This window comes from Scardinius erythrophthalmus (genome assembly GCF_964197995.2).
Source record: "Scardinius erythrophthalmus genome assembly, chromosome: 9".
Lineage (NCBI taxonomy): Eukaryota > Metazoa > Chordata > Actinopteri > Cypriniformes > Leuciscidae > Scardinius > Scardinius erythrophthalmus.
The window spans coordinates 43,963,673-44,035,761 of record NC_138229.1 but is presented as its reverse complement, the minus strand read 5'-3'; the positions used below and the strand labels follow the sequence as shown (position 1 = coordinate 44,035,761).

At 39.8% G+C, this 72,089-nt stretch overlaps 1 protein-coding gene across 9 annotated transcripts; it reads right to left on the bottom strand.

Moving 5' to 3' along the window:
• Positions 1-32,861: 32,861 nt before the first annotated feature.
• Positions 32,862-47,902, bottom strand: LOC308695750 (uncharacterized protein). 9 transcript variants are annotated; one of them, XM_081373939.1, is made up of 5 exons: positions 47,784-47,902; positions 47,189-47,252; positions 46,944-47,069; positions 35,177-35,832; positions 34,743-35,113 (listed from the first exon to the last, which is right to left on the bottom strand). In XM_081373939.1, the coding sequence occupies exons 1-5, from the start codon at positions 47,841-47,843 to the stop codon at positions 34,835-34,837; spliced, it is 1,185 nt and encodes a 394-aa protein (XP_081230065.1). In that variant the 5' UTR covers positions 47,844-47,902; the 3' UTR covers positions 34,743-34,834. The 9 variants fall into 9 exon arrangements, with proteins under 9 accessions (XP_081230069.1, XP_081230066.1, XP_081230065.1 ...); XM_081373945.1 differs by having other exon boundaries at positions 47,716-47,786; XM_081373943.1 differs by lacking the exon at positions 47,189-47,252 and adding an exon at positions 32,862-33,107 and having other exon boundaries at positions 34,826-35,832; positions 47,784-47,892.
• Between the last annotated feature and the right edge of the window lie 24,187 nt (positions 47,903-72,089).

Here is a 72,089-nt window from a genome sequence, read left to right as displayed (position 1 = left end):
CCTCTTAAAACATCCTGTCACCGTGATCACCTAAAAGTCCCAGTTCCTCTCTTTAAATACACAGTAAATTATCCTCCAGCACCACCTTGGGTCTACATGGATATATTACATGTTACTGAATATCATTACGGAACTGGGACATTAACTTGTCCAATAAGAGCCGTTCATGGCAATAATAAATTATTTTGATAGGACAGTTGAAAACAGCGTTAGAAGTTACGTAAATAATAATTCAACGTACGACATTCGAAAATACGATTCGTTGGAGGACCGGCTACGTTTACATGCACAACTTTTGTTTCAATCGGACTGAATTCATTCCGATTGATGAATCTAAATTGTAGTGTTTACATGAACGCTAAACGTGATCGGGTTAATGTGCGCGTTTATATGTCACAAGCTTCAAATCTGAATATATTTTTGACATGCGCACACTGCACGAATATACAGAGATTCCCACTGTTTGTGCATACTAACTATTATCTTACATTGGTTCTTTATATGTTTTAAACAGCAAACTTAATATTGATCAATTTCTGGATTTGGAGGCAATGAGCATATGAACCATTGTGCTGTGTTGCTTATTTATCACACATTAAAAATGCCCCTCCCCGCGCCCAAAACCGTCTGTGGATGAGAATCTGAAACAAGGACTGGTGAGTCGTTGTCCTACTTCACTTCACATATGCAGTGAAAGGAGAATTTTAGAATGACGGGACTCTCTTGTATGACACTTTATTCAACAGGAAGAACAGCTCGTTCAGCGCGTCATACATCATTATGTTATGCGCAGTCCTTTCAGTTTTGGTTTTTAATCAGATCAAGTTTTTAACATGTTCTCTCGATTGGGTTAAAAAAACCCTTTCAATCCGATCGAAATTTAATTCGGATTGAGCTCAGTCAGATCGATTAAGGTGTTTACATGAAGGCTTTTTAGTCAGATTTAGCCATCAATGCGTTTACTAACAGATTATTTGTTTGCATGTAAACATAGCCTGTTGCAATGAGCCTTTTGTGAAGTCCACTTATTGGCTGTGCCAGTGAGCACAGAGAAAGTCTCGTGACCTTCTATAGAATGATCAACAACCCACTGGTTGAGAAACACTGCTCGAGTTCTTGTAAGAACTGATTTTCCTGCTAAGACAAAACTCACCCTGCAATAAAGCCATAAAACTCACCCTGGACAGAAGATAGCAAAGACAGCACAGGACATTGTCCTGTCCAAACTCTTCTCTTTCCTTATCTCTGCATCCCCCTCTCCCTCCACCCTTCCTCTCCCCCTGAATCAAGTCACCAAAAGTTTTGTTCTGGTCTGGGTATTTAAAGGAGAACTCCGGTCAATTTTAACATTGAGCTCATTTTTTTGGTAAATTTGGAGTGCTGTCAGTACAGAGAACAACGACAAAAATCGGTGTTGCCTACACCGTGTTATCCTCTTTTTAAAATTTGCACCCTGTTGACTTAAATGGGGCACGTTTTAAACCTGCTTTTAGCCTCTTAACATCCTTGATGTGTCATTACAAGTGCCCAGCCATGTGAGTGATTCCTTTCAGAGTGAACGCGGGTGAATCTGACTGCAGTAGATGTGAAAGATATTAATAAAATTGATGTTAATTCAGCCAGCGCACATACCTGTATTTACTTCCAATTTTCGGTCGAAGTCCACAGTAGTCGATTGTCGAGTTCACGTGCTGTTGCTTAGATACCTATGATCACGTGCGTGAACTCGACAATCGACTACTGTTTAAAACTTGCCCCATTTAAGTCAACAGGGTGCAAATTTTAAAAAGAGGATAACACGGTGTAGGCAACACCGATTTTTGTCGTTGTTCTCTGTATTGACAGCACTCCAAATTTACAAAAAAATGAGCTCAATGTTAAAATTGACCGGAGTTCTCCTTTAAGGCTAGGTGACAGAGCATTCTTTGGGAGCCTTTAACCAGGAACATCCCCCATACAGTGCTGTGTCAGTGTTTTCCCCATGGAAAACACTCACACACCACTGTGTGTCTCTGTCAGAAATGCATTACTTACTTTTAGAGTCATCTTTGAGTAAATTATGTCATGTATTTATTATTTCTGAATTGGCTTATAATCATTTACTTGTGTATTTGGCATGATACATTTTTACCTGAAAAATAAATGTTACATCTTGATTTATTCTGAAGTTTTCTGAAATCATTATTTTAGTAGATTATGAGGAGGCTGGTGCTACCGCAGCTCTGTGTCCAGGATAGATCAAACTAAAGGCACATATGAACGGAGCAGTAGGCACGTCATCTGAAGACCTTTTGATTTCTGTCTATCACTGACTTGGCAAGTTGTAAGGAAGTGGCTAAATAAACTACACTTTCTTTGTATGAGTGAGCAGTAGGCAACCGACTTAAGAGGTATTAGCAAACCCTGCACCCTCTGATCAAGATCAGACTGGCGAGGCTGTGTCCATGAAATCCACGTTAACCCGGGACGTGTGACTCTGTGCGGCATCGGGTCCCTTAATGAATGAATAATTGAAAGTAAGGGATACTCAGAATAATCAAAGATATAAATTAATTAATAATCAATATTTATGACTATTTTCTAATAATAAACACAATCTAAATTTGATAATCATTTGAAATTGGAGTCAGGGATGCAAAGGATGCAAAGCTTGCACGCCAATGAGTGCATTGGCTCGTTTTATCAATACTCGAAGATGACAGGCTCCCTAAGCGTGATCCCAATCAGTCGACATGTTGACTACATCTCCGATCCTTCCTTCAGGGAACGAGGGTTACATACGTAACCGAGATTGTTTATTGTTTATGCAACACTATGGTCAACATTGTTGTATTAATATGTGCTTTATAAATAAATTGAAAATGTCTTTATTCTTTCTGTATAAAATTGTCTGTTAAATCTTTCTTAAATTGCACAAGTGTAGATCAGGAAAATCGAAATTTCTCCCGAACCCCCCTAGCAACATCAATTTTGGGACCTCGGTTTTTATAAAATCCTCCGTACGGCCCTGCCTTCATGCTACCATTGTCTTCTGTCTGGCTTTGTTCCCTGTAACTGCTGTTGGTGACGTTCATGTTTCTCAGTCAAGTCTTTGTTATTTTATTTTTTGTTACATTTTCTACACATTTATTTGAATAAAGCTGCACTTGCGTTCAGTAGTGATGGAGAAAATGTTTCACTGTTTCGAAGCATTTGAAACGACACATGCTGGCCAAAAACTACATAAAAACACCTACAAACCCATTGCAAATGTTTTATTGATAGTAAAATCCAATGCAATTAACTAATCATCTAACATGATTAAATATCAAGTGTCTGTATTTTATGTGCTCTTTTATAAATTTTCAGTGCATGTTTTGTTTATTTTATGGATGGCTCAGCTAAACAGGCTAATAAGAGACTATTAACTAATATCATTCCCTTTAATTATACTAATGTCTAATTAAAACGTCTATAAAATGTATAAAACTGATCAGAGATCAGGTAAAACCCACAGAAACTTGTTCAATCTCAGTTAATTTTCGTGATTCATGGGTTCACAGAGATCATTGCCTCCAGTGGTGAACCACTGACATTTCCAAACGTTTCGAAACAGTTATGACGTAACGAAGTCGCATTTACTGAAATCATGGTAGTTGATTTGGTAGACTTTGGTAGTTTGATACACACTCCGAACCACTGATTCAAAACAAAAGATTGGTAAAGGTTTCATAGCTTCATGAAGCGTGTTTCGAAAGCACCCATCAGTATCATTCAGTCAACTTACCTTCAGTGGATCTTATTACAGGCAGATACTGATCACAGATTTTTTAAATGAGATTGTTGAATTTTTACAAGTTACACTATATGCTGCACCAAAGTTATACATTTTACATTTTGTGACATACAAAGATTAAATTGAAAGTAGTTATGAACAGTTCTGATTCTGATGTCACAAAAAAACATTGTTCTGCCTCTACAGTAACTGAAATAATTATTGACCCATGATCAAACTGTCTGTCTGCAGTGTTAATTTTGACAGCAAATTTTGATTTAGTTTTAGTCATAGTCTTTTGACTAAAATGCCATTTAGTTTTAGTCATATTTTAGTCATCTGAATTGTTTTAGTTTTAGTCTAGTTTTAGTCGACGAAATACAATAAGATTTTAGTCGACTAAATCTACAGTAGACTTAGTCGACTAAAATATAATGGGTTTCAATTTAAATGCATTTATTTAGAATTTCTCTAAAATTTCCAAACCCATACTCCCGGAGAAAACATATATTAACCTGCTAATATGAATGATTTTAAAGTTTGAACGTGCAATACAGATACAGATTTAACTACTGTAACTTAAAAATATCTTAAAATGAAATACAACCACTTTTCCTAAAGTAGAACACAGTCTTTTTTTTCAATGAATGATATTTTCTTTATAACTACTTGCATACATCATTCTCTATTCTTTCAAGCAGACATATTTATTTGTATGAATTAAATATAATCAATCCTTATTAAAGCTATTAACGAGCAGTGAATGCTTTTCTCTTTTTCTTTTGTTGCTTGATCAATATTAAGGACACAGACCGCATTAGGTTTATTACCCACTGTCACTTTAAGACATCGGTTCATGTCCAATGACATGCACATAGATACACTCACAACTGTTTAAGAAATAACCGACATAATTTACGTGAATACTCTCCAAAACTGACATTTAGACATAATATTTGTGTGTATTTGTCCATTCAGACAGGAAAGAGAGCTCAATTCAGTCCTCGCGCGCTGTATAGGTGTCTATGTGAATGGCTGCACGCTTCGGGTCGGGTGTGTGCGCACAGAAAACCGTACCGAATATAGCTCTTTTTTGCGTCGTCACTCTTATTCAGATCTACATGTCTGCTCTACTCATTCTCCCAGACGTTTACATGTTTTAACGTTTTATGAGACAACTCGTGTGCCGCTGGGTAGATCACGTCACAGTACAATTGTGCGCATCTACCACAAATGCAGGACATCAGACTGGATCGCTTCCCAAATCGTCACTATCTAACATTTTCGTCTAGTTTTTATTCGTTGACGAAAATGTTAATAGATTTTCGTCATAGTTTTTGTCATTCAAAACTAGTTTTTATTTAGTTATCGTCTCGTTTTCGTCTGTGAAAAAATGTCGTTGATGAAAATAATGACGAAAATTATTCGTCAACGAAATTAACACTGTCTGTCTGGAAATATTATCATCAGCTAACATTACAATTAAAAGTAATGTAATATTATAAAGAAATGAGCAATACTCACGTCAGTGTGTTGAGTTGACAGTGTTTATCCTGCAGTAGAGCAGCGATCTGATTCACTCGTGTGTCTCCTAGTTCATGCTTACGCAGATTCAGCTCTCTCTGGAGTAACGGGTTTATACCCACAACTCTATTCACATACTGACAGGCTTCATCTGCAGCAGGACTCACAAACCTGCAGAAGAGTCAATTCAGTTCTCAACTAAATGTCTGTTGCTTTACAAAAATTATTGATATGATAACAATCTTAATTATTCTTCTAAAGACAAGTCTCACCTCAGTGTCTTCAGTTGACAGTCTGGATCCTGTAGTAAATCATTGAGCTGCTTCACTCCTGATTGTCCAGGATCATTTCCTGTGAGATCCAGCTCTATCAGGTGTGAAGGGTTTGATCTCAGAGCTGAAGCCAGAGCTTTATAACCTTCTTCTGTCACACTGCAGTTAGAGAGTCTAGAACAGACAGGAAAACATTCAGCTGATTAATCAGTTAAACCTGAACAATATACATCCTTAAATTTGAATTTTATTTTGTAGTTTATTCAACATCATTTTCGAGATTACAATTATCTGAAATTTCAAGATAATTTGTCTGAAAGAAGAATTTCATATACACCTAGGATGACTTGAGGGTGAGTAAATCATCTGCTAATTTTCATTTTTGCGTGAACTATCCCTTTAAGTACCATTTCAGTTGTTACCAATTACACCATACGTTAGATCTTTCCTTTTCTTGTAACGAAATAAATGCTTAATGTCACTTCAATATTACTCAAATAAAAAAACACAACAACAATAAATAATAATAGCACAATGACAAAATGGCTTATATTATACATCAAACTTTTATCAACAAAACAACTGGGACTGATGGCATGGTATACCCCCGTTGTAACACTAATAAATGAGAGATCTTTGGATTTTTCCCTTAATTTAAAACAAATGCTTAGTTTGTAGTTCATTATTATTATTATTTAAAATACATCAATAATAAAATAGTACAATGACAAATTTGCTTATATTAAACATTGGACTTTTATTAACAAAATCAATAAGAAGGATGATATGGTATACCCACGTTGTAACAAATAAATAAAAGATCTTTGAATTTTAAAACAAATGCTTAGTTTGTGGTTCATTATTATTTTGAATGAAAAACACAACAACAATAGAACAAAGACAAACTCATTTATATTAAACAAAGAAATGCAACTTTTATTCACAAAAGTTCTCTTGCGCTTTTGACTCCGGCATTGTCCTGTCAGTCATTGCGCCTCACTCTAGCCATGTGACTTCTGTGGCTCAACTTACCTCAGTATCTCTAATTTACACTTTATATCCTCCAGTCCAGTGCAGAGCAGCTTCACTCCTGAATCCTGCAGATTATTATTGTTCATGTTCAGCTCTTTCAGATTGGTATCTGATCTAAGAACTGCAGCCAGAGCTGAACAGCTTTTGTCTGTTAAGTTACAATCATTTAACCTACAAGGGAAATAAATCACATCACAGAATTAGATGGAACACATACAATACATTTTTTTCTATATACAAATATTAAATTTATGTTCCATTATTTTTTTTACATAAAAAGCATAGTAAAGAGGCTGAGTTAAACTAACATTACTCTTCAAAAACTACTATTTCCTGTACATTAGTGTTTTTTTTAATTTTTATTCAGTGACAAATTTCCTAGATAAAATGAAGCATGTTTGAAAAGACTTATAGGTTTTTTAGCTATAGGATTTTTTCTCTATTTCTGTCACCTGATGGAGTTGGTCAAGGGTTCTTGCCACTGTTGTCTCTGGCTTGCTTAGTTGGGGACACTTAATATCCAATAGCAAGTTATAGCAAGTTAAAGGCCTTTCACTATAATTCTAAAAATGCACATATTTTTTATATGAAATATTTAATGATTTAAGTAAAGCTAAGATTACTTAAACCTAAGAACCTAAGAAATTTTATTTGTTTTTAAGATTTCAAGATTGAGGTCAATCGATGGCTGATGCCGATATCTCAGAGAGCTGTGTGAACAATAGGTTATATATAATTAATTTAAAGATAGTAAAGAAGCATACATGACATTTGCTGAAATTAATTTATAGTTATTTTACTTAATATTTACTAAATTAGAAAAAATAAAAATAAAAAATTATATGAAAAAAAGTATTTGAAATAGATAAAACATTTTTTTAGAAAAACATCTTAAAATGTGTACATCAAATATGACACAACAGGTTTTTAAAAATGTTTATTTGTAAATCTCTCAATGATCTACATATTGTATTACATTATTATTAATTAAACTACAGAACTACTCATAAAAATAAGCATTTAAAATATCTAATTACTGGGAGATACAGAGGAACAACTAATATATGATGTGGTAATATATTTATGTACTTTATTTAAAAGTGGGATCAGCAGTTTTTGAAAAACACTTTTGAAAACTGTTGAAACAAGTCCCAAAACACACCTGTAGCCAATCAGCATTAAGGGGCTACTAATGATGGGGAGGAGAGAGCGCTCAGTGCACACAGCACAGACATTAGCCAAACGACTGCAGAAAGGTAGAGATGGCAGATAAAAAACAAAAGAGGAAAATGTCTGTGGAACTTAAATTTAAAAAGAAGACTTATGATCAGGCAAGAGATGGGACTCATGTTAATATCGGAGAAGCTTACCAGCACTGGAGAGAACTCAAGGAGCAGAAAGGCCTTTTGATTTGATTTGATTTATTTTGGATGAGTGGATTTGATTTATTTACAATTTTGAGAGAAAGGGGCAAATTATTCCACAATGGTATACCTGTATAGAAAAAAAAAACTTCTAGCTGCATTTTTGACTCTGGGCACTTTACAAGAACGGACACTGGCCCTAGTATTGTGATTATGCTGTGTATGAACCATTTTTATATGGGAGTGTAGGCTAAATATTTGGGAGCAGAGCCATTTATGACATTATACATATGATTCAACTTTAACTGCTCCACTCTAACATGTACTGGCAGCAGTCCTACCCTTTTAAAAGCATCTCTACCAATATGAGTCTGGGGTGGTGCATTTAACAGGTAGCGGATAACATTATTTTGCATCACTTGCAGTCTGTTTTTAAGTTTAACTGATAATCCACAGTACCAAGCAGAACATGCATAATCAAAATGACATTGAAACAGTGATACAACCAGTAATTTCCTGATTGAAAAATCTAAATGCCTTGTCCTGCGATACAGGAATTTCAGTTTATCGGCACACTTGGATCATTTTTTGTCAGCAATAGATTTACAGGTTAATGACTGCTCTAATGTTAACCCCAGGTATGTGACACTTTTCTGAGACACTATTTCAGTGCCGTTACATGTGACCTTAAGTACATTTGTTCTAGACAACTTCGTTTTTGGAATAAGGTCCTGTCCAGTGGCTTTGTTAATTGACAATGTGGATAGACACATCCTCACCCTCTCCTCTGAGACAGGGCCAATCTCAAAAGCATCAGGAGTAACATATTTGATTTTATAAAAGGAATTTACAAACGGTGGGCCATATCAACCTGACACACTTATCAACCAGACTGGCAACAACTGTTGTAAAAAAGGAATTAAAAATGCAAGCAACCTGTTGTTTGTCAAAAAAAATAAAAAATCAGATGCCTAACATCGGACACAGAGGTTGCTTTATTTCTTCTCGATAGGTGAGTAAATTTGTTTAGCTTTGTTTCACTAAGTTATATTGTTTAACTAATATATGCTGGCTTTTGCTTGAATATGCTCTTGTGTCATCTTTACTTGTTGTTTTCATTTGCGATGTTATTGTCATTCTCTTCAGCTATAAAAAAAACCACATTCATTTCTACACCATATAAGCCTGGAGCGTCTAAGTCGCGTACGTAAGTGTGGGGCGGAGCTATCAAAATAGGGGTGAGATCTTTTTGGGGTAGGAGCGTGTTTGTTTTGGTGATTTCAAAAATGTATTGCTTTTAATTACACTATGATGATGAATGGCTATAATTAATGTTTAAATTTGGGGAAAAAGTATTTTTTTTCAGACATCAATAGCTGTATTAGTATCAGTGATACTGACTTTCATTCATAAAAAGATGCCATTAAACAAATATTTTAAATATACTGTTTTTATGTTGTCTCTACATTAATTTGGAGATTAACTGTGAAATTATTAAATTATAAAATTTATAAATAAAATATCACCCTATAAAAAACATAAGTGTTTTTATTTGCGATTAATCACAGAAAAAAAAGGTGATTCATTGGGTATTTTTTTTTTAATCAATTGACAGTACTATTTAAATTATAACCTTTCAGAATTCCATCTTACTTTTTGGCAATATAAAATAACATCTGTATTAAATTACAACACCCCCCCCCCTTTTTTTTCTTCTTCCTCGAGTATGAGCTAATATATAATTCTATAAAAGTCATAAAAGTCTGGTGTATCATATGATACAAAAAAAAAAAGCCAAAAAAATTGACATGTTCTTTTATATTTTGCTAGCCTAGAAATCTAGACGCACCCTAGCGGCAGCAAAATGTATTTTGCAGCCAGGGTAGTCTAGCAACTCTCCATAGACCTTTTTGCTGCAAAAACCTAAATTGGGTCAGGCCAATCACGTCATGTATAGAGTCGGTGGGCGGGCTTAACAAAATGACGACAGAGTTGCGACGGTTCCCTGCTACTTGAAAACATGGCGGCTGCTGCTGGTGAACAGTGGTCTTTTGAATCGGCTTTGGCCGCGACACTGGAGGACTTGCAATTAAGTTTTTCTTTGAGAAAAGAGCAAAGAACGGCACTTCATTCATTTTTAAAAAAGGAAGATGTGTTCGGAGTTTTGCTGACTGGATATGGAAAAAGTTTAATATACCAATAAGTTCCGCTTGTTGCTCTGATTGGTTATAGCGCTATCCTATTGCGTGCAGAGGGATTTTGAGAAACAACCGTTTATCCCGCCCCTTGGATTGAACTGTGTCTATGGAGAGTTGCCAGACCTAACATCTTGATGTAGGTCTGGCTTGCCAGGCTAATATTTTGCCTAAGATTTGTTAAACTATCTCTATTAAACAGAGTAGATTTTTCAACATGTTCATGTTCATGATGAGGAATCACTATAGAGTAATGTAGATAAAAATTAATTTTTCAGATGAAAGCAAAACATGACAAAATATATTAAAAGACTTACAGAGCTGTTCTGGAGGTTTTGATGACTGCCGATAATCTAATGAGACACTCGTCTGATTTCTTGAATTTCTGAAGCTCAAACTCCTCCAGCTCTTCCTCTGATGTCAACAACACAAAGACTAAAGCAGACCACTGGGCAGGTGAAAGGTCACCAGATGAGAGACTTCCTTTGCTAAGGTGGGTCTGAATCTCTTTCACCAGAGTTTGGTCGTTCAGTTCATTCAGACAGTAGAACAGATTGATGGATCTCTCTGCAGGAAGATCATCTTCTAATTTCTGCTTGATGTACTGAACTATTTCCTTGTTGCTCTGGTCATTGCCGTCTTGCTGTGTCAACAGACCTCGTAAGAGTCGTCGATTGGACTGGAGTGACAGACCGAGGAGGAAGCGAAGGAAAAGGTCCAGGTGTCCATTGTCATTCTCGAGCGCCTTGTCCACTGCAGTCTTGAGAAAATCAATCATGGTTTCATTTCTGTTTTCCTGTTCTGTAGACTCATGATCAAACACACTTATCTTGTTGATGTCTAGAAACAGATGTGCATAAAGGGCTGCAATAAACTCTTGAATGCTCAGGTGAACAAAGCAGTACATGGTACCAAGAACGATCCCTGTTTCCTCCATAAAGATCTGGGTACACATGCCTGAGTACACTGATGCCTTATAGACGTCAATACCACAGGCTTCCAGGTCTGTGTCATAGAAGATCAGGTTGTTTCTTTCAAGTTGATGAAACGCCAGTTTCCCCAGTGAAAGGATGGCGTCTTTATCCCAGGACACATCTGGTGTGTATTCTCCATCATACTTTCGGCAGCTCTGCTGGATCTGAAAGCGGAGAAAGTGTGTGTACATTTGTGTCAGAGTCTTGGGAGTGTCTTCAGTGTTTGATTCCTGCAGTGTTTTAGAGATCTCATCAGCCTGAGTGTCTTTCACATCATTATTTCTTTTCTCCTCCAGAATGTTCTGGAGAACCGTGGCTGAAATCCAGCAGAAGACTGGGATGTGGCACATGATAAAGAGACTCTTTGATTGTTTAATGTGATCTAGGATTGTGTTGGCCTGATTCTGATCAGTGAATCTTTTTTTGAAGTACTCTTGCTTTTGTGCGTCACTGAATCCTCGTATCTCTGTCAGCCGGTCGATACAGTCAGGAGGAATCTTACTGGCAGCTGCTGGTCTGGTGGTGATCCAGGTGAGAGCAGAAGGAAGCAGATTTCCCTTCATGAGGTTCGTTAGGAGAACATCCAGAGAGGCTGGTGATGATACATCACACCACGTCTCATTATAATCAAACTTCAGAGGAAGGCGACATTCGTCCAGTCCATCAACGATGAACAGCACTTTGAATTGATTCCTTCTTGTAAGGTTCAGTCCTTTTGTCTCTGGGAAAAATTGAGTTATAAGTTCCATCAAACTGAGTTTTTCTTTCACCATTAAGTTCATCTCTCTGAATGGAAGAGTAAATATGAAGCTGATATCTTGATTTTCTTTTCCTTCAGCCCAGTCCAGAACAAACTTTTGCACAGAGACTGATTTCCCGATGCCAGCGACTCCTTTTGTCAGTACAGTTCGGATCTTCTTGTCTTGTTCAGGTGCTTCAAACAAATTTTTGCATTCAACCTGTATCTCTTGTGCATCATGACGCCTGGAAGCAACTTCAATCTGTCTCACCTCATGTTCAGTATTGACCTGTTCACTGCCACCCTGAGTGATATAGAGATCTGTGTAGATGTTCTCCAGAAGTGTGGAGTCACCTTGCTTCGCAATTCCTTCAAACACACACTGATACTTCTTCTTTAGGCCACATTTTAGCTGAGGAATGAAGAACAGCTCATCTAAACACAGTAACAGAAAATAGATAGTTTTAGTCCTAATTTTCTCTCCAACATTTATAAGAGACAATCAGACAGATGATCATGAGTCTCTTACCTTCTAGAGCATCAGCAGCTTCATCTTGCTTCATCTCTCTCAGGTAATGTAGTGTGAGATCAAGAGCTGATTCTTTGATACTGGATCTGGTCTCAATAAAGTCCTTCACAAAGTGTTGCGTGTTCTCTTTTTGTAATATTTTCTTAAACTTCTTCAGCTCATTCTTCAGAAATGTGATTATTTTGCTCTCAAGATCCTACAAACAAAAGTAAGAGAAAATACAGAATAACACAATTTAAACCAAATTGTACATCAACATTAGGTCAACACTATTTATTCAAAAATTACAATATCTGTAAAAAAAAAAAAAAAATATATATATATATATATATATATATATATATATATATATTTAACAAATAGAAAAATAAAAACATGTATGTTCAAAAGGAAAAATAACAACTAAAAATAGTACATTTCTTCTTTCAATAACATATTTGTTTGTTATAAATATGAAACATTTATGAAAATGTGTTTTCCTACCTGGAAGATTCCTAGAAGATTGTCTTTGAAATTCTCGTGGTTCCTGTTAGTCTGAACGTCTGAGTCCAATGTCTCATTTTGAAGCCTGTTATCAAATAAATAAAATAAATACTGAATTTCCAGGCAAAATATTGCAGAAAGAGAAAAAAAAGCATTAGCTGTGAATACTTTGATAATCCCCTCCTTGAACTGCCACCTTACTGTGGTGGAGGGGTTTGAGTATTCGAAGGGTCCCTCACTGGTGGGGAAGGAGCCTGAGATTGAGCGTGAGGTTGAGAGGTACCGACTAGAGATAATCGGAATCACCTCCACGCACGGCTTGGGCGGCAGGCTGGGGTGGGTTTGCTTATAGCCCCCCAGCTCAGCCATCATGTGTTGGAGTTCACCCCGGTGAATGAGATGGTCGCTTTCCTGCGCCTTCGGGTCGGGAGGAACGGCCCCCCTGACCTGAACCCGAGTGGTGTTCTTTTATTTGACTTCTGTGCTAGTTACAGCTTGTCCATAACGAACACCATGTTCAAGCATAAGAGTGTCCATCAGTGCACGTGGCACCAGGATGCCCTAGGCCGTAGGTCGATGATCGACTTTGTGGTCGTTTCATCTGGCCTCCGGCCGTATGTCTTGGACACTCGGGTGAAGAGAGGGACGGAGCTGTCAACTGATCACCACCTGGTGGTGCGTTGGATTCGATGGCCGGGGAGGAGGCTGGACAGACTCGGCAGGCCCAAACGTACTGTTGGGAACGTTTGGCGGAGTCCCCTGTCAGAGAGATCTTCAACTTCCAAAAAATCGGGCTTGGGAAGAGTTCGGTGAGGCCATGGAGAAGGACTATCGGTTGGCCTCGAAGAGATTCTGGCAAACCATCCGGAGCCTCAGGAGAGGGAAACAGTGCCCTACCAACACTGTTTACAGTGGAGATGGGCAGCTGTTGACCTCAACTGGGGATGTCGTTGGACGGTGGAAGGAATACTTTGAGGATCTCCTCAATCCCACCGACACGTCTTCCATTGAGGAAGCAGAGGCTGGGGGCTCGGAGGTGGACTCGTCCATCACCCAAGCTGAAGTCTCCGAGGTAGTTAAGAAGCTCCTCGGTGGCAAGGCACCAGGGGTGGATGAGATCCGCCCTGAGTACCTCAAGTCTCTGGATGTTGTGGGGCTGTCTTGGCTGACACACCTCTGCAACATCGCGTGGCGGTCGGGGACAGTACCTTTGGGCTGGCAGACCGGGGTGGTGGTGGAAGAAGGGGGACCGGAGGGTGTGTTCCAACTACAGGGGGAATCACACTTCTCAGCCTCCCCGGGAATGTCTATGCCAGGGTACTGGAGAGGAGAATACGGCCGATAGTAGAACTCCGGATTCAGGAGGAACAGTGCGGTTTTCGTCACGGTCATGGAACACTGGACCAGCTCTACACCCTCTCCAGGGTGCTGGAGGGTTCGTGGGAGTTTGCCCAACCAGTCCACATGTGTTTTGTGGATTTGGAGAAGGCATTCGACCATGTCCCTCGCGGCGTCCTGTGAAGGGTGCTCTGGGAGTATGGGGTCAGGGGCCCTTTGCTAAGGGCTGTCCGGTCCCTGTACGACCAGAGCAGGAGCTTGGTTCGCATTGCCGGCAATAAGTCAGACTGTTTCCCGGTGCATGTTGGACTCCGGCAGAGCTGCCCTTTGTCGCCGGTTCTGTTCATAATTTTTATGGACAGAATTTCTAGGCGCAGCCAGGGGCCGGAGAGTGTCAGGTTTGGGGACCACACAATTTCGTCTCTGCTTTTTGCGGACGATGTTGTCGTGCTGGCCCCATCAGACCGGGACCTTCAACGTTCACAGGGGCGGTTTGCAGCCGAATGTGAAGTGGCTGGGATGAGAAGATGACAAGATTCCGGATACAGGCAGCCGAAATGAGCTTTCTCCGCAGGGTGGCTGGGCGATCCCTTAGAGATAGGGTGAGAAGCTTGGTCACTCGGGAGGAGCTCAGAGTAAAGCCGCTGCTCCTCCACATCGAGAGGGGTCAGCTGAGGTGGCTCGGGCATCTGTTCCGGATGCCTCCTGGACGCCTTCCCGGGAAAGTGTTCCGGGCGCGTCCCATCGGGAGGAGGCCCCGGGGAAGACCTAGGACACGCTGGAGGGACTATGTCTCCCAGCTGGCCTGGGAACACCTCTGTGTACTCCCGGAAGAGCTAGAGGAAGTGTCTAGGGAGAGGGAAGTCTGGGCATCTCTGCTTAGACTGCTGCCCCTGCGACCCGGGCCCGGATAAGCGGAAGAAGATGATGATGATGATGATGATGATGATGACTTTGATAATTATTTTATCTGAAAATGTTTCATGAATGGTATTCACTGATTTTTAACAGAGTCAACGTGTGACCAAAAATTAGAAACTCATAAAATACCTTTTATTAGATGATGGTGTTTTCTCACTGAAGTCTGGTACATCACCTTTAGACTGGTCACTCTTCAGAGACACAGAGCTGGACACATGTGAGCCTGATGTTACACTGATGACACAAAGAACAGAGAGAGAGAGAGAAAACACTTTAGTAAAGGAGGATCAACTGTGTGTGAAACACATCATTGTCTTTATCTAATCCTCCACAGAAATACACACACTCACACAATTTACTGTTTTATAGTTAATAATTGTATTTTACTGGCTCACATTAGTTTAACAATTTCTTTAATATACATGAGAGAGATTATAGTGTTGACTCTTAGTTTTTTCCTAATGTCTGTCAATAATTTTATGATCTAAAAACCAAAGTCATGAATTTGGGTTAATTCAGTGTCTAGAGGGTATTTGACAAATTATTAACTGTGATATTGTCTATAAAGGAAACAGGGCTTTATATTTATTTTTAAGAAGTTCAAAATTGAAGTTGTGCAAATATAGAACAATGCTTAAAGTTGTGTTATTGACAGGGAAACACAAAGTCCAGTAGAGTTTAAACTGATGAAAACAGACGCAGTCTTACCTGTGTTTCTCTGAGAGATTCATCTGAGAGAGAGAGTCCTTTCCTCTTTCCTCTGACATACTGCAGCTAAACTGACACTGAAAACTGATCAGCACTGCTTTCTGAAAACACTCAATCCTTCAGCATCACCTGGAAATGACACCATTTTACACAGATGAAGAACATCTTATTTAAGACAATAATGAAGAATGCTGAGTTATCATCAACAACAGCAACAGCAAAAACAATCTATAAAATAAAGTGAGTTACAGACAAATATATTGCCATGTAAAATAACCGAATGGTCTTAATCATTTCTGATTGTTTAATGAGTTTAACTGACTCTAAATATTAATTCATTGTGGAACAGAAATGTACACTGTGCTGGAAAAACTGAACCCAATTTGTTATATTCTATATTAGTTTAATATCATTTTACAATCATATTTACCCTTTCTTTATTAGTTGTTTACTCATTTGTCATTTAATCATTACTTCAAGTTCACAATGATGTTTGATTTCATTACTTTCAAATGATCCTAAAATAACTGACTGAGTAAAAGTAAGCAGAATTATAATAGACACACTGTATAACTACTAATCATAATTGCTATATATATATGAACTGAAATATTTAATAATAGCAGATTGTTTTTCATTGACGTTAGGCTTAATGTGCGCCTCTCTACTGTAAATGTCAGGTAAAAAAATACTCAGATTTCACATCACAAAAATAGCACCCTAAAACGTAAGAGGAAAAGGGAGAAAACTTTCAGAAACATATTTGTTTTCAATAATACTTTCTCAATAAACTGCATGTTTTAACTTCAAAAGATTGTAATTTCTGTCAGATTCTTTGTGTGCTCGGAGTAGCAGAAGAACAGCCTTCTGTAACTTCACATTTAAATCTCGCTTAATATACAATATGAAGTTTCTAATAATTACAAATGACTTTAATGGAGAATGTAGTAAACTTACTTGCAGTCTTGTCCACTAAGAAGAGAATTTATAAGTCAAATCCACTGAGTAACAGGTTTAGGTGTCTACAGGTGTTGTTACTTTTGTTTTCCTCTTCTTCGTGTGTTTTACAGGAGGGTTTGGAACAGCTACTGTACTGGAGCGGGATATTCTATCACATACTGTAATCTAAATTAGTGCTGTCAATCGCTTAAAAAATTAACTAATTAATCACATATTTTTCTGCAATAGATTGTGATTAATTGCACCTAACATTAAAGTTTTTTTATATATATTTTAAATTGTAACAATTTCCACATTTAATCTCCAAAATAATGTAGAATGTAGAAACAACATAAACACAGTAGCCTATATTTTAAATATTTGTTTAATGTCATCTTTTTATGAAAGAAGGCCATGAAAGAAGGCCAGTATCACCAACACCAATACCAATACTGCCACTGATGTCTCTATGAAATAGATTTTTTTCGCAATTCCAGCCATTAATTATAGCCATGCAGCATTGCAGTATTTTTGAAAGCTATACATTTTATCATTTATTAGGTTTTAAAAATATATATATATGAGAGGGTCTGTATCTCTTACCATTGGAGAAAGCGTTACGGCTAACTTGGACTATGTGATGCACCTCAAGTCAAGTCAAGTCACCTTTATTTATATAGCGCTTTTTACAATACAGATTGTATCAAAGCAGCTTCACAGTGATAACATGAAAAGAATACAACAAAGATTGGTGCTAAATAGGAAAATGATCTAGTCGATTTTGATATTCTAGGTATTATTATCTAGGTATTACCTCATCATATCATAAAATGGCAGTGACTTCAGTGCTCGCCGTTCAAAGTTTTATAAATAAAATTATAAAATTTACAAATATTTGTTAAATGGTTTTATTTATCAGATATTTGTCACATTCACCGCCTTCTTCATCGTTTGTGTCTTCACTACACTTCCCAGAATCCTCTGTCATCATCACCTGCACCTGCTCCTCATCACCCTCATCATCATCATCACCGTCACCTGTTGTCTTTGTCATTATCTGTGTATTTAAGTTCCGCTCTCACGCCTTTTCATGGTCGGTTATTGTTTGTGCACTTTCACACTGTTTCGTGTTTGTTTGGATTTTGCCTATGGAATAAATATTGAGCATTTTGTATCTTCGCTTGACCTTCATCTTCTTCTTCAACCCGTTGATGTTACAATATTTATGTTTTATTTTTGTAATGTTTTTTTGCAAAGTTAGAATTTTGTTATAATATTGTTTTGAACTGCTTGCTATTTACAATGGTTACTTTTAACTGTTTTCATTGTATATTGTTTTGAAACCAGACCAAAATCCTAATAATAAAACTAAATCATAATCATCATAGATGTTAATAAAAATATTGGGAACCCACAACAACAATTCAAAAATTGAATTGTTTTTTTAATTAATAGATAATAACAAATGAAATTTCAATAATATTTTGACCACTCAAATAGGAAAAGTCCACGGTTTCCTTTTCAGAAATCTGCTCACCTTAACTTACGACCTACAAGCTACGTTCTGCATTAAGAACAAGTTGTGCAATGGAACAAAGTACAGAGTTTGTTATATACTCACAAAGCCAGAGATCAGTACTCAACTGCTGCTCCACAGCGTTTATTATACACGCTCTCACATTCATATGGCACAAGTGCGGTGTCTAAAACAAATAAAGACATACACATAATAAATTACAACTGAAATACAGATTTCATACGATCAGCAGCAGTAAATATTTAAATAAGACAATTAGACTGAGCACCATTTCTAAAGATGCCTTACTGTGCATTTAAGCAAAAACATACCAAAGAAAACTGCCTCAAAAGGTTATTCACGTGCAACAACAATATGCTGATTAAACAAGTAATATAATCTAAACATAATACAATACACAAACTTGGCTGGATTCGCTCCGGATGTGCGCACTTCTGAAGATGACGCAGTTATAATGAAATGGACCAGTAACAGCTTAAAACTCAAATTCTCACTCTAAAGACAAGAAACGAGATGTTAGAATCATATAAGCATAAGATATAAACAAACACACTTACTTCTCTTGAACGCACACACAATAAATTAAACTCTATAGCGAGCAGTTGACAGAGCTGTATAGAAATACAAATGACTGTCGTCATCAAAACAGAAAATATTATAGGAAATACTGTGCCTTTTCAACACAGTCCAAGTTGTAGAGACACAAGTTTGTTTTTATCTATTGTCTGTTTGGACTTTGAGTCTGCAATAAAGATAATATGATGATTATATCAGCATCATAGTGCATGGCATTCAAGTCGTTTCATAATGTCCAAGTTGTGGAGACACTGGCATTATTGTATTTTTGCAATGCATTGATTCTATATATATATATTACACACTACTGGTCAAAAGTTTTAGATTTTTAAAAGAAGTCTCTTCTGCTCACCAAGGCTGCATTTATTTGATAAAAAACAATAATAATAATAATAAAAAATAAAAAAAACATTAATATTGTGAAATATTATGACAATTTAAAATGACTGTTTTCTATTTGAATATATTTTAAAATGTAATTTATTCCTCAGATGAAAGCTGAATGTTCAGCATCATTACTCCAGTCTTTAGAGTCACATGATCCTTCAGAAATCACTCTAATATGATGATTTTATGCTAAAAGACCATTCATTATTATTTTCAATGTTGAAACAGTTGTGTACAATTTTTTTTTCAAAATTCTTTAATAAATAGAAAGTTCAAAAGAACAGCATTTATTTAAAATAGAATATTTTCTAACATTATAAATGTCTTTACTGCAACTTTTGATCAGTTTAATTCATCCTTGATGAATAAAAGTATTGATTTATTTTATTTCTTTCCCCAAAAAATAAAATTAAAATTCTTACTGACCCCAAACTTTTGAAGTCCATATTTCCCAATATGACTGTTTTTGTTTGTATTTTTAATCAAATAAATGCAGCCTTAGTGAGCAGAAGATACTTATTTTAAAAACATAAAAAATCTTACCGATCTAAAACTTTTGACCGGTAGTGTCATGATTCCTGTCTTGTGTTCCCCTTGTCTTGTGTGCACTTTTGTTATTTCCTGTCCTGTGCCATGTTTTGTAGTCCTTGGTAGTTTTTCTTGTTTATTAGTCTCCCCAGGTGTTTCTGATTAACCACACCCCCTTGTTATCTTGTTTAGCTTGTTTGCCTGTGTATTTAAACCTCTGTGCTTCAGTTGTTGTTGTAGCTTGTAGCTGTTTCCTATTCCATGTTCCTGTCCCGAGTTCCGTGTTTCGTTGTTTGCCCTGGATTACCTGTTTGTTTTATTAAAGTAGTGCTTGCATGTGGATTCTCTCTCCGCTTCGGCCTTGCCTCAACGCTACAGAATCCACTACTGTGCAGACTCGGGTCCAGCGTTCACTACTGCGCAGACTCGGGTCCAGCGTTCACTACTGCGCAGACTCGGGTCCAACGTTCACTACTGCGCAGACTTGGGTCCAGTGTTCACTACTGCACAACCTCAGGTCCTGCATTCACTACTGCGCAGACTCAGATCCCGCGTTCACTACTGCGCAGACTTGGGTCCAGCATTCACTACTGCGCAGACTCAGATCTCGCGTTCACTACTGCACAGACTCGGGTCCAGCATACACTACTGTGCAGACTCAGATCTCGCGTTCACTACTGCGCAGACTCAGATCTCGCATTCACTACTGCGCAGACTCAGATCTCGCGTTCACTACTGCACAGACTCGGGTCCAGCATACACTACTGTGCAGGCTCAGTTCACAACTGCGCAGACTCGGGTCCAGCGTTCACTACTGCGCAGACTCGGGTCCAACCTTCACTACTGCGCAGACTTGGGTCCAGTGTTCACTACTGCACAACCTCAGGTCCAGGGTTCACTACTGCGCAGACTCAGATCCCGCATTCACTACAGCGCAGACTCGGGTCCAGAGTTCACTACTGCGCAGACTCAGATCCCGCGTTCACTACTGTGCAGACTCAGATCCCGCGTTCACTACTGCACAGACTCAGATCCCGCGTTCACTACTGCGCAGACTCAGATCCCGCGTTCACTACTGCACAGACTCGGGTCCAGCGTTCACTACTGCGCAGACTTGGGTCCAGCGTTCACTACTGCGCAGACTCAGGTCCAGTGTTCACTACTGCACAGATTCGGGTCCAGTGTTCACTACTGCGCAGACTCGGGTCCAGCGTTCACTACTGCACAACCTCAGGTCCTGCGTTCACTACTGCGCAGACTCAGATCCCGCGTTCACTACTGCGCAGACTCAGATCCCGCGTTCACTACTGCGCAGACTCGGGTCCAGCGTTCACTACTGCACAACCTCAGGTCCTGCGTTCACTACTGCGCAGACTCAGATCCCGCATTCACTACTGCGCAGACTCGGGTCCAGCGTTCACTACTGCACAACCTCAGGTCCTGCGTTCACTACTGCGCAGACTTGGGTCCAGCGTTCACTACTGCGCAGACTCAGGTCCAGTGTTCACTACTGCACAGATTCGGGTCCAGTGTTCACTACTGCGCAGACTCGGGTCCAGCGTTCACTACTGCGCAGACTCAGATCCCGCGTTCACTACTGCGCAGACTCAGATCCCGCGTTCACTACTGCGCAGACTCAGATCCCGCGTTCACTACTGCGCAGACTCGGGTCCAGCGTTCACTACTGCACAACCTCAGGTCCTGCGTTCACTACTGCGCAGACTCAGATCCCGCGTTCACTACTGCGCAGACTCGGGTCCAGCATTCACTACTGCGCAGACTCGGGTCCAGCATTCACTACTGCGCAGACTCGGGTCCAGCATTCACTACTGCGCAGACTCGGGTCCAGCATTCACTACTGCGCAGACTCGGGTCCAGCATTCACTACTGCGCAGACTCGGGTCCAGCATTCACTACTGCGCAGACTCGGGTCCAGCATTCACTACTGCGCAGACTCGGGTCCAGCATTCACTACTGCGCAGACTCAGATCCCGCGTTCACTACTGCGCAGACTCGGGTCCAGCGTTCACTACTGCACAGACTCGGGTCCAGCGTTCACTACTGCGCAGACTCAGATCCCGCGTTCACTACTGCGCAGACTCAGATCCCGCGTTCACTACTGCGCAGACTCGGGTCCAGCGTTCACTACTGCACAACCTCAGGTCCTGCGTTCACTACTGCGCAGACTCAGATCCCGCATTCACTACTGCGCAGACTCGGGTCCAGCGTTCACTACTGCACAACCTCAGGTCCTGCGTTCACTACTGCGCAGACTTGGGTCCAGCGTTCACTACTGCGCAGACTCAGGTCCAGTGTTCACTACTGCACAGATTCGGGTCCAGTGTTCACTACTGCGCAACCTCAGGTCCTGCGTTCACTACTGCGCAGACTCAGATCCCGCGTTCACTACTGCGCAGACTCAGATCCCGCGTTCACTACTGCGCAGACTCGGATCCCGCGTTCACTACTGCGCAGACTCGGGTCCAGCGTTCACTACTGCACAACCTCAGGTCCTGCGTTCACTACTGCGCAGACTCAGATCCCGCGTTCACTACTGCGCAGACTCGGGTCCAGCATTCACTACTGCGCAGACTCGGGTCCAGCATTCACTACTGCGCAGACTCGGGTCCAGCATTCACTACTGCGCAGACTCGGGTCCAGCATTCACTACTGCGCAGACTCAGATCCCGCGTTCACTACTGCGCTTTCCACTACCGGGGAAAGAGCAGCTTCATCCCGGTCTGGGTCGCCCGTCTCAGAGGCGATTTTTCACTGGCCGCTTGGCGGCTGAGACGAGTGGCGTCGTTTTCCTGTGAGGCTCAACGTCACAGTAGAGCTGGCTGTGGCGGAGTCCCCTTCTTTTTTTTTTTTGCAGGGGAACAACGCCCTTGGTGACAAGCAGCCTGAGGGGCAGCCCACAGGTGCTCTTGAAGCACAAATGGGCAAGCTCTTGATTGCCTCAGTCTGCTTCTAAACTGCGGAGAACTGCTGGACCCAGTCCTTGACAGTGTCGCCGAAAAGACTGTTTTATGGTGTGTCTTTTAACCTTTACACCTTTTACCTATTTATTTATTATTCTCAGGTAGGTAAGGAAAGTCGAATCTGGACAAAACTATAAGCATTCAAAGAGTACTTACAATTAGTTCAGCAGACTTCCCTGTGGTCAGTTCCTGCTTAAGGTTCTTAAATTATTACCCGGTAGACAATATCTTGCCAATAATATAATATTAGTTTTATTAAAGTTAACAAAGGTTATATAAAAGTACAATAGTAAAGTTACAACAATAAGTTTCTATTAAGGCACAATCAGCTGGTATCAGGCGTCGAGGGACACTGCGCTATTCAGTCTCCAACAATTCAGTCTCCCTCTCAGTCTTTTATATGCAGGCTTCGAAATGCAGGTTCCAAACTCTCCTCCTCATCAAATGGAGTTCTGCCAACTTCTTCTCCACGGCCCTCAGTTGCTTACGGCATATCTTTCGACAGCGCCTCCGTGCTCTCTTTCTCTTCTTTCTTCTCTTAATCGTCTGTAACATATACCTTAACTAGTACATTTTCCATTTATCATAAAAACTATTTCTAATACATAATTGCTTTCTACTCTAAATCAGTCAATACATATGTTTCATGCAAGTAAATAGTTTTCTTAACAATAGTAAAATCACACAATACATATTCTGTGCAGTGTTAGTAATTGGGTTACATACATCTATTTAAGCAAAAGCATTATTACTATTTAGGTTACATCACTTTAAAGCAAATCAAGCATTAATCATGGCAGTATAATTGCAAAATCATCATCTCCATTAACAAGGCCACCTTGTGAGATGAGAGCACCTCTGCAAGGTTTAGCCAGGGGGCGCTTCTGGACCACCAGGGTGGACATCGTTTGGCCGAGGGCCAAAGCTTTGACTTAATCTCGGTCAACATGTGCAGCTCAACCCCGGCTCAGAACTGCCCTCCTGCATTATGAATGTTTTGGCTTTCCAAAGTTTCAGGGTGGCCATCACATGCAGGGTAGAGGTGGCCTGCGTGACCACTGCCACCCCACCACAGAGGGTAGTGAGAGAGAAAAAAAGTTTTCTGCAGATTTAGGAATGTTTGGCTTGCCATATTGGCACCAACATGTTTCCATACTGCCAAAGTCCGTCACGCACATCCGGGAAAAAGGCACGGAGGCAGGCAAGGCGATTTACGCATTGTCTCTAGAAGTCTCTAGAAGGGACCGGAGAGGGGCAGGTGGGTGAAGCCAGGAAGGCTCAGGCAGGTCAAAAGTCCTGTCAAAGGACCAGGGAGGATCAGGCAGGTCTGGATCCCTGGCTGAAGGCCAGGGGGGGTCAGGATGCTTGACTGGAGGCGACAGCCTGAGTGGGAACTTGAGTGGGCTGGTAACCTGCCTTGTTTGCTGTCCTATTTATTCCCCTTGCTGTCCTGTGCCAGATCGTTCTAGCACATTGTTGCATGCTGTTGTTACCCTGCCTGTCTGATGATTCCTGTCATGTATGTTTCCTGCCTAGTCAACTCTAGCCTGTAGTGTTTTCCCCCATGGGGTAGTTTCTGTTTGTGTTTTACTTTTATATGAATAAAGCCCATATTCTTCTGCATCCTTGAGTCCTCACTTCAACCATTACCATCCATCCATCCATCTTCTTCTGCTTATCTGGGGCCGGGTCGCGGGGGCAGCAGTCTAAGCAGGGATGCCCAGACTTCCCTCTCCCTAGACACTTCCTCCAGCTCTTCCGGGGGGACACTGAGGCGTTCCCAGGCCAGCCGGGAGACATAGTCCCTCCAGCGTGTCGTAGGTCTTCCCCGGGGTCTCCTCCCGGTGGGACATGTCCGGAACACCTTCCCGGGAAGGCGTCCAGGAGGCATCCGGAACAGATGCCCGAGCCACCTCAACTGACCCCTCTCGATGTGGAGGAGCAGCAGCTCTTTTCTGAGCTCCTCCTGAGTGACCGAGCTTCTCACCCTATCTCTAAGGGATCGCCCAGCCACCCTGCGGAGAAAGCTCATTTCGGCTGCCTGTATCCGGGATCTTGTCCTTTCGGTCATGACCCACAGCTCATGACCATAGGTGAGAGTAGGAACGTAGATTGACCGGTAAATTGAGAGCTTCGCCTTGCGGCTCAGCTCCTTCTTCACCACGACAGACCGGTACATCGACCGCATTACTGCAGAAGCTGCACCGATCCGTCTGTCAATCTCCCGTTCCATCCTTCCCTCACTCGTGAACAAGACCCCAAGATACTTGAACTCCTCCACTTGAGGCAGGAACTCTCCACCAACCTGAAGCGGGCAAACCACCCTTTTCCGACTGAGAACCATGGCCTCGGATTTGGAGGTGCTGATTCTCATCCCAGCCGCTTCACACTCGGCTGCAAACCTTCCCAGTGCATGCTGAAGGTCCTGGTCTGATGGGGCCAGCACGACAACATCATCCGCAAAGAGCAGAGATGAAATTGTGTGGTCCCCAAACCTGACCCCCTCTGGCCCCTGGCTGCGCCTAGAAATTCTGTCCATAAAAATTATGAACAGAACCGGCGACAAAGGGCAGCCCTGCCGGATTCCAACATGCACGGGGAACAAGTCTGACTTACTGCCGGCAATGCGGACCAAGCTCCTGCTCCGGTCGTACAGGGACCGGATAGCCCTTAGCAAAGGGCCCCGAACCCCATACTCCCAGAGCACCCTCCACAAGATGCCGCGAGAGATACAGTCCAATGCCTTCTCCAAATCCACAAAGCACATGTGGATTGGTTGGGCAAACTCCCAAACTTCAACCATTACCTCAACCCATAACATAGCGATCTGGCCACAAGAGGACTTAGCGGACAATGGGCACCTTCCTCTTCCCGTCTCCTGCCTATTTGAGCTCTGTTAAACAACAGATGCTTAATTTATGCTGCTGCTTTCCCAGTGACGGCCGTGAATGTTGCTGTTCCCCTAGAAGCAGCTATCTCCATGCCAATGCCCTGCCAACATAGACTGAGAAAGAGAAGGAAGGCTTCCTCTATAACGTCAAGCCTATCGGTTCCTGAATTCCCTGTCATGTCTGAAGAGGTTGCCCTTTCTCTCTATGTCACTGCCCTTGTGTGTGTCTGGGACACTCACACATCATCAGCTCCAGGGACGGACTGGGGCTAAAAAACAGCCCTGGACTTTCTCCCAAATAGGCCCATCATTCGGCCATTCGCCTAGCCGTGTGCGACAGACACTATAGCCAGGATGTCCTGATACTATATGCCACAATACTGTAGCCTATCAGACAAGGTATTCACAGCAAGTAACATCTCAAAACCAATGATGATTATTGGGGTTGTGTTTATTAATGAAGCCTCAGCCTTCAAATAAAAACAAAAAATGTACAATGCCATAAAATACAAATAATGAAATGTCACTGGCTACAGAAACCCCAAATTACACAAACTTGTAATTATAAAACATATAGTTACTATACCAGGGGTCTCCAACCTTTTTGTGTGCGAGGGCTACCTCAAGGGATAAAATAATCTAGAAGGAATTTTTATTTGTTATTCTCCAATATTTATTATACATAACATGGTGAATCTTTTTTACTTTTCACCATCATATGGGAAATAATAAAATATATTGATATGCTGGTTCAGACTTACAAGCGTAAAAAAAAAAAAAAAAACAATTCCTGAAAAATTAGGAAAATATTTATTGATTTTTTTGTTGATTTTCTATAAACCTATTGTATGTGTTATCAAAAACAGTAGCCCAAACATTTAGTATAAATATAAATGAAAAAAAATAAAAAAAAATAAAAATAAACTGCCATAACTTCTAAACAAAACATTACTGCATTAGGCCTACATTTAATACATTTATACATGACTATATTAATATAACAGCATTTTAAATATGAATACAGGCACATTTCTGCCAAAAAAGTTTGTTTTACTAAAGTTAATTCATAAGTTTTGGTGTGAAATGTCTTCTAGCTGGTTTGTTCTCGGAACAATGTTTCGGCTGTTTTTTTTTTTGCGTCAATATGTTGAGAATATCAGCGCTGTTTCATCTGGCTTTTTACAAGCTTAAATCACATAGTCATTTGTGGGTTTATAATAGAGATAAAGAATTCTGTGCTGAATTTAAATGCTTCTCAGTGGATCGCGCAGCTCTGTGTATAGCCTAATGTTGGCGTGATCTAGATCAGCCCGCACAGCTGCTTTGTCCGCGATCGCTGTTTTTTGGGCCGAGCTAATAATGCGCTGCTCAGATCAAACAAGTTTTGTTCCGCTTTTTGAGCGTTTGCCATTTGATGTTTCTCATAGCCTACGCAACGCAAATGACAGCGTATAATCAAAGAGAGTTGGGTAATTTTGTAGAGGCAAAAGTTCAAATTGAAATGTTTAGTTGAAAAGGTCGCAAAATTATACCATTTATTCGAAGTCTGGAACCCCGATGGCAAGTTGGGGCTATTTATAGAATGTGTTTAGCGGGCAACTCACAGGCACCACGTTGGAGACCACTGCTATTTAATATAATGTAAGCAAATTTAAAAGTGCAGCCTTATAAAACTAACCTTCTGTCAGTGGCTAGAGGCCGACTCTTCTTCCTCAGTTGTTGTCTTTTACACGTAGCATATAAGTGTGCCGACGGCCCTCGGTTGGACGGCCGTTCTGGACTTTTCCAGAACGCACAGATTGTCAGTCCGTCCCTGATCAGCTCCCAGCCCAGAGGCTGTCCTGGAGCCCACTACCTACCCAGAGACTATTCCTGAGCCACCCGTTTCCCCTGTCAGTCCTGCCAAGGCCCAGAGGGCAAACCTCGCCTTTTATGTCATGATTAATCTGCGTGCCTGGTAGGGTTGGGCATCGTTATGATTTGAACGATTCGGATTCTGATTCTGATTCTTCATTTCGATTTCGGTTCTTTTCGATTCTCGATTCCGATTCTTTGAGGGGTGGAGTCAAAACCTGTCACAGGCTCATTTCACAGAGGAAAATTTTATTTTGATTTAGCTTTAGTTTTGGGAGCTGCAGCCCATGTGGGAGAAAATTAGGAATGCCTCGGCACCAGACCAAAAAACAGATTTATATATGCAGAACTTGCACCCTGGTCTGGACTCTCTGGACATGTATAAACTAACTCAGTGTATAAAAGCTCACTTAAAAACACCATTGAGTATTTGTATCATATTCCGGTCGCGGTTTAAAATGGTTTTAAGTCAAAAAAAGATGTTGAAATATGTTATATTTAGCATTTTATATGCAGCTAATAGCTACCTTGCTTAGCAGGTATACTATAAACATTCTATTCATATGAAAATAGCTCAAATCGCGTTGGTCCACGTGAGATGATTGACAGCTGTACAGCGAATGAGAGAGCGCTGATATCATAAACTGACGCGAATCAGGAAGAGCAGAGACAGAACTCGATGTGTTCGCTGTTTGAGCTCTTCAGATTGCATAATGCGTGGAAAATGAGTAGTAATGTTATTCTGTATGATGAAATATTTTACAAACGTGATGATAAATCATTATTTCTCCAATGCGCACCATTGGATTAAGAGCCCTGGCGGATGCTGTTTATTGCATGTATGTGAACACAAATAAACCGGAGAAGACGTGAATGACTTCTTTATGAGTGATGATTTCTATTCAAAATAACAAACATTACAGATTAATTATTTTGCACTCCTGGCAACGTTACTAACGTTGGTCGCGCAGGGTTGCCCGAGGAGGACGAGACAGTGGACCAGCGCTCAGAGACAGTGGACAGTGGACACATGTCGAACACGCTACACTCCTTGTTAATTTTGTACACCATGCAGGTGTAGGTGTTTAGTCATATTTGTAGTGCATCCGCCCAATCCAAGAAATAAGTTTGTCACATGTGTTGCACTCTGCCAACCCAGGCTTTTTTAAGGTGAAATAAAGCCACATTTTTGAGTGCCGCTTACCGTGCTCCATGGCTGCAACAGAACAAGCGGGCGGGGCAAGCACTTCCGGAAATCCAGTGGCCACTATGGAAACCAAAACTTGCGCGTTTGGAACCGATGATAGGAATCGAAAACAAATTTTCTAAACGATTCCAATGGCATCGTTATTTTTTAAACGGTTCCCATTTGGAACCGGTTCTCGATGCCCAACCCTAGTGCCTGGGCAGCACACATCTCTCAGCTAGTCTCCTGTCCTGTCTGTACTCCTGAGACCTTCCCAGAGCCTGCTGTCTGCCTGGAGGTTGTCCCTGAGGTTGCTGCTTGCCTGGAGACTGTCCCACAGCCCGCTGCTTGCCCGAAGACTGTCCCAGAGCCTGCTTCTTGCCAGAGACTGTCCCAGAACCTGTTGCTTGCCCAGAGACCTTCCCAGAGCCCACTGTCTGCCCGGAAGCCTATCTTGAGCCCGCTCTTAAGCCCTGGAACTGTTTCACCATGACCCTTGTTCCCTACCTGTAGGCTGGCCAGACCTATGCCCATTATACTGGCAGCCAAACTCCCATTGTTCTGCTTGAGTCTGATCTGCCTATTCAGATGGTCCCACTCGAGTTCCCTGTTTTGACAGACACACAAGTTCCCTGTTCAGCTATGAGGGATACTCATAAGCCAAGTGTTCATACAGAACAAGATAACATGAACGCACACAGCCAGTGAGAAACACTAGCTGCGTGCGACGCTTCACAAGACAGACACACAACATGGCCATGGAAACACGGACTACGTGCAGAACAGAACACAACACAACAAGACACAGACAAAGACAGGAGAAAACGGGAGTGTCAGGGCTCTGTCACAAAACCAAGAAACACACTAGACCGAGGTGACAGAACCCTGACAGGCAGCACACTCATCAAGCTAAAACACTGCTATCAAATCACTAACTTTCCCAAAAGTGTTTAAATGCTTTGAATCTTTTCAATTTGCAAGTAATAAATTCCCACCTGTGCATTTACAGATTCAGGTAACAAACCAAAGGAAGAGGGCAGCAGCATTGCTGTGTCAACCGTGGTAAATAAAGGAACATTCTTCATGAAAGATGTGTACAGTAAGCTGAATTTTACAAGGCAAAATGAGAACAATTGAAGATTTGTACTTTCTCAATTTGCATGGGTCTTGGGTTATTTATCTATATTTAATCTAATTCCCTATAAAGTAGAATACAAATGTTCTCTTTTTTAAAGACCAGTGTCAGTGAAAAGGAATCCTGGTGTTTGAGGAAAATGTGAAGGAACCTTTCCCAGCATTCTACTATGATTTGGCCCTGATGACTAAGGTAATTCATCACTTTGGGGTGATGCAGTAGCTGTCAAAAGTTTACGTACACCTTGCAGAATAAACTGCTTCATCAGGGCAGTACTGCACATGCACATTTTTGTGATCCCTATTATTGCTAAAATTATTAACATTAAATTTATTATAAATTATTATATCAAATGTAATTTGTGTGATGCATTTTGTGAAAGGAAACGAACGAAAAGAGACATTGTAAAAAAAAGTTTAATTAGTAAATGTTGTTTAGAACAGCTTTGGATTTGAGCGAGACAGAGACCACAGAACTGAGAGTGTGTTAATTAATTCCTGTCCTGTCTTTAATAAACTGCAGACTGCAGACGTGGTCCCCCGAAGAGCCTGGTGTCGGTGGTTTATTTGTGGTGCTGGGTGAAATCCGCTACATAAGTACACTTTAGAGCACTTTTTTTCACAAGGGTAGGCTTATAGAGATCTACAGTTAATAACCGAGAAATTTGAATGCTTCTCACTATATCTCGCAGAGAAGTTATTACTTACTTCTGTATACAGTATATATATATATATATATTTATACCATGGGCTGTTTAAATACTCGATTCTGATTGGCTGGAAGGTGTGCAGTAAAACCGATTAATGCACAGGTAGTTCCAGTCAGTTTGATTACAGTTCGAAATTAATCCGCTACATTGGTAACCATAGTAACACAGATACACTTGCAAGCAGAGTGAGAGACGCATATGAAAATGTTTATTTAGGTAGGCTAAATGGATGATTTTTGCATATCGTTTAATTTGTATGGTGAATATGGCAACTCTGAGAAATGGGCCCAGGCACAAGACGAAATAGAAGACTTGGAGAAGACGTTGAATGACAAAAAGCGGCACAAAGAATTAACAATAAATAAATGACATGATTAGTTCAAATAAAGATTGCCTTGTCACTGTCAGTGTTGCCTTTCATTCATAAATAATTGTAATAAATCCATTAAAGAATCATTAAGTTAGCTATATGCTTAAGCAAAGAGGGGACGTTAGCTGCTAACGTTAGACTTTAAAGAAGAGACGCACACAGGTAACTCGCGCACGCATCTCTCTCTCTCTCTCTCTCTCTCTGTTCCTTCTCCTTCAGTTCTCTGTCTCTCTCTTTTAATGATGAATTTAAATAAATGTGAATTCATTCAAATAAAAGCAATCCGATGGCTCTACTTTATTTAAAGCGGACGGAGTGCAAGAACTGACGAGCCTTAACTTAAGAAATAACCGTCATTTTTACACGTCTGTTAAAAAATTACACTGTAAACATCAGTTACAGCTTTAACTTATTTTTAACTTGGCAAATAACCAAGGTATAAGCGGGATAATCCACGGCTAGCCATGCATTAAAGAATTTTAATGCACTTCGTAGAGGCAACTTACTTATACTACAGGGCCATTGAATGCTTGAATCTGATTGGTTGACGAACGTTCTAAGGTGTGCATTATTTTCAGGGAAACGCACGGCTAAAGTAGTTCCAGGCAGGTCTTGACCGCATTACAGTTCCATATCACTTTGCGTAGTCAACTGTAATAACGGAAAATAGGATACAATTCATAACAAGAAAAAGCATTTAGCCCCATGCGCTTGATCTGCAATTTTCAATGTCTAGCTTCACAATCAATGGAAACATGCAGTTTAATTTTAATAGATAAAGTATATAGTCCTATATAATCAATAGAAAATTAAACTGAATATAGGCTAAACAAATGGATAGTCCTGCAGCACGGATTTTTATTGCAGATAATTTAACAAATAAATAATTATTGATAGGCCTACTTGTTAAAAGGGCTTTGTGTTTCATTTATTTGGCTATAGTCTACTGTCATCTGTCAATAATAGAAAAAAAAAAAAAAGAATGAACGAATTAATTAAAACGAATTGAATTAATAAATAAAAAATAATAATGACGCACATGCTTTTCTGTCTCATTATTACAACATCTCTCTCTAATAACTGCATTAATAACTGCATTAAGCCGGGGACACACTTTAAGGCCGGTTATGAATGTAATTTGATACTTATGACTGATCATGTCCAAACGCGTGTTCAGCGCATTCAGTCTGTGTTCAGAGTCGGTGTTTAAAATCTGCTGCAGTCGATGAAATTAGTCAGAGAATGTGTCAGCTAGTCGTGTGTCCCCAGCATTAGTCTGCTATCAGTGGCTCAAACCTCCGTTACTAACTCTAAAATGACGTTTTGGAATTAGCAACGGAGGCATGGGATTAGATGCGTAAGAAATTAGTCCTACATACAAGAGCGTTTTAATGACAAAAACTTTACAAACGTCTTGAAATACATAATCTGAACAATGTTTCGAGGTGTGGTAACTGTAGTATAAGCGGAATAATTGACTTCAGGCCGTTGAATTTAGAAAAATAATGCACACCGAGGTGGCCGTTATACCTCGGGTGTGCATTATTTTTCTAATAATTCAACGGCCTGTCGTCAATTATTCCTTACATATATATATATATATATATATATATATATATATATATATATATATATATATATATATATATATATATATATATATATATATATATATAGCTGACTCACCTATAATGTTCCTCGACAGTTTTCAGCATCCCTCCACCACCCCGTCTCCTCACTCACCTGGTTACTATCCTAACCAGAGATAAGGGGGGGAGTATTCTGGGCCAAAATACAGAGCTCAGAGCCTGATTATTTGTAAGTGTGAACTCGTGCATATGATAGCAGACGTTTATAAAACCACCTTCTATTTTGTTCTGTTGGACCAGGAAGATCCCAAGACAAACACAGTTCCAGGACTTTACATCAGAAATACACTATATGAGCTGCATATTTTAATGCATTCACAGTTTCATCTTCTCTAGGCTGTACCCATTTAACTGGGGAGGCCCAGTCTACATTTTTTTTTGTTGTAGAAGTTGATCAGTTGCCTCTCCTGTTCTTCAGCACATGATCTCAAGTTCATACACAGGTTTTCGTGTCTCATGCAGTCAGAGAATTTCCTTTCTGTACAAGGAAATTGTTGTGTCCCCATTTGTTGGATCCGGATGGGTCTTCCAATCTGGTGAATAAAATTACATTTATTCCTAAATAATGTAAAATCAAAAGAGCTCCACATTAACACATTAAAACAGAATGTCAACAAACAGGCACATCACCCTCTTTTGCAAGAGAAGGAGAAACAATTTAACTGCCATGAACCATGAAAACACATTTGTGTTGTTAATTTCTTCATCCATTGGTCTACAATTTAGGAAAGGGGGGAAAAACAATAAAAAATGCTGTTTCTAGTGTGAGGCAAAGTCTACTTTTATAAATCATTTTCTGTTTCTCACAAAACAAATATATGACTTTTATACACTTGATTTGTTAAGGCTATGCATGGAGAAATAATAGACATGTGTTAAACATTACCTATGCTTCAATCAAAAGCAGAAAATTGAACTTAATTTACTTACATATTGGGATCGCATCAGAGAGCCCCAATCATCTTCGAGTGCTGTAGAGGCTTCTTCCTCAAGAACACTTGACACACTGGTTGACTGTATTTATTCCACTCTTAGAGACAACATACAGAATGATCTGTTCGACTCCGAAGTGAAAGACAACTGGTGCTTGCATCTGCTTCCTATTTATACCCACGCTTCGGGGTGGAGCGCAAGATGCAAATCTTGCCTGCCAATATGCATTGGCTCGTTCTGTTTACACTCGAAGATGATTGGGGCTCTCTGACACGATCCCAATACATCAGCACGTAGACGTATGTTGAACATGACCAACTAAAAGGGAAAGCAGCGTTTCCATCCCATGTGTTCAAGAGAACAAAATCGTCACTTCCTGGGATACTGGCACAAAAATATTAGTACAAAAAATTTAAGTTTCTTCAATCAGCTCTTTTTCCCTCTATCATAAATGTGTTGCGTCTCAGAGTGTCAGATGAAACCCAATAAACGCTGTCATATTCTCTTATAAACGCAACCGTGTGAGACGCTTCTGGAGGGAATTAAACCAAATCATTCTGGTGACAGACTTGTGACAGACAGACTGGTGACTCAGAGGTTTCAGAGGTCCACCAAACCAACATTTGTGATGCTGCAATGCCATTGGTCTGCTGGTTAGAGCAGTTATCCAATCACAGTCTCTGCTGAACCAAAGTCACCAGGGGCCAGCTGTTCAAAAGTAATCTGACCAGATCGGATTGGATCAAATCTTAAAAATGGGTTGTTCTTTTCTAAAAGAGAATACAAAACCATCCAACCATATTTTTTTCATCACCATGTCCCTATGTAGAGATTCAGATTTGGTAATCTGAAAAAGTGTGTATCTGGATCATGGTGATCCAATCCAATTTTGGTTTGAAAAACCGGCCCAAAAATAAGATGGATGACCTGATCCTGGAAAGCAGAACATGGGATTTCCAAATCCAGATCATTCTGATCCAGATGAAACTTTTTGAACAACTGGCCCGAGTTTATTGTTGCACATCGAGGGATTTATTCTGTAAATGTGTTTCCATTGCAGTTTTAGTCACGTATCTTCTTTTCAGATTAAACAATTGTTCGCCTAAATTGAACGCATGTTTTTTATGTGCATTTTTAAAAATGTTAAAATGTATGCACATTTCCATCCAGCGTTTTTTTATGCAATATCACAAAATTTGCATATAATTAGGTGGATGGAAACAAATGCCACTACACACAGTTAACATGTTTAATGTATCTGTCCACAAATATGTAGAAGCAAATGACACTTCAGTTCACAGAATTTCCCACAACTGACTTCTGCTCACTACGACAACTTTTGGCGACATTTCCTTCGATGAGACAGCAGAGCGCTGGATGTGACGAAACTCCTTCCACACGGCGGGCAGCGGTGCGGCTTCTCTCCGGTATGAACTCGCTCGTGTATTTTCAGGTTCCCTGACTGACTGAAGCTCTTGGCACAATGTGAGCACTTGTAGGGTTTCTCTCCCGTATGGACCTTTCGATGCTCTTTCAGATATTTGGCTCTAGAGAAGCTATTCCCACACACCGAGCACATGTGAGCTTTCTCGCCGGTGTGTATTTTCTGGTGCTCTTTCAGGTAGCCTAGCTGCGAGAACATCTTTCCACAGAAAGAGCACAAGAAAACCTTCTGGTGAATTTTCTGGTGTATCTTCAGATGCTTGGCTGAAATGAAACTCTTCCCGCACTGGCCGCAGCCGAACGGTCTCTCTCCCGAGTGTGAGTGCTGGTGGTTTTTGAGGATGGTGGCCTGTGTGAAGCTCTTCCCACACTCGTGGCACGTGAACGGCCTCTCTCCGGAGTGAACGCGCATGTGGTTCTTGAAGTGTCCTTTGCGTATGAAGCTCTTGGCACACAGCAGGCAGGTGAAAGGCTTCTCTCCGGTGTGGATTCGGATGTGATTCTCCAGGCTCTCTTTGCGTGTGAAGCTCTTCCCGCAGTGAGGGCAGCTGAACGGCTTCTCCCCGCTGTGAGTTTGCAGGTGCCTCTTCAGATCTGCGTTTTTGAAGAAGCTCCTGCCGCACTGTGGGCATCTGAAATCACGCTCTCCAGTGTGGATTTTGATGTGGCTTTTAAGGTTCACTTTGAGTGTGAAACACTTCCCACACTGAGGGCAGATGAATGGTGGTTTATTGGCTCCTGTTCTTTTCTGGGAGAAATCGCTTTCGGTCTGTGAGCGACTCAATGGTTTTTCTCCCGTTATGATCTTCTGAGGTCTCTGATACTGATGATCCTCTTCCACTTCATTCAGTTCTTCACACTCCACCTTCACTTCCGTCAGGTCTAAAATCAGTTCAGACAAATAAAAAACACAAGTGACTCAGTTTCATGGCAGAAAGCAAGAGGTCAAACATCAGGGCTCCAGATGAACACATAAATTGATCCAGTGAAAATTACAATAATCATATTATTATTGTACTGCACCAATACAATCAGTTCAGTCACTAATGTTTACTAGGTATGCTTCGCCAATCGATTATCAGCAGATTGGTATATGCCTATAATAAAATTCTATGACTCGATCGATTGTCACTAAATTTTGCCGATCTCACAAACTGATCACAATTATTAATGACATAAAACCATAAAAATTCGCCGCTAACACACATGTAAACTGTATACAGATGAGGCTTTTGCTACATGTTATGATTTGTAACTTCACAAAGCATTACAAGTATCTCCATAGTAAATTCCACATCTTTATTTAGAGCAGGTTGTCTCTTATGATTCTGAAAGAAAACGCGCCGGGTGTCTACTTTTGCTATAGTAAGAACGCAACATTAATGTGCATCTGATTGATAAACCACATGCTCTTATTTCAGTGTTATGAATGTTGTTGTTATTTCAGCAGTTTCCTTCGTACATTTAGTTTAACACCATTAAGTTAAATTTAATTTATCATTCATGATTCATCGGAACTGTGTATGCATTTTAGACACCTATTATTTGTTTGCTCTTTCCATGCAATAAATGTGCTCCCTTGAATAAGTGGGGTTTTACTTCAACTGTTCAGGATGGGTAACGTCAATGGCATGACCCATTTCCGTAAAACTTCAGTATTTTATCTTAAAGAAAATAACAGTGACGTTTCCACGCAACAAAAGCATTTTATTTCATAGTGCCCACGCAATGACCTGGGAGCTTTATCAATGGCTTGAGCGGTTTGACAATTATGCCGATTTATTGTCTGTTTTAGTGCTTTTTCATAAAAAAAAATGTAATACAGTTAACACCTTTAAATATTAAAATGTATTGAATTCTGTTAATAACAATATATATACAGCATCTCACAAAAGTGAGTACACCGCTCACATTTTAGCAAACATTTTAGTACATCTACTAAAGGGACAATACTATATAAATGAAACTTTACTGTCCTCTGAAAATAACTCAACATACAGTCATTATTGTCAAAATAGCTGGCAACAAGAGAGCACACCCCAAGTGATAATAGTTGTACGTCGTTAAACCATGCAAAGCCACCTATCCTATTCATCATGTTCATGTTTTTGTCTGCTTGACAGGACCATACAAATTGTTGTATCTTGTATTAGAGCAGTTAAAATTTGTGCTTTGAGTACAATTCTTCATACTGACCACTGGATGTTCAACATGGCTCCTCATGGCAAAGAACTCTCTGAGGATTTGAAAATTAGAATTGTTGCTCTCCACAAAGATGGCCTAGGCTATAAGAAGATTGGTAACACCCTGAAACTGAATTACAGTACAGGCCAGGGTCATACAGAGGTTTTCCCAGACGGGTTCCACTCGAAACAAGCTTTGCAAGGGTCAATCAAAGAAGCTGGGTCATAGTGCTGTGCGTCAGGTGTAGAAGCTGGCTTCAAAAAACAGACGCATGATCATGCCAGCATTGCTTTAGAGGTTGCAGAAGTGGAAGATAAGCTTGTCAGTGCTCAGACAAATATGCCGTACACTGCAACAAGTCGGTTTGCATGGCCGTCGTCCCAGAAGGAAGCCTATTTTAAAGCTGGCTCATAGGAAAGCCTGCAAACAGTTTAATGAAGACAACCTGTCCAGGAGCATGAACTACTGGAACCATGTCCTGTGGTCTGATGAGACTAAGATAAACTTGTTTGGCTCAGATGGTGTTTTGGCTCAGGGTGACGCCCTGGTGAAGAATACCAAGAAAATTGTGTCTTGCCTACAGTTGAGCATGGTGGTAGTAGCATCATGGTCTGGGGCTGCATGAGTGCTGCTGGTATTGGGGAGCTGTGCTTCATCGAGGAAAACATTGATTCCAACATGTACTGTGACATTCTGAAGCAGGACATGATGCCCTCCGTTCAGAAACTGTGTCGAACGGCATGATAAAGACCCCAAACACACCGCCAAGATGACAACTGCCTTGCTGGGGAAGCTGAAGCTGAAGGTGATGGAGTGGCCAAGTATTTCTCCAGACCTGAAACCTATTGAACACATGTAGGGCGTCCTCAAGCAGAAGGTGGAGAAGCACCATGTGTCTAACAGCTAGCAGCTCCATGATGTCATTATGGAGGAGTGGAAGAGGATCCCAGCAACAGCCTGTGCAGCTCTGGTGAAGTCCATGCCTAGGAAGATTAAGGCAGTGCTGGATATCAATGGTGCTCACACAAAATATTGACACTTTGGACACAGTTTTGACATGTTCACTTAGGATGTTGCCAGCTATTTTGAAAATAATGGCTGTATGTTGAGTTATTTTCAGAGGACAGTACATATATACTGCTATAAAAGCAGCACATTGACTACTCTTAAATATATTTTCATTTCTATAGTATTGTCCCTTGAGAAGATTTACTAAAATGTTTGCTGAAATGTTAGGGATGTACTCACTTTTGTGAGATATATATTTATATAGGGCTGCCCACTAATAGTCAACTAACTGTTAGTTTACTAGAAGAGGTTTGTTCGACCAAAATTTTATTAGTCGGTTAGTTGGAGGGTTAAAAAAAACTCCACAGGAAGTGGCGAAATCACGCAGTTCGTGAGGGACAGATCGTTAACAGCGGGAAATCTCAACATTCGCCTATCATTCATCGACCTCAAATATGGCTTATCCCTTGACACATTTAAGTAGCAGCAACTTTATAAGTCCGCTCGCTCTAATGTTAACCAGTCCTAGATTAATGTGCGCTATTATTAGCTGCATATCTGTGTTTGTGTGGAGAGCCACTTACTCCTTGGCATTCAGGCGCCAGTGCATCCCTGCATTTAACTTAAAATACTCTGTCATTCTTGGTCATTCAGATAAGAGTTAGTGTCTACTTTTAGTTTTGTGCATTCACAATAACAACAAAATGTTGTGCTTTTGTAAAATAATGAAAACAATCAGGATGCTCTTTCTGCCGTCTCAGTCTCAGTGAACTTGAGCACGTCACAAAAGTTAACCTAATCTCAGCGCATACTTGCCTCACAGACATAACAAATATATCCATAGAAAGCTTGAAATGTCTACTTTTGATTCTCAGATTATGTAATCTGTATGAAACGTACATATAGGCACATCCACTTCTGAGGAGATGACCAGTCCGCATCGTGACTTAATCTCTGCAGCCCAAAACACAGAAAACAATAGGTGATTTGTGTAACCCCAGTTTATATTTATTTTTGTGTTAGCATGAAGCTGCAGCTTCACAATACATATACACTTAAGAATAAGTTAAATTATGCAAATATTTTTTCTTACACATGAAAGGTGATTTAAATCAAATCAAATCAAGTATATTTGTATAGCGCTTTTTACAATACAGATTGAATCAAAGCAGCTTCACAGTATTAAAATAAAATTTTTTGCAGTATTAAAAGCAAAAACTGTGATATTGCGAAATATTTTTACAATTTAAAATAAATGTTTTCCATTTATATACATTTTAAAGTGCAATTTATTCCTGTGATTCTATTCTTCAGTGTCACATGATCCTTCAGAAATCACTCTAATATGATGATTTGATGCTCAAGAAACATTTCTGCTTATTATCAATGTTGAAAGCAGTTGTGTAAAAAAAAAAAAAAAAATCAGGATTCTTTGATTAAATGTTCAAAAGAACAACATTTATCTGAAATAGAAAGATTTTATAACATTATAAATGTCTTCTTTACTGTCACTATTGATCAATATAAGGCATCCTCGTTGAATAAAAGTATTAATTTCTTTAAAAAAAAAACAAACAAAAAAAAAAAAAAACTAAACTCTTACTGAATCCAAACTTTTGAACAGTAGTGAATAATGTTACAATAGATTTCTATTTCAGATAAATGCTGTTGTTTTTAACTTTCTATTCATCAAAAAATCCTGAAAAAAAATTGTAGAACTGAAAAAACTGTTATCAACATTCATAATAATACTAATGTTTTTTGAGCATCAAATGAGCATATTAGAATTATTTCTGAATGATTATGTGAAACTGAACACTGGAGTAATGGTTTACATCAAAGCAATAAATTGCATTTTAAAAATATATCCAAATAGAAGTCTGGAAATAGTCCAACTAATATAAATAAAAACGTACTCATGCGAAATTGTATCCACGGCTGGATGAAGTTACAATCCAAAATGAAAACGTTCATTATCATTTTGAGTCCCACTCTTCTTCTGAGGAAAATGTGATCTCTGTCACTATCCAGGACGAGCTGAAGAGCTTCCATCTTTCAAACGGGCAGGAAAGTGAATGAATCTGATGATAAAACTTGATGCTTTCTAAGGCATTGTTGGGGGCGTTTGCCATTCTGCATAATCACCTCAACACATTATCTTATGAATAGCGCGCTCTGCACGTGGGTGTGGCCACATTAACGATAAATAGCTGAGACAGGAGAAACTGTGCATCTCTTTAGTTTCATACAGATTACATTGCAGGAGAATATTTGTATTAAATGTGAATAGTTTTTTCAAGACATGTCAAGCTTTCTCTAGACGTACGTTTCATGTTTGTGTGATAAGTATTCGCTGAGTTTCAGTTCATTATTCAGACGTCTTTCAGAAAGTTTCTCGCAGAGACAGCAACAGCTGAAAGCGCACCCTGTTTATTTTCTTTATTTTACAAATTTAGAAAGTGTTAGTATTAATGGATCTATGCCATCATCCATGTCACCCTGTAGCCCAAGACTGGTTGCCCACTGAAGCTAAGCAGCGTTGAGTCTGGTCAGTACCTGGATGGGAGACCTCCTGAGAAAAACAGGTTTCTGCTGGAAGAGGTGTTAGTGAGGCCAGTAGGGGGTGCTCACCCTGTGGTCTGTGTGGGTCCTAACGCCCCAGTGTAGTGACGGGGACACTAGGGGTGGGCGATATAGCCTCAAAATTATATCACGATATTTCAAGAATATTTGCGATAATGCTATTTATGACAATATAGAAAAAAAATGTAGACAATTTTTTTTATTACATTTATCTCACTTAAATGTTTGTTCACTCATTGTGTTTTTACAATTGGGTAATTTTGTTTTTAAGAGTTTACACAACACAAGGAAGCTTGATTTCAATCTTTGAATTAAATTGAAAAAAGTAGCAAAAAAATACAAAAAAATAAAGATACAAATAAAGAGAAAAGTTTTTGGTTAGGTCTAACACTAGTATTCAGAAATGCTACAAAAACTGAATAAGGTAATCAAATGTAAAATAACACTGATAGTCTAGTTCTGTCAGGTCCATTAAGTCAAGAACACAGACAATAAAAATAATTAAAGAATTTAATATTGAATAGATTGCAGACAGGTTGATGTTCCTGAATTGAAATTTGGCGGTATGGCTCTGTTCAGGGAGTCCTCTGACCTTTCATGAGCACCATGAAATAGCAGAGAGTCAGAGGACAGCAGCAGCAGCAGCATTAGGGAACGCTCACACAGTTTAACAGCACAGTATGAGGAGATAGCAGCCGCATATAGGGACAGCATTATCAGCATGAGGGGATGCAGCAGCAGCATAAGGGCTCTCACATTATTTTGACTAGATGAGCTATTCCCCCCAAAACAGAAATTGAGTGTCTCGAACGGTGTCGTCTGAGCCACCCTAATTTAGCAATTATATTATGGTAAAAATTATTAATTAATTACTGAAATGACTATTCAAGACCACAATAGCTAAAACATGCTGTTACCTAAATTATCTGTCTTTGAACTGTCTTGACAGCCTACAGTGTAAGCGCTATGAAGAGATGACTAAGCCACCTTCTGAGAAACAAGCTAGATGAAGGAATTAAACAGCTTTTTACCAGCGTACAGATCAGCAGAAGCGAGCAGCAAGCATGTATGAGCAACTGAATGTGCTTTAAATAGGGCGCCTTGTTTGAGCTTTGGCGATTGAGCAGCGAGGGGAGTTAACGAGCTAATGCAGCTCAGCTGGAGCAGATCAGCTGACGGGACAGTGTTGTTAGCAAACAGCATTAGCAGCGTCTTGACTACCTGGCCTGCCAGAACTGACGCTGACGCTCAATTCCTGAGTCCTGACTAAATTAAATAAATAGGCTATTAATTCTGATTCCTTACAATTAAATCTATATTTTGTTGTTTTGACGACAACATTAATGACAGACACATGTGGCTGCTGTCACTTTTAGAGCTAGTGCCCGGATCCATTACTGTTTTCATTATACTGTCACACTGTCACGCGCGTTTTATGCTTATTTCAGACATAACCGACTGTTTATGAATATACTAACCATGACCGGAATTTATACACAATTTTGCGTGTTTTTCCCCCCGTTAAAGCGATATAATCCGCGAAAAAGAACTTTTGTTACTCGCGAGCTGTTTGTGAGACGGCTTTACTGTATGTATGCATGCAGAGTAAACAGAGCGCGCGAGAGTACTGAATAGTTTAAAATAGCAAATGTTTAAACTGATAAGACTTAAAAAGTAGTGAAAATGATAAACTTTAGTTACGATGCAAGTGACAAAAGACAATTCCGTCATGTCCTGACTGCTAAACACGAGTGTGGTATCGACACTTGACTTGTGCAACCCAATTTGAGAGCGAGAGAGAGAAGACGGTTGGTAAAATTGCGTCTTGGAGAAAGTTTTAAAATGATTGATTTGATCGTCATTGGAGGCTGACTTGCTGCTCTCACGCTCAGACAGGCGTTGTTGTTGTGTGTGCTATGGAACGTAATGTGCCATACGTCATTGCGTCGCTATATCAGTGATGACACTTTTTTATCATGTAAAAATTTATACCGGTATTATCGTGGACGGTATGATATGGCACACCCCTAGGGGACACTATACTGCCAAAAGAGCACCGCCCCTCGGATGAGACGTTAAACCGAGGTCCTGACTCTCTGTGGTCATTAAAAATCCCAGGATGTCCTTCGAAAAAGAGTAGGGGTGTAACCCCGGCATCCTGGCCAAATTTGCCCCTTGGCCCCTGTCTATCATGGCCTCCTAATCATCCCCATATACTGATTGGCTTCATCACGGTCTCCTCTCCACCAGTAAGCTGGTGTGCGGTGGGCGTTCTGGCGCAATATGGCTGCCGTCACATCATCCAGGTGGATGCTGCACACTGGTGGTGGTTGAGGAGATTCCCCCCTTCCATATGTGAAGCGCTTTGAGTACCCAGAAAAGTGCTATATAAATATAACAAATTATTCTTATCTAGTGTTGCCGAAAAAGATGCAGTTTCAGCAAAGTCCTCGATTGCAGTTTACCCGTGTCGATTTACAAGGAAAATACCAGAAGTGGTGCATTTCACGGACGAGAATCCATGAACCGCATTATTAGAGCGTTCACAAAGACAATTCAATTAAATAATTGTATGCGCTGTGGGTTTCAGAGTGAAGTGCGACACTTTAATTATGTCTCATTTTTCTTCAGTTTTAAATTTTTTCCAACTATGGCATCTGCTTGTTAACTACACAAAACACCTCATCAACCCCCTAGCAACCACACAGGACACCCTAGCAACTCCTAATGCCATAGCAATCATTCATTCTCTGCATATGCTGTGAGTTTGTGTGGTTTATAACATTCATCTGGGAATGTAACGTGCCATTTCACCAGATTTGTAACGTAAATCATTTATAAAACTACAACACAGGAGAATACATCAATATCTTTCTTAATATGCAAACATCGTGATTTCACAACCCTCGCTTTGGAGTTTGCATGTTTTGATTTCCACATGTTCATGTTCAGGAAATTACAGTGGCTTTAGTGTTTCTATCGTACAGAAGAGACCAAAAAATAAAGATTAAGTGGGCATTAAATGTTGTTTGGCTGATATTAAACAAGGATTTGATCTGCTGTGAAGTTAAACAACATCAATCCTCAGACCGCTGGCGTCCTCTGCAGGCATTTGTTATTATACATGATGGACATAAGATGATTGTTTATATTATGTATATTACATTATGTATTTTAACAGTGTTGTTCTATAAATCCATATGATTACTTGCTTTTTACACTTTATCTGAACCAATTAGTATTGCCTCGTTGTTATTATATATGTGTTTTAAGTCATTTTGAAGGCTATTGTTCACTTATGTCTATTTTTATTACCACTAAATATTATCCACGTTAAGATTATATGATTAATTGTCAAAATAATCAACCGATTACTTGTTAACAAATCAATCATTAGTGACAGGGTTAGGGTTAGAGTTAAAGGGAACCTATTATGCAAAATTTACTTTTATAAGGTGTTTGAACACAGATGTGTGTCGGCAGAGTGTGTAAACAACCAGCCTATAATGGTAAAAATCCACCAAATGCTTTTGTTATAATCCCCATAAATCATTAACAATCTCTCCAAACTTGAGGTTTAAGATTTCAGATCTTGTAAAGAGGGGCATAATAGGTACCCTTTAAAACATTTTAAAATGCATTGTTTTGCATTGTGATTTAGTCGAATAAAGTTAAATAAAACACTATTTTTCCAGTCATATATTTCATCATAAAAACAGTGTTAACTATTGCCTCATCTCATGAGCTAAGTGTATCGCCACATCCCGACTATTACAGTTTTTGTTAATATTTTGAATTAGATTTTATTGACTTTTTAACAATTTCTTTAAGTTTTCCAAATTGGCAAAAAATTAAAGGAACACTCCACCGTTTTTTGAAATAGGGCTTATTCACATTCTTTCATACATTTAGATAGGTGGGTAAATGCATTTTTGTCTCAGTGCATGCATTGTTTTAGTTTGACAGGGTCGGCGCTAGCTTAGCTTAGCACAATGAATGGAATCCTTTGTTGCCAGCTAGCATGTCCTGAGTAAAAGTGATCCAAAAAAAAGAAAAAAAAAACCCACGTAATTACTTCTTGTGGCCTGCGTATTCACGAGGAGTACAAATAGCGATGCAGATTAACACTAGGTGATTTCCTAGGCAGATATTGACTTGGGACTATATTAGGGGGAAGCACAGGCGAAGCACTGCTACTTGGGCGAAGTACTGCTATGGGCGCAGAGATATCACGCAACACATGAAATCCCACGACTTCCGTCAACATACCGGTGTGAATAGTAGCTGCCTGGCTATTTTCCCAACAGTACATGAATGGCGATGAACATGGCTGATTTTGTGTGAGCCAGAACCATACCTATATGTACAAGAGTTTACAGAAAATGAGTGGAAATAGAACGACAGGCGGAGGTTGCGATCGCTCAACAGCCCGAGGACGTGAGGATGAGAGCCAACACGAACTGGTGGTGTGAATGTGGGGGAATATGCCAATCTATGCCGACTGAAATAGTGTCTGTGCTGTGGCGAGTGGGACAAGTTACTGCCATCGATGACCAGGATCAACGCGTCAGATCAAGATGAGCGTGCACGCAGTTGTGTCACAGCTACTGTACCAAGGATTTCACGGCGCTGATCCATCCGGCAGTAAGTTACTCGATTTTTTTTTCCGGTGTGATAAAGTGAACTGGAAAAAACGCCCCACGCCGAATAGACCAAATGGACAGCTGTCCACAGAGTAAATGATTATTTTAAACATGACACATGTATAGTAAACTGCATGTAGCCTTCTCCTCATAGTAGTTGTACTAAAACTCCTGAGTCAAAAGAACCAGGCTAACTCGGTGAGAGAAATAGCTAACTTAGCCCTCAGTCATTTCATTTTACAGGTAACGATAACAGCGATTTTTATTTTAGTTTGGTTGTTCATGCTAAACAGGTTGAATTCAACATGAGGTTATACTAGAGGAGGCTAACGTTATTTGAACCGTAGTGCTATCTTACAACCGAATAAAGACACAGATTAACATAAGGAAGAGTAATAAAAGCCTGTGCTTTGAAAATAGATGGGATGGGACAGCCGTATGTTTAGACGTAGCACCGTCTTTCTGGGCCCATATTGCATTTTTTTCAAAGTAACTTAGTCCTCCGGTGCAAAATGCTCTTCGCAAACACGATACTGTTTGATTTTGTAGAGAGGCGTTGAAGTACAGATCTCCAGAGCTGCTAGCCATTTATTTCTCAGTTCCACATTCGATGGAATTCTGTGAAACATTACATTCGTGTATGTCCTTTGCTGGTTCTCACAACCTTTTGCTACGCAGGTAATATACATGTTTACTGTAACTTCTCAACAAAAAAAAAAAAAATACAATCCAAAAGCGAAGACACTCGGTGCAGGTCACGCGTGTTGTTTTTTTTCTTCTGTGTTTTGACTCGTTGCATTGCACACCGGTATGTTGACGGAAGTCGTGGGATTTCATGTGTTGCGTGATATCTCTGCGCCCAAGTAGCAGTGCTTCGCCTAAGTAGCAGTGCTTCGCCTGTGCTTCCCCCTAATATAGTCCCAAGTCAATATCTGCCTAGGAAATCGCCTAGTGTTAATCTGCATTGCTATTTGTACTGGTTGTGAATACGCAGGCCACAAGAAGTAATTACGTGGGTTTTTTTTTTTTTTTGATCACTTTTACTCGGGCCATGCTAGCTGGCAACAAAGGATTCCATTCATTGTGCTAAGCTAAGCTAGCGCCGACCTGTCAAACTAAAACAATGCATGCACTGAGACAAAAATGCATTTACCCACCTATCTAAATGTATGAAAGAATGTGAATAAGCCTATTTAAAAAAAACGGTGGAGTGTTCCTTTAACAAAGTACACTTCTTGTGTGCAGATATAATGTACAATAATGTCTAACATAAAAATCAAATGTGCGAGTGACGCTATACATAATTTCTGGGCTCATTTTATAATGATCATCTGCTTTAAATAAAGATATGCCGTTTGTTTAAGCACCAGAACACAACAAGATGCAAAGAGATAATTCTGAAAGAGCGACACGAGATGCTAAAAAACACTGTATTCATTGTATTGAGGGTTTTTAAAGACAAAAACTCACTACACATAGAGAGTGAAACAATGTGATTATTAGTAATTGAAAGAAAAATGCTCCAGTGATTTTCATCAGTCATTACTTAATGAAGAGTGAAGAATGATCACCGACCTCTCTGTTCCTCAGTTTCTTCATCTTTCTCTCTGCATGTTCCTGCATCACTCGTGTCTTCACTCTCCTCTTTAATAAACTCCATCTTTACAATCCTGTCACTCGTTCTTCTTTTACACCTGGAAACTGTTGGAGCAGAACGTCATTATTAGTATTTAGCGCTGAATTCATCATACGATGGTCACATGTCCCTCATGAACATTATAAAGGTGTGTGCCATGAGAGGATATGAACCATAAACTCACAGCTGATTGTGTGAAATAACACAACCTTTTCTCTGATCGTGTTTCTGTGAAACCCTTTAGAAAGCTGTTCAAAGCACAGATGCAACTGTATTAAGACTTTCAGTGTTTCTATTATAACATGTGGTTACATATTCAGTATTTTTAGTTTTGTATATGAATTATAAAACTCTTCTCGCGTTTTTTTATGATTCTAAGTTATACAAACATATCCTGTAAAAAAACATCTCCTATCACTGCAATGTCATGTTTCTCTCTTGATTTCCACTATTTCAACTGAATGAATTGTAAATGATCGAATCGCCCGAAATCTTATTTCTAAACTCAGTATTGCGCTCTCTCGTGTTTATGGACTAACGTTACTTTATTTAATGAAAATAAGCATTCCGATATCAGACAGCACGGTTCAGTATTTGGCACTTTCTATATAACGTTAGTAGCCTATATTCAGCACATATACTGCCGCCATAAACAGATATTTTAGTGGAGAAACCACGAGAATCAGATCAGCAAGCGCTCACTGGCTTTACCAGAGCTTCTACTGTCGGATCATTAGTATAGCAGAATGATTAAACTACTGTAAATCATACAGAGTTACCGTTACTCCCGCTTTCCTCTCGCAGTCTATAATAATAATATCTGCAGAGTCTGAGCTCATTCAATGGCCGTTGCTCCGCTGGCGCGTGACACCCGGAAGTGCACAATCTGCTCACAGGCGCGCGCTTCTACTGTCAGGTTGATTTAAGCCAATCAGACAAACCCGCTTTGTTTAAGATGCACCAAGTGATACTTGCTACTGCAAAAGGTTTTATTTTTACATTAAAACAGACTTTAATCACATGGAATAACTCTATAGACACTTTAGTTTCACCCCACTAGCGACGGCCCTGCATATGGGTAATAACCATTATTATTATGAGCTAACAAATTCATTTTTGGGGCTTATTTTACAGTCAGCCCATACAGTTCTTTAACAATTGTACGATGTTAATATTTTTGTTACACAGCCAATATTCCCGGGTCTGGGTGACCCACCATATTATAAGGCTTTTAAATCAATACAACCATAACAATTTATGTAAAAATACTTAACAGATGTTTACTTTAGCATATTACCAATGGTATATACATAATTTATGGTTCTTATTCGCCATTTACCCCTGTGAGATCACAATTATGATCATATGATCTTCTTTTTTTGTGTGTGTGTGTGAGAAAACAAGGAAATTCAATTATAAAAAATGTAAAAAAAAAAAAAAATAGAAACAAGATTTTTGATCATTATTGGTGCTCATTTCTTAGAACTTAATCAGAACAGGTTAAAGTGCTTGAAATGTAACAATTTTGTAACTTTGTGTGGGAATAGCAGGTGCAGAAAGACAACATTCGCGTACACAGCAGGTCCAGTTAGGAGGAGGACACAGTTAAGTTTCATAGCACCTACAATTATTACACTCGGGTCCAGTAGACCCGAACACCTCATATGTAATAGTTATGTGTAGGAGGGTGTACCATGTGCAGTCATTGAAAATAAGTTGTTTTTTTATGTTCTTCACAGAAAATGAGCCACGGCCAATGAGTTTGAAGAAATAATAAATAGCATAACTTTTCTTATAGCAAACATTGAAAACGGGTCCCACAGACCCGAACACCTTGGGTTAAACAAGCTACAATAACAAAGAGACAGTAATACAATTAATTACGTTTTTATTTAAGTTAAATTTATGACAACATGCTTTTGTACAGTGTTCCCTCACTGTCACAGACACAATTAGGCCCTGTCCCAAATGGCGCACTTCATGCGGACTCGTGGACTTGAATTGCGCGTGCTCGCTGAGTCTACGAGTCCGTAGGCCGTCCCATTCAGCATTTTAACGCTCTGAAGTGTGCTCAGCAGCGCCCACTGTGTACACTTGAAGTGGTCTTCCACGAAGCCCGCATAGAAGCAGGCTTCACACACTTTAACTACCCAGGAATCCTTGCGAAAGGCCAATCAGACAACAGATGGGAGGAGATTTCGCTCACGGATAATTGTTGACATGGCTGAGAAGAAAATATTACGGTTTTTATGACCTAAATGTACATTTTACCAGTTGTGGTTGATGTCTCAAACATAATAATAGCACGTTTAATAATATGATCGCATTATGATTCATTAAATAAATACAACCGAATGGCAGGCTTACTGAGTCATATGTAAACATAATATGAATATTGAAACCTGTAAATTCATCTGAAACGCATGCACATTTTCATTATGTTTAAAAATTGCAATCTTAGTTCAAATGGAACAATATTTATTATTATGTCCAACTTTATACATCATTTAAATAAGCATGATATATCTATTGTCTAATGCCCAGGTGATATGCACAATATCAGAATATAGAACTGTAAAATTAGGCTGTGTAGTTGACATGCAGATAAGACGCTGGAGCGCAAAAATGTGATTTCTCCTGTCCAACAACAACCAGGCCTGTAATATTTCTGTCAGTAAGGTTATTTTTCACTCTGATGTCTCTGAAAATAAAAAGCTAGATGATATATTAAACTTTTTTCTGTATGATGGGTAAATATCATATTCACAAAGCAAGATACCTTAAATTCAAACCTAGTTGCAAAATTTTTGCTTATGATTTACAGTTATTATTGTCTTCACTTCAAAAAATCCCCTCCAATAAAAAAGCTTCGAAAACATCCTGTATTATAGAACAAGTTTTAATTGTAAAAATATTTTATTTACTGTTATTATTTACTTTCATTTTCTCTGTATCCCCACATGTTTATGTTCATTGTTTTGTATTATTTCCATTGTAATGATTTATATTGTAATGCAATAATAAAAAATAAAAAAAACAACCAGGCCGTTATTTCCGGCGTGCTGATCAAGTCTGTCCCAAAAATACCTCTCAATGCACCCTCGTGGACTCGCGCCAAGGGCCCTATAGGTCTGCACTACATGACGTCACCAAAGTGTGGACTCTGAGGAAGTCCACAAGTCCGGAGTGTGCCATTTGGGACAGGGCCTTAGTTTCCACCTCAAATGAGCCTGAAGCCTGAAGTCCTTGTTGAGGGGTTACCTGTCGGGCCTGTCTATAACCCCGACATTAAAATCGACATGTTTATAACATTAGGGCAGAGGTCTTCAATCCTGCTCCTGGAGGGCCACTGACCTGCAGAGTTTAGTTCCAACCTGCTTCAGCACACCTGCCTTTGAATACTCAAGCGATTCTGAAGTGCTTGACGAGCCAATTCAGGTGTGTTTGATTAGGGTTGGAATTAAACTTTGCAGGACAGTGGCCCTCCAGCAGGATTGAAGACCTCTGCGTTAGGGTATTGTGACACCTTTCTATTATTGGCACAACTTAAAACATTATCCACATGCACACCTACTGTACCATATATTACTTCATACAGTTTTAAGGCCTTGAACTCTCTCTTCCCATTTCGGCCCAGAAAGTTATACTGCCTGGATAGGGCATGGTCTAGGAGGAAGGTCATCATCCTTTTTGTGGCCTCGTCATTTTCATTTCTTGTCCTCAAACAGAGCACTTAATCTGTTTATTTTGAAGTTACACATTCTGCATTGATTAAAAAAGAAAAATCAAATGTTTTTAATGGTAGTATTATTTTATATAGAAATAAAGTATTTATAATTCAGATGAGAAGTTAGTGTTAATTAAAATGAAGGAAAACAAATATTGATCTGAAATATAGCAAATTAATTTTAAATTCATTCAGGTACAATTACCAAACATATCTCAAGGTCTTTTTGTCTTTTTATTAATTTAATTAATAAACTAATTATATAAAACTATTGTCAGTGCACTACAAATAAACTGGTTCTATGCCTTTATTAATAAAACTTATTTAAAAAATACAAGGTTTAAGACATTTATTTTACTTTGGTGGTCCAGCCTGAGACATGCAAAATAAAAATAAATGCCTTGTACATTTTTTATTTTTTTGCTTTTCCCTCTATTGTACCGAACTCGTACCGAACCGTGATGTCTGAACCGAGGTATGAGCCGAACCGTGACTTCTGTGCACGTTCCACCCCTAGTGTGAGCACACTTGAGAAGTTTCAGATCAAATTCACTGCAAGCCCCCCAATAAAATGTAATTGAGTTGCACTACCCTAGACTTAACATACATACCAGTTCGGACATGAAGTTTGGGTTTGCCAGTTTTTCTTCCATGATTTCCACATCCCTAACTGTCTTTAGGGGGAAACCCTCTGGGGTAGAAGAGACGGTGGTGCTAATGTTGCCACGCTGTTGTAGAAGCGTTTGTAGCATCCTCCCCTGGATTTTTTGAGTCTCTTTCATCTCCTCAAGCAGTGTTAAGATGCGAACAAACATGTTGCCCCTGATTTGTCTTCGAGGGGTTTCTGGTGACATGGTGATGTGGTGATGGGTTGAAACATCGGGCCATCTAAGGTTACCCAGAGGTGGTGGAAGTGTCGGCCTAGCAGATGGAGGTGAAGACCTGAGGATGGATGGAGGCGGTGGAGGTGTCAGCACAGATCTGAGGGTGGATGGAGGTGGTGCAGGTGTCAGCACAGATCTGAGGGTGGATGGAGGCGGTGCAGGTGTCAGCACAGATCTGAGGGTGGATGGAGGCGGTGGAGGTGTCAGCACAGATCTGAGGGTGGATGGAGGCGGTGCAGGTGTCAGCACAGATCTGAGGGTGGATGGAGGCGCTGCAGGTGTCAGCACAGATCTGAGGGTGGATGGATGCGGTGCAGGTGTCAGCACAGATCTGAGGGTGGATGGAGGCGGTGCAGGTGTCAGCACAGATCTGAGGGTGGATGGAGGCGGTGCAGGTGTCAGCACAGATCTGAGGGTGGATGGAGGCGGTGCAGGTGTCAGCACAGATCTGAGGGTGGATGGAGGCGGTGCAGGTGTCAGCACAGATCTGAGGGTGGATGGAGGCGGTGTAGGTGTCAGCACAGACCTGAGGGTGGATGGAGGCGGTGCAGGTGTCAGCACAGATCTGAGGGTGGATGGAGGCGGTGCAGGTGTCAGCACAGATCTGAGGGTGGATGGAGGCGGTGCAGGTGTCAGCACAAATCTGAGGGTGGATGGAGGCGGTGCAGGTGTCAGCACAGATCTGAGGGTGGATGGAGGCGGTGGAGGTGTCAGCACAGATCTGAGGGTGGATGGAGGCGGTGCAGGTGTCAGCACAGATCTGAGGGTGGATGGAGGCGGTGCAGGTGTCAGCACAGATCTGAGGGTGGATGGAGGCGCTGCAGGTGTCAGCACAGATCTGAGGGTGGATGGAGGCGCTGCAGGTGTCAGCACAGATCTGAGGGTGGATGGAGGCGGTGCAGGTGTCAGCACAGATCTGAGGGTGGATGGAGGCGGTGCAGGTGTCAGCACAGATCTGAGGGTGGATGGAGGCGGTACAGGTGTCAGCACAGATCTGAGGGTGGATGGAGGCGGTACAGGTGTCAGCACAGATCTGAGGGTGGATGGAGGCGGTGGAGGTGTCAGCACAGATCTGAGGGTGGATGGAGGCGGTACAGGTGTCAGCACAGATCTGAGGGTGGATGGAGGCGGTGGAGGTGTCAGCACAGATCTGAGGGTGGATGGAGGCGCTGCAGGTGTCAGCACAGATCTGAGGGTGGATGGAGGCGGTGCAGGTGTCAGCACAGATCTGAGGGTGGATGGAGGCGGTGCAAGTGTCAGCACAGATCTGAGGGTGGATGGAGGCGGTGCAGGTGTCAGCACAGATCTGAGGGTGGATGGAGGCGGTGCAGGTGTCAGCACAGATCTGAGGGTGGATGGAGGCGGTGCAGGTGTCAGCACAGATCTGAGGGTGGATGGAGGCGGTGCAGGTGTCAGCACAGATCTGAGGGTGGATGGAGGCGGTGCAGGTGTCAGCACAGATCTGAGGGTGGATGGAGGCGGTGCAGGTGTCAGCACAGATCTGAGGGTGGATGGAGGCGGTGCAGGTGTCAGCACAGATCTGAGGGTGGATGGAGGCGGTGCAGGTGTCAGCACAGATCTGAGGGTGGATGGAGGCGGTGGAAGTGTCAGCACAGATCTTTGAGTCAACTTGACATTATTTGTTTTCTGGAGATGTGCCACTCTTCTGTAACAAATCTTTTGTAGTTGAGCCAAATCAACATTTTGTGTCTATTGGAAACAGAAGTTCTTATTAAGAATAAACAGGTTCAGATGTTCTAATATTTTTTGGTCAGAAACAGAGCATGTGAGCGGAGTGGAGCGGTGAGAATCTCCGCTCATCGCTCACGGAACTGTTCACCCCTCCGCTCCCCCGCTCAAAGCTACATCAGGCCGCTCCGCTCATTATCGCTCAGCGCTCAATGAGGTTTGTTTCGCGCTCCACTCAAATCGCCCCCCGCTTGCTCCAAAAAAGGAAAAAAATCTACATGTATATCACTTTTAGCTTAGACCACAGCCTTACCTCCTAAAGAACTAATGAGTAACAACAACATTTTTCAAATAGAAATGTTTTATTTCAAATTACAGGCCTATGTAAGAAGGAATATAGCCTACACAAAAAGTCCAGTAAAATTAAACGAATAAATGGGCCTAATAATCTAAATAAAAATTATATAAACAAAAATATGATACATTTTTTAAAAGTAAATTAACTATAAGGCCAGAATTTTGATAAGTGAACTTCTGCGCAACGCGCACGATTAAAAATTTAAATTGGCTTCCATACACACAAACTGCTGTAAAATTAAACGAATAAATGGGCCTAATAATATAAATATTATTACGGACGACACAAATTCGACTAAATAAAACGAACCATTAGGTCTACTTGAATGAAAAAACGAATTTGTTTGAATATTACGCTATATTTAATTTACACTTTGTTACAAGTTACCGTATTCAATTTGCTAACCTTTTGTTTTCTTCCCAGCGTTTTCTTCCCCCATGTGTCTTTTGAGATTCCAAAATGAATCTTTGCTGACTGAAACGATGTCTCCACATTCGTTTTCTTGTACCACATTATCATTGTTAGTTAGTTATATTAATACCTGACCTGTATGACTTCTCATTTTCCTTTTTGAAGTAGCCTACTTTTTGAACTCCATTATTGAGCCGAGATTTGACTGAAAATAGTCTACTGTTGATGACTGTGCAAGACAGATGGATCCTGGTTTAGGTTTGACTGAGCATGCTTCAGACTCGTGGTGTGAGCGGAGCGAAATTGGAGCGGGAAATAAGGCGACGCTCCGTCCTTTTAAAAATGCCGCTCTGCGCTCTGTCCAAGATCCGCCCGCTCCCGCTCCACTCCGCTCACATCCTCTGGTCAGAAATAAGATTAGTGATTTATTCTAGTTTATGAGGCTGACAACTTGATCATCTTGGTTTCTTTCTTTCTAAGCAACAAATTATGTGTTTTGCTAAACACTGTTCAAAGCCCAAACCACCCAAGAATCAAACCACCCAACCAAAGGAAACGATCATAACCAAAACGGTAAAAACTTTTACAGTGTGGAGGTGATTACCTGAGGGTGGATGGAGGTGTCATGGCTCATCCTAGAAATTTATAATATACAAGCACAATCAATGAGTTAAAGCATTTTAAAAACAGTTGGTTAAAAAGAATATATACATTTTGGACAACAGGTGATACCACTATACACAGGGTTCGTACACATTTCCACCAGAGAATTTCCATGACTGATCTATATACAGTATGACAACACTCTGGGTACCAGAGAGACCCTCACATGGATCCTTAACATCTGTTCCAACACCCCATTCCCCCTTCAGGCATGCACACATCCATTTGTATACATCTCTTTTTCCCCCTAAACATGTGATTGTTACTTTAATTAATTGATTACATTTAATTTTATTTATTGGTTGATTGTATATCTGTTGTCTACCTCCCTCATTTTGACAGCTTTGAGCCAAATACACTTAACAAAACTCCCACAAAACTTGTCCTTCCTTTGTCATTGGGAAATTCATTCATTTATTCATCCATTTAGTAGTAGTAGTTCAAATAGCCTCACCTCTTTGTGCGCTTCCCCCTTCCCGTATTCTCTGTAGAATCGGACTCGGTTGGTACATCGGTGTTCTGTTCACACTCGACTAATTTTGTGCGGGCAATTTCATACGTTGCTTTGGGAGACAGACAAATGAGTGGCAATTAGTTTCATTCAGAGCTAATTTAAACCTAATCAACAGTGAACTCATCATGTCACATAATCTCATACAAATGGACACATTACCGACTTTTCTCTTGACAGTCAACTTGTATGTCGCCCAGTCAGTGTGAGGGTCCTGTTACTCTATGACCGCCTTTGCCATGTTCATCCTTGCTGGTGGCCAGTAGCATTCATCCTCCTCAGGCCCGATAAACCATTTGGTCAGTATAACTGCCAATCCTCCACTATTTATAAATTCAACTATCGCGAAAGGTAACATGCTTAAAGAAAAACAAATACATACAAAAAAATTAAAACAAACAATTTTTTTTTTTTTTTTTTAAATAGCACACTAGTGCAGGAGTGGCAATGCCACGTATCCAGTCTTGAGTGGCAATAACACCATTTTTGTTTTTAACTCCTCCACAGGTAACAGCTGCAAGTCTTCAGATAAATTAAAAACAAAAAGGATTCCAAGACATGATGAGTCCATTGGATAGGTGAAAAAGGATTTGGCAGTTTCAAAGAAATCACACAGGACTTTAACAGTTCCAGAATGTGACAGAATGTTCCACACAATAAGAATCCTTCCCCCTACAGAACAGTCATCGCCACGAGAGGAGGAGATCAGTGCCTGTCCATCATTGTAACGCCTGTATTGTTCCCATGTTGCAATTGAATTAATCAATGGTCCAGAAAAGTGGAGCTGTTTAAGTGGGCTGAAAACTGATGTGGTCTTTTGGCTTGCCACTTTCTGCTTCTCATGGATCCGCCTGACGAGTTGTTGGACAGGGTTTTGAGGCCGACGGACAAGTTTTTTCAGTTTACCTAAAAATCTCTCAAAGGGAAAAGCTGAAACACTATCTAACGGGCGAATTTTCGTGCATCTTGAGCTAGGTGGATCAATGAATGCATGTTATAGCTGACAAATTCAGTGCCATAAATTGCAGCAAAATCTGTTACAAAGAGTTTCAAAATCTCCTCAGCATAGTCACAGTTGTCAGGAGAACATAAGGCAGGACTCATTGATATTCTCATAGATACCGATTGAAGTAAAAAGTTTCTGTACATTATACTGGGTATATTATTGAGGAGAACAACAGGGCCAGTGTAAAGTAAAAATTGCCGAAGCTCTGTAGCTTTCCATGTGCTGAATTCAAACAAGGATCGTGGTTTCCTTGCAAAATTGCTAGGTAAATATTGCCTGATCGAAACCATATATGCTGACATTACAACAAAAAACTTCATAGATTGCCTGCATTTCAGCAGCCCCTTCAACCAAAGAAATATTAACTTACGCATTGCCCCCAAGCACACAAGGTGCATATAATCTAACACAAAACTGGTAACTAAACCTATACCCAGATCATTTAGGGGGAGGCTGACAGTTGGTGCTGTTGATAGCCTTGCCTACCAAATTGCTCATCTGTCCTGAGCTCTGCTGATATTTCAGGATAAGCCACCTTCCCATTAATGTACTGGCCTTTTTGAGTGCACCTCTCACACCCATAATAGCCCGTATGGCCTTTGGAGCATTTAAGAAAGGCACGAGCAAGTGCATCACAAATAAAAGCATCAGGTAATGGTACCCTGAAATGTACACCATTGTACACAATACCACTCTGAGAAACAGCTTTCATATCTACAATGAATTCTTGTAAATACTCTTGCACATTTGCGGGTTTGGACGCACCCGAGTACACTCCAATTACAAAGACACTTCACTCTGGAATTTCCTTAATCATCCCCAGAATAGGCCACAGACTCATACTGGAGCTACGGAATAAGGGCAATCCATCGATGTTAATTCGAAGTGTGAGAGTTTCAGTCACATTTGCTAAATGTCCTAAAGATGTTAGTTCAGCTATGAGAGCATTTTCGATTCCAAAGTGGTAGTAGGAGCCCCCAGCCATTTTCGCCACATTGCAAGATCTGTCAGTTGACATAAGAGTTCTGCCATCCATTGGGATATCAAGGCCCTTTCTCCTTAGGATTTTAAGAAGTGCAGACAGCGCTGTTTGTGGTATGTTGAATTCTGCAGCACACTCTGCAAGCCCACGCGAATCATCATCATCATCATTATCATCTTCCAAGTCAGAACATTCATCTCCATGCAAGTCACAGTCACTATCACAACCAGGCACCCAGTTTTCAGAACCCAAATCATCAAATGAGGAAATGTTAAAATCATAAAAAGAATCTGAGGAATTTTCATCTTCTAAATCATTTGATGAATTCTCAAAACAGTTCTGATCACAAGCATCGTAGAAAGTGTCCGTGAAATCTTCGCTTTCAGTATGCTCTAACAAATCATCAATCATAGGCTCCTTTTCAAGGAGACGCAAATGTTCCTCCACTTTCGCTGATATTTTCCTCCTTTTAGTTCTTTCTGAACACTCCATTATTTCTATAAAAAAAAATAGAAAATAAAAAAAAGCATTTTAGTTTTTAGCTACGATTACAGGGGATCGGGAATGACAAACTCTAGAGTACACTGTAAAAAATAATTCTGTGGCTTAGTAAATATTACAGAAATTTTTAACTTTATTAACTTAATAAAATCTCTGAATATCGTTTACTTGATTGTTTGAGTTAAACATACCAAAATAATTGAGTAAAAATCCAACAGTTCATTTTATCTAAAATTTACAGATATATTTAAGTTTTTTTCAATAAAATTATTTAGTATTTGACTAACCAATTATTTCTTTATAATATACTTAATATATTTGTGAAATTTCTATCAAAATATTTGAGAATATTGAATTAAACTGATCTGTTTCAAGAAACAAAAATATTACTTAATTCAAATCAATATTATTAATATATTTAACACACTCTTAAAATTGAGTAAGTTTACTCAATTAAAACAATGCACCCCTCCCCCACCCTCTGACGTGACGACAACTCGACGGTTGAGTGAGCGCGGGCTGTTTGAACTCTCCAGTCTCCAGAACAACAGCTCTCTTCTCAGCGTCGCAGATTTGGTGCATTTCCTCTGTGAAATTCAGGTTGGTGTATGTTTTATTTTATCTATAAAATCTTTACTGTGCTTTAAATCATATGTAATGCAAAACAACATACAGAGGCGTAATTCGACACCTAAACGAGAGTCGCGTCTGTCTTTTTGATTGAAACGTTTTGCATAAACACATGACTTCATTCCTAATGATAATGAATAAAATTAGTATCATTTGGATGATAAAATGTCCTCAGAACTGTCACTGTTTGTTTATTGGCAGGTTATGTCAGTCACTCGCAGTATCTCTCGGCTGTGCCTCAGTGACTGTGAGTGAAATGCAGAACGGCGGTCTAAAGTTTGAAGTTCACCCGCAGAGCGTGAGTCTGTCTCCGGCTCGAGAACCAGCGCTGAGACGGTGCGGATTACAGACTGGTTGATTACACTTTAATTAGGCTACCTGAATGTTTAAATGTTTCATTTTTACTTCTAAAATGTTTGTTAAATGAGTTTAAATGCAGGCAATATTGTATACAGTGTAAAATGTGCTGTATTGCTGTATTCATTGACAATAAAGGCCATGTCATGTATACTGGTGGTTGTGTGGAGTACTATTTTACAAAAGTTTAGAGAAAATAAAAAGTTAATATTACTCATTAATAAAAACAGTTAATATTACTCATAAATATTGTTTTTAAATGTTTAAATGTTAAATTATTTCTACTCAATTTTATTTGTTAATGTACCAGATGCAGTTACTCAGATTTACTTAATTTTTTTACTTGCATTTACTCAATTCATACAGTATATTTCATTGATTTCACAGCTTTAAAATTTACTCAATTTGTTTGAGTGTAAAAATGTTTCACCAATAAAATTGAGTAAATAATAGTTAAACTTTTTACAGTGTAACTTTACAATTTCAAATCATATAGGCCTAGTTTGGTGAAGCAGGTATTAATGTGGCTGATTTTACCAACTGTTCTTCTAGTAGCCTTCAATTTGATCAGTACACGATTTGAAAGATAGCATTAATCTCTGTTAAGGCCTAACCTTTTACTATCGTGTGTCAATTGATTTCGATTAATATGCGCGAAGGAGAGAGAGCAAGACAGCACTCGTATTGTTTGAAGACGGTGAGAGTGCGCGCGCGCGGCCGGGTGGGGCTCTCTCTCTGCTCGTTCTTATATTCACCCAGCACAGCAGCAGTCATTCACAGATCAAATAAGGCTTTGGCAGCCGCGAAAAAATGCAGGAAACCCCCTGCATCAGTCGACCTATGTAGCTAAGGTGCATGAGTTTTTTACACTGTTAAAGAGTTGGATTCCCATGCTAAACATGGACAAAGTTTCAAAAATTTAATTGTACGTTTGAAGGAGTATTTCTGTGCCAAAAATTGTCCTTCCGGTTTGTCACAAGTTTCGGAAAGTTTTTTTCGAGTATGGGCATGTGTGACGTCAGATGTAGCGGAATTTCCTTATATGGGTCCTAAGGGCACTTCTCCGGTAAGATCGCGGGCGCGCGCGCACTCGTAGACCAGTGCAAGAGAGTGAAAGCAGTACGCCCATCAAAGCGCCCTGCCCGGCTTTTGGGAAGTCAATGTCACCAAAGAAGTGTGTTTTTGGTTGCCAGGGCAAGACAACCCTACACAGATTCCCAAAGAACCCAGCGTTAAGGCACCAGTGGATGGAGTTTGTTTTTCCTGAGCATAAACGGAGTTGTGTAAGACTGTTTGTTCCCTGCATTTCGACGATGATTGTTTTATAAACAAAGCCCAGATTGACGGATTTGCAGATCGTCTAATGCTTAAGGATCGAGCAGTCACAATGATAAAGGTTCGCGGTCATGCGTTGGAACCGGACGGTGAGTAAAACTGTTGAACAAATGTCTCTGTGTGTTGTTAGCTCGGCGCGTTAGCACACAGCTTTAGCACCGCCCGCACGGCCCGCCCCCAACCGCTCGTTTTTTTCCGGAAAGACTCGGTACAGCCTATCTTTCTTTTATAAATATAATAAAACTAAAGACTTTTTGGAGATATGAAGGATGCAATACTACTCTATAGGTACTCAAGATTAACAGGAGATTGAGTGAAAATGAGCATTTCACCCCCCCTTTAAACTCCGCTTCTCTGTGTGCTCCCAGTGATTCCCAAACCTGTCCTGAAGGACCCCCAACACTGTATTTTCTTTGTCTCCCTAATCAAACACACCTGATTTAACTCATCAGCTCATTATCACATGGGTTAATGAGCTGATGAGTTAAATCAGGTGTGTTTGATTAGGGAGACAAAGAAAACGTGCAGTGTTGGGGGTCCTTCAGGACAGGTTTGGGAATCGCTGCCCTAGCCGATAAAACATTGCAAACATTCAAATGGACTTTCATCAGTGTTTTTGCTTTAACGATAACTGTAAATGCAACAAGTGCAAACATTAAAATGCCACCAGCTGGTAAAAGCGGAGAAATGGGTATTTTACAGCTTTTTTTAACAGCTTGATATTAACTATGCCTGTTCGACTGCCTTTGCTAACAAGTTCACAACCAAATCCTTCTAAATATATTCAAGTCAACCACTCAAAATAAGCTCAACATATGCATGATATTGACTTAATAAACTCGTCTGTTCAACGCCATGCGTTAATTAACGTTACCAAAGCTACACAGCTACCTCACTGGTTTACATTCGCTAAAAGCTAGTTCCTGGCCTCTTAACTAATACTTTCCAAAAAAAGCTTTGGTTAACATTTGCTCACTGTGACACAGAACAATGCTTTCTAATATGTAAGGGTTAATGCCCGACGAGGTGTCCATTGTCAGGTATTAATGGACGACGGCGAGGCGTGAACTGTCTGACGCGCAGCGGAGTCCATTATACCTGACAATGGACACCTCGAAGGGCATTAACCCGCTTATACCATGGTCACTTGCCAAATAACACATTTTTAAAACATTAGTTTATATTTGAATTAGTTTTACAATCGAAATCTAAAGTTTTCACAAACAATAACTTGGTTTCCATGTTTACGCCTGATGGTTTATTTACTAGGTGTCCTCTATCACTTTTTAATGGACACCCTGCAGCCAATCAGAATCGAGAATTCACCCAGACCATGGTATAAGCTTCACTAGATTTTGTGATTGGGTGAAACTCTTCTCACACTGAGTACAGTAGTACGGCTTCTCTCCAGTGTGAACTCGCTCGTGTGATTTTTTTTTTTTCTTTTCAATTTTAAATGAACAAATATTTCAAGTAAACAACAATAGCCCAAGTTTAGAAAAAAACATTTATTATTAAGACTTTTTTAACAAGAATTTTTTAGGCTACGCCTATGTCTCACATCATTTACTTGAATGTATTTGACATGAAAATGAAATGTTTCTCATTGTGACGACTTCTTACGACATATCTTCATGTGAGTCAGAAGGCTTTTTTTATGTTTGAAACTCTTCTCACACTCAGCACAGTAATACAGCTTCTCTCCAGTGTGAACTCGCTCATGTTCTTTCAGGTTTCCAGACTGAGTGAAACTCTTGTCACAATATGAGCACTTGTAAGTTTTTTCTCCAGTATGAATTCTTTGGTGCAGTTTCAGATCACCAGATCTAGTAAAGCTCTTCCCACAGTCAAAGCACATATAATCTCTCACTTCATTGTGTGTTTTCTGGTGCCGTTTAAAACTGCCCGGCCTTGAAAAACTCTTTCCACAGAGAGAACACACATAAGGCCTCTCATCTGAATGAAGTTTCAGGTGTATTTTTAGATTTGACGATGAAATAAAATCTTTACCACACTGATCACAGTTAAATGGTTTTTCCCCAGAGTGAACACGCAGATGAACACTGAGAGTTGATGCTTGAGAAAAACTCTTTCCACACTGAGTGCATGTATACGGTTTCTCTCCAGTGTGAATTCTCATGTGTGTTTTAAGGTTTGCTTTCTGTGTGAAACTCTTTCCACACTGAGTGCAGGTGTGCGTCTTTTTGGCTTTTGTTCTTTGAATTGTAAAGTTACGATGTTCCTCCTCCATTTCATCCAGTTCTTGTCTTTGCTCTTTCACTCTCACCTGGTCTAAAATACACATTAAGTTAGAATCAGTTCAAGTGAATCCTTATTTAATAGCAAAAATCTACAGAGATCAGATCTTCCCATTTTCGTTCTGTCATTCACTTGTTAATATAATAAAAATATGTTTGACAACTGCTATATACAAGTTTATGATCATTCAGATGCATTTCTCCATTATTTATCATCCATATACTGCTTATTAATTCACATCTACCAAAGCAGTCAACAATGAAGAGTCAAGAATGGACACCAACCTATTTGTTCCTCAGTATCTTCATGTTTTATTCTGGATGGTTCTGGATCACTCATGTCTTCAATCTCCTCTTTAATAAACTCCATCTTTAACAGTCACACAGATTTCAGCTGCTACTCCTGGAGTTTGTCCTTCTCTTGTAGGATGATGGGAATATTCCCAGTATTTATTGGTGAATTGTTGTGGGAGGGGCTTCACTGCAGGTGTGAACTGTGATCACTGTGTTTTTATCCAATCTGCATTTAAAAAGTACAGGGTCATCATGTTAAACTGCTGCTGAAAAGCCTCTTTGTCTCCAAAAGTTCCCCGTTTTCAGCTCATTCATTATGGTGATGTCTGAGATCTTCTGTAAATTGGCACATTAAGCTCATTTTATTGGTGTCAACAGGCTAAGGGTGTCACGATTTCGATTTTAAATCGAAATCGATCGAAATTAATGCTCAATCTCGATCATCGAATCAAAAAATGGAATCGTCGATGCTGCCACGCCCCATATGTCACGTCAGCTCGGCTTGTCTGTAATGGAAAAAAATCCTTTTCTCGAGAATATTGAAGTCTTTATTTTAAAACGCATTGCAGCTGCACAGCGAGAGCATCATAGCTCGTCTGAGCGAGCTGGCTGTGCTGCGGCAACTGCACGAACCTATGGCGAGTTAGCAGTGGCGTGCGGTCCAATGGGAGCGCTTGGCGCCCTGGCAAATTCGAGCGCGCCAATTTGGACGCGGCTGAAGTGTATACATTCAGAGAAAACTCGCCAAAGGACTTTAGGTTTAAATCGACTGAAGCGAAAGCACCTGATATGAGCGAATAGCACGGCAAGGCAACGCAGTAGGCTACTCGTTCCCTTATCTCTAAGGGAATCGAGGTTACGCAAGTAACCAAGTACGCTCCCTTACGAGAACGTTCTCTCGTACTGCGTTGCAAACGCTGTGGGAACCCAATTTAAAACGCCGTGCTATTCGCCTGTGACTGCTCTGAGGAGTCCAGGGAGCCCCGGGACTATAATAGGTAATAGGTTATATTGTTTAAGTTTCCAATTGACTAAAGATATAAGTTATTGTTACATTATGTTGTTAATAAACGTTTTAAATTTGACAATGTAGTGTGTGGTACATTGCGAGCAAAGGTCAGATATTATTATATTGCATTAAAGTCTAAAAATGGCATAGCTTGTGCTTTCAATTTATTTATTTTTTAAATCGAGAATCGAATCGAACCGTGACTTTAGAATCGAAAATGTAATCGAATCGAGGATTTGGAGAATCGTGACACCCCTACAACAGGCTGAAACAAACTACAGCATCATCACCTTTCACTTCAGTTCTTGTCGTTGCTTTCACCTCCATCTGGTCTGAAACATATTAAAACATTAAGTTGTTAGAATGAGTTCGAGGAGGATAAATAACAGATTTAATAACAGAAAACATGCGAGATCTGCTTATCAAATATTATATTTTTGATGTACCAAAGGTTAGTTTTGTAATCCTCTTGTTAATAGTCAAAATGTGAACGACAACTGCTCTTATCAGCTCTTATGATTGGCATCAAATAATATAGCCTATTAAGCATTTTAACTAATTAAAAAAAAAAAAAAAAAAAAAAAAATCACAGCCATCATTATTTTTAACATTGAAAATTGTGTTTTGTGTAAAAGTTAACTATAGAATTAAACAAGACAATCTGGTTATTCAGATAATAGGCTAAATGTTTTGTCTTTGAACTTTCATACAAATCAAAATTACACACCAGTGAATGTTGTCAAAAATGTCTTGTAAATATATAGCAGATTTCACCCAGCAACACAAATGAACCACATCTGCAGTTTATTGACAGAGGACAGACAATAAACACACACACGTCTTCAGATTCACTGTGTTTGGATGCGTAGAAGTCCTCCCTAACAGTAACTGCAATTCATCTAGGCTAATACACAGATCACTGATATGGCTATAAACATACATTCATATCAAAATGAAAGTTAAACCCATTTAAACGACATTTCCACAGACTCAATCCACCAACATGATATGTGGAGATTGTTTTTTTTAACGCGCGTTAATAAAAGTCCAAAAAATACACATCGAACTGTTGATAGAAAAACGCATACATAACCTTATCCCGGATTATGGCACTTCCATAATATAAACTAAATACTTCACTTAATTGTAACGAGGCTTCAACAAAGTGAGGATCCATTTGCAGCTTTATTGTAATCTTGGTTGGTACTATCAGGGTCAATCACCAGCAAACACAACAGTAGAGACAAAGCAACTCGTAACCCGAAAACAGGCATAAGGTCAGGCAGCAAATTTACATAAATCAGTCCACAACAGAAAACAGTCCAGGGCAGGCAGCAAAGAATCACGAAGAGAATAAACAGTCCAAGAGTAATGCACGGGAAGACAAAAACACAGGCAGAAACGCTCAGAGATGCTCACCAGGGCAAAACAAAACCTCTCAATTAGGAACTTCTTCTTCGACTTGTTGCTATTTTACGGCAGTTGGCATCCAGTTTATCGGTGCATTACCGCCACCTTCTGCTCCGGAGTGTAAATCAGAAAATAAGTGTACAGACTAAATCACACACACACACACACACACACACACACACACACACACACACACACACTACTCATCCCAGTCCTTCTGCGCAATAATAACAATAATAATAATTCTAATAATGACAACAGCAATAATAATAATTAATATTTTTTAAAATCAAGAATTACATTTTCAAATATCAAGAATTACATTTTTGATATCAACAATTTACTTGTTGATGTCTGTAATTGTATTTTCACTAGTGAAATGTCACCAGGCTGCCATTCAAAATCAATTGTTGATATCAAGAATTGATTTCTTACTAGTAGAAATATAACTTTTGATATCAATAATTCAATTGTCACTAGCTGAAATGTCTATTCTTGATATCAACAATTGAAATGCTACTAGTATCATTTTTCATTTTTGATATCTGAAAATGTATTTCTGATATCAATATTATTTCAGATATCTAAAATGGCTTTCTTACTAGTAACAATCACATTCATAATATCAAAAATGAACATTGTTACTAGTAGCAATTCAGTTGTGGATATCAAGAATAGACATTTCAACTAGTGACAACTGAATTCTTGATATCAAAAATAAAGGTTTTTACTAGTAAGAATTGTATTTCTGATATGTGAAATTGGAATTTCAACTAGTAAGAAATCAATTCTTGATATCAACAATTGATTTTGAATGGCGGCCTATGGTGACATTTCACTAGTGAAAATACAATTACAGATATCAAGAATTATAGTTTTTACTAGTTGAAATTGAATTGTTGATATCAAGAATTAGCATTGTTACTAGTGGAAATGTAATTTCTGATAGAGAGAGTGTAGAGGGATACAAACTGCCACTTTGAGTGATTTATGACCCTCTAAGCCCCGCCCCCTTTTTGACCGTGGGAATTTCCCACGCAAGCTCCTCCCACTTATGGGCTGTACAGTATACCGTGGGAAAATCGGACTTGTGGCACGCCTCCTTATGGGTTGAACATCTGAAGCGTAGGAAAATCTCCCATGCTTAGTAGTTCTAAACAGGTGTATATTAAAACTTTTTAAGAAATGTACAATAAAGACATAGTCAGAGATGAGTTCAGTGTTTTTTATTTATTAAAGAAGACATATGTACATTCATCACTTTTAAAACGTTAAAACATCAATGAAATAAGTTTAAATTGCATTTTTCTCTAAAAGAGTTATTTCAAGATGTTATTTTAAGATGTTAAAACAACTTTTACATAAAACACAGTCATTGTTAAAAAGCCTTGCGTTTTTTACATACCCAGTTGTTAAAAACTCAGAGTTTAAAGATTCAAAAGTGTTTTCCTTGTGTAATTTTTCTGGAGCAAAGTGAAAAAGTGTCCACACACGCCGAAAATTTGTCAGGACTGAGAGTGTGTGAAGGTTACAGAGAGACACAGTCAGACTCCGCCTCTACCCCCACCCAACAACAGATGTCGCGCTGGGAAAACCCCACAGCTCCTATCCACTCCCAAATAGAAAAAGCGACCGGTCAGCTCGATGTCCGAGCTGGAAATGACCAAAGAATCAGGCTGCAACGGCTCGAAGAGACCACACCCCCTAGCACACCCCTCTCAAAACTGAGTGGTCAATTTCGATTTAAGGGTGTGTGTAAAAAATGACATCACTCACGGGAATCCCCCTCCTACAGCGTCACAGTCACATGAGATGTTTAAAAAGGAGCGCAAACTTACAGTGAAATGCTATTTGTTAATCACTTTGAACATTCATATGAAATGTCTAATTGTCACAAAGTTATCCTATGTTTTAAAGTTTAGGCCATATAGTTTTTAAGGTTATACAACACACACACACACACACACACACACACAAATGGTCGGATCCATCAGGTCTGCAGTTGCGCTGATATCAAGCTGTTTTATGCTTTGTCAAGCGAGAATTAGTTTTTATTACAGGCTGTATCCGGGAAAGATTATCCGGACATGTAAACAAAACGACCATATGTTGTTCTAGTTGTAGAAATCACGACGAAGACTTCACGCTTGTGAAAAAGGGGATGTTTTCTTTGAAAAAAATAAGCGGGAGAAATGTGTTTTTCAAATCCCTCGCACAATCGTTAAAAGGAAGCAAAGTAATTCATTCATTCACGCACCAAACCATCGAAGGAGACTGAACGTCGAATTGCGAATCCTAGCTTCATTATGTCTGCAGATTATCAGGGAACAGAAGAAGCAGCTATACCTGACCACTATTTTGATGCTGAATTAGCCAAGATTTTGAACGAAATATGTGAGTTTTTCATCATAAATTATACATTATACATTATATCCCACAATATTGAAAAGATATTTCAATAAATGCTTTTATTCGCAGATGATGCATCATTTCCAATTGGAGTATCGGCAGACGACTTTTTACAAGGTACGAAATATATTTTGTCATGTCTTTTTAATATTTTCTAATTACTAAATATTTTAAATAAAAAAAACAACTCATTATTTCAACAGAAATTACAGAGAACGTTCCGACTCATAGCACCACCCCTCCGACGCAGCCATCAACACACCCATTGGATGATATTTCAACCCCGACCAATCAGATTTACGAAGATATTACCCCAAACTCGACACCTCTACCTCAAGCCTCCAGAGAGGCAGAGAGCATCGAACAAGTTTCACCAGCGGTCGAAGAGAATTCTCCTATCCGTTTGATAAACAGTGGAGGTGCTAACATCTTTGATGGTTCACGAGGGGTGAAACGTCTTCGGGAAATTTATGGAGAAGAATTCATCTATCCGGACGACGGTAAGGGAAAAAACTATTTTTTTGTCTAATCATAATATTTTATTTGTTGGTTTTTTATTTTTTATTTAAAAAAAATAATGTTGTTTTTAGAAGAAAAGACTGATTCTGTTTCGTCAACAACTGGATGTAAAAAACGATTTGAGGATTATTCTCACGAGAGTCCGATTTATTCGGAAGACGGTAAGATTTCATGGGTCATTATATTTTATCTATATTAAATAAGTCGTATAATTGGGCTATATGTTTGATTGTTTTTTTGTTTTTTCTCTAGAAGAAATCTCAGACGAAAGAGAGGCACAGGTGTTTTTAGATTCTCAGAACGCTGTTCTGAACGCCATCAATTCTGAAAGGGAATCTTCAGATAGCAGTGATGATGAAGGAGACGATGAACGCTGCTTCACACCAGTATTCAACGTTGGAGAACTTCAAAGACTAAGTTATACCACATTACGCATAGCCAACAGAAACTTTCAACGTGTCTTGGAAATAGCTTCATCGCCACTATCATATCATCAAACGGAGAAGATCGTTTCCGAGTCACAAAGAGAAGTTATAGCGCTGCTCCACAGAATCTCAGATCAGCAAGCTCACCATACGAATGAATTAAGAAACGCTGTGGAGTTTTTTGGGAGATGTCACGATCAAACATCGGACGAAATCAGACAAATAAGCAATGATGTGTTTTCACTCCAACAAGAGCTGACAGAGGTGAGGAATGATGATTCATTACGTACAACTGTTTTATCTCTGATCTCTGAAAGATTGAACATTATTCAACGGAATTGGACCAATTCACAAAATCCAAGAAGATAGTTTTTTTTTTTTTTTAACAAATATTACAAATATTACCATGTGTGAGATTTTATATTTCATTATATACATCTGTGTTTAGTTTAGTTTTAAATGATTTTCTCTGTCGTTTTTTTTATTATTTTTTTATTCATTTGGAACGGTTATTGGTATTGTTTTTTTTATTCATTTATTCATTTAATTCATTTGAGTGATACTTTTATAGGCTACGTGCGTGTGATTTTGTTTTACTGATAGCCTACTTTTATAATGTATACATATTAACAACATTATGATCTATATTTGATGTTACGCTTCTGTTTCACACAATTTTAAAATAAAAAAAAACATCAAAATGCTTTCAAAAAGAGCACATCCCGAATCTGAAAATGAAAATGTATCTCGAACAAGAGTAAGACGTACGATCACTGAAAATAACGACAGACTCAACTCTTTAATACGGGATCAACTACAAGCGCTAAATACTACAGACCTCTCCGATAGAGAGAGATTAAATAATATCTTAGTTGAACAGCGATCCTGGTTAGATCCGTTCGTGGATGATGAAGATGAGACCATACAGACAGGTGGTGATGGATCAGCTCAATCGAATATGGGGCGTATGGAACTAAGTCAGGAGGAAATAGACAGATTAATGATCGAAGGAGGACGGGTGGCTGATTTTACAATAACACCAAGACCGCGTTTCAATGGCGTGCAGTTACACAGACCGCTAGATCTCCGTGGAATAGAGGCTTGTGATTTTGCAGAGTACAATTTGCGTTTGCAAAATATCTTGAATGAGGTTGTGGATTTCTCTCAACAGTTTGCAGGACGAACAGGGTATATGAACATATCATTAGCTGGAGATTCACTTGCAACTTCTGTAAATGCTGTTTTAACACCTGAGAGCAACCACGACGCATCAGTTTTCATAAGCCAGATAGAACAAGCCGCTCAAAGCAACCGTGACGTATCGACAGATTCGACCTTGACATTACAAATCTCAATTGTGAGAGATAAATCTGCAGGTGGTTGTAGGAAAATCACAGACCTTGCAATAAGTGAGAGTATTAGTCGGAATAAAATGCACTTATTTAGTCCTGTAAACATCGGCAATGAAATGTGCTTGAGCTACTGTCTTGCCTATTTTTTGAACCCTGAATTCACAGACCAACAGTTGCAAACACCGGCGACTCAAATCCACACACAATGCGGTTTTACAACGTATGATAAAATAGGATTTCATGATCTAAACATTTTCGAAAGAGAATTAGGAGTAAAAATTGTAGTTTTCCACAGAGATCGTTCAGGAAAGATGCAGGTTTACAAAAACACAGACGAAATTCACCCAAAGACCGTACATCTATTTAATCACGAAGGACATTTCCATCTAATAAAAAATTTGAAGGGTTTTCTTGGATATCCATACGTCTGTCCATACTGTTTTAAAGGATATAGAGATAGGAGAACACACAATTGCAAGTTTGTTTGTAAAATATGCATGACAAACGAGTGTCGAACACATCCAACCAAAAGTAGACAGTGTCCAGACTGTCTCAGATTCTGTAAAAACAGCTTCTGCTACAAAACACATAAACAAGAGGGCACATCTAATGAAAAATCTCAATGTGACACGATCAAATTCTGCTCAAAATGTCACACCATTTATAGGCCGTCAGGTGGAAAACCCCACAAGTGTAAATCTGACAGGTGCATGCACTGTGACGAGGTTTTGGTAAGTGAAGGTGTTCATGAGTGCTACATACAGCCTCTAAAACCTGAACTATGTGTCGAGAAATACATATATTATGACTTTGAGACTAGGTATCAGAATGATAAACATGTGGCTAACTATGTTTGCGCCATGACACAGGGAGGAGAGACGTTTGAAGCCGGTGGTGCAGATTGTGTGGCACGTCTAATTAAGCATTTTAGACGTCCAAAATATGCAGAATACACTTTCATAGCTCACAACGCATCGGGATTTGACTCCTACATCCTGTTAGAGTATCTTAGCAATGAAGGAATAACTCCTAAAGTTATTCTGCAGGGGTGTCGAATTCTATATATGTACGATAGGGTGTTTAAACAGCGTTTTATAGACTCGTGGCAATTCATCCCGTTTAAACTCACAAAGATACCCAAGGCCTTAAATCTGAGTGTCGGTGAAAAGGGTTTCTTTCCACATCGTTTCAATAAGCCTGAAAATGAGGAATATATCGGACCATATCCTGCAAAAGAGTTTTACGGATATGATTCGATGCATACAGAGGAGCGCGCACAGTTTAATGAGTGGTATGCAGGTGTAGCGGGTGACGTATTTGACTTCAAAAAAGAACTCGCTTTCTACTGTCGGAACGATGTTGTTATTCTACGAGAAGCGTGCAAACGCTACAGAACCGAATTCCTCACTATCACAAACATTGATCCTTTTAAATCAATAACACTGGCAGGAACATGCATGAAAACGTTCAAAACCAATTTTCTTCCTCGCGACACGCTGGCTCTAACACACAGCCACGCATACATAAATCAGTATAAAACGTTCTCAAACGTATCCATACAGTGGTTAGAGTATATCAAAACTAGTCAAGGCATTAATATAGAGCATGCCTTAAATCACGGAGAACGTGCGGTAGGCCCATATCACCTCGATGGATTTCATGAATCTGATTGTGGGTTAAAAACTGCATATGAGTACTTAGGATGCTTTTTCCACGGTCACGACTGTCGTTTTAAATCAGATGAAATTAACCCTTTATCAAAAGTGTCTTTCGGTACTCTTAGGAGGCAAACTGATGCAAAACTAGAATCACTAGATAAAGTGTATGGCATGCGTGTCATTTGTATTTGGGATTGTGAGTGGGAGGGGTTAAAACAGACAGATCCTGACGTCATCCGGTTTATGGAGTCTTATGACGCGCCCGAGAGACTGAAACCTCGTGATGCAATTTACGGAGGTAGAACAAATGCGTACAAATTGTATCACAAAGCAGCTGAAGATGAGAGAATCGATTATTATGATTTCACATCGTTATACCCTTTTGTTCAGGCCACTAAAAGGTATCCTATCGGTCACCCTAAAATTATCTTCAAGGACTTTGAAGAGATAGAGAGCTATTTTGGTCTCGTCAAAGCCATAGTTCTACCGCCCCGAGGATTGTATCACCCCGTGTTGCCTTACAGATGTGGGGGCAAATTAATGTTTCCTCTCTGTAGAACGTGTGCCGAAAATCAGATTCAGGATACACAATGCTGCCACACAGAGGCTGATAGATGTATTACAGGCACTTGGGTAAGCGCGGAGCTCCAGAAGGCTGTTCAACAAGGCTATCGCATAATAAAAATACAAGAGGTCT

Coding starts and splice junctions, on each gene's coding strand:
- LOC308695750 (XM_081373938.1), bottom strand. CDS start 47,843: ATGAGCTCAGACTCTGCAGATATTATTATTATAGACTGCGAGAGGAAA. Junction 47,253..47,783: donor AGAGGAAAGCGGGAGTAACG/GTAACTCTGTAT, acceptor TGCTTTGAACAG/CTTTCTAAAGGGTTTCACAG. Junction 47,070..47,188: donor GTTATTTCACACAATCAGCT/GTGAGTTTATGG, acceptor CTGCTCCAACAG/TTTCCAGGTGTAAAAGAAGA.